This window comes from Agelaius phoeniceus, chromosome 2 (assembly GCF_051311805.1).
Source record: "Agelaius phoeniceus isolate bAgePho1 chromosome 2, bAgePho1.hap1, whole genome shotgun sequence".
In the NCBI taxonomy this organism is placed as follows: Eukaryota; Metazoa; Chordata; class Aves; order Passeriformes; family Icteridae; genus Agelaius; species Agelaius phoeniceus.
The window spans coordinates 46,033,102-46,105,190 of NC_135266.1; positions in this window are offsets into that span (position 1 = coordinate 46,033,102).

Consider the following 72,089-nt stretch of genomic DNA (forward strand, 5'->3'; position numbering starts at 1 on the left):
TGCTGTTTTGAGACTTTTCCAGGATAATATTTTAGATATCTCTCTCAATTCAGGCATGTTTCAAAATATTTGCAAGTACACTTTTTTTTTTGAAAATAAACATTTTTGGAATAAATGAGGCAAGAAACTTTCCTTTTATCTGAATGCAACAGTGACTGCCTTCAAGTCTGAAATCAGGAAGAGTTGTAGTACTCCTATAATTCAAACCTAGCTATTTTCCATAGAAGTAACTGACATCCCTTCTAGTCATTCAAGATAAAAAATAGTAGATTGTGACAGCTCATGCTGAGATCCATTGATTAATATATTTGGACACAGCTAGACCTTTGTGACTTTGTTTTCCATCCGTTTGAGATGGAATAAAACAACTAGCACTTATATTGCTCAGTTCTTTTTAAGGGCAAAAAACCCTAGACTTATCCTAAAGAGAGGCAACTTCCCAATGTTTTCAAATGATAGCTCCTGCGGCAGCAGCTCTCTGGCCACAGAAATCAGCACACAACTTTCCCAGTCCTTTCTGGGCAAAGTGTATGAGAAGATCAGAGAAAAGAATGAGAAACAATTATTGTCTTCACTTGCTGCACCTGGTATTGTGAACATGTGAAATGTGCTATGGAGATTTGTTTACCAAAGGGTGGTTTCTTAATTAGCCAATGGCGATGGTGTTTGGATTGGAAGACCAATCAGGTCCAGGTGTATTGTCTATAAAATCGTAGTATCCAGGTGTAACTGTCTATAAAAGCAATGGGTTTCTTAACAATGATATAATATAATAAAGAGATTTATCAGCCTTCCATGAATCATAGAGTCAATGCTAATTATTACCTGGCTGGGGGCCTGCTGCAATGATAAGATCCTATAAAGACTACTGACGAATTTTGCTCAGATATAATCAGATATTATTCCAAGTACGGAAAAGATGATAGGAAGTCATTGTGCCTTAAAAAGGTACAAAGGAATATAATAGAATTTTCTCTAAAATAGAATTTTCTCCATCAAATTAATAAACTCAACCCTATTGCTGCTTCTGTTAATTCAAGAGTACTTTATCTTTGCAGGAAAAATGAATGGCAGTTATTTCAAAGATTATGTGTTAAGGAAGATATAGTGATGCTGATTATTTGGAATCAGCTTTAGAAAGGACTCCTGTGAGCTGTGGCCATAGAAAATGACAATTTTATCATCTTGCCAGATAGAGATGATCTGTTATGAAGAATGACAGATTAATGTTTTCATGCTCTGAACTCCACTATTTGTCCATTCCTTCAAGATCACTTGGTTAAACTTGGAAATGGGGACTAAAAATGTAGATGTATTCAGTAAATTGATGGATTGTTAAAGCCTCCTGGAAGCTTCCCTTAGGATCTAGGCATTAATGCAAAGTAAGGTTTATAAATGTCTAGATTCTAATATTATGGCAAAGTGCAGGTATTTAAATTTGGGCCATATACTTTTGAATCAAAATTTTTAGAAATCAGTCTGGAACGAAGAAAAGATTTATTAAATAAATTCCTTAAAATCTGTGACATGATTTTCAGTCATTCTACTAATTTCCATTTTTAAATAATAACTGTACTCCAGTGATGAGGCAAGTTTAAACTAGTAAAAGAAAAGGGAAGTAAGGAAGAAGACAGCCAAGGTGATTTTGATAGACCTGACCGAATATTATAGAAGATTTAACAAGAGCAGTGATTTAAATGATAAGGAATAGATGGATGCTACCTCACTTGAATATTCTGAAATGCTGAAGTACATTAAACAGCAGAAAGCTGGATTGCTTTTGATTTTCCTTTTTTTTTTTTTTTTAATGACCAGAGTTTTAGGTGACAGATTGCAAGCTTGAAGATATTGCAAGTGTTCTGTGATGTGGCTGTCACAAAATGTATAATAAATGCTGCTGTTAACTGCAGGGAATGGCCACTGCTGGAGAAGATGCAACCGCTCAAAGTGGATAGTGTCCTGACATGAGACAATGTCCAGGGTAGTTTTCATACAATATGAAATTGTTCTCCAAATAGATGAAGGTGACAGTAGCTTAAAGATACTAAGGAATGGAATGTAGCCCTTTTTTGTGTCTAGAGAACAATGTTTTATCCTGTCCCTTAACTCCAATAGTGTGTCTATGGGGTCCTACATTAATTTATGAGTTTAGCTAGGATGTTGTGGAGATGTAATGGTAGATGTGATGTTAGCAAAAAAGGAACTATTTTTTCTGTCTATGTAATTTTGGGTACAGAATTTGATTATCCAGTAAATATTATCAATTACCATATGTACCAAATAAATAATTCATTATAAATCATCTTTTATATCTCATTTAATATGATACAACTGGGATGCAAGCATAAGTTGCATTATTTTATTTTTCAGTAGCTTCGTTTTGTACATTTGGGAATAAAGTTATTTGGTAAGACTATCTTACTGATGGTCTTTACACTGAGACAAGAAAACATAGTTTTATTAATGAAGAGAGAATGGCAGCTTGAGAGGAGGAAAACTAAAACTGTACAAGTCATTCTTATGCTATAAAATCTATCAAAAAGAAGAAGAAAAGTTTCTGAAATCTGATGTCTGAAAACTGAAAAAGTTTTTTCAAGTTTGAAAGTAGCAACATGCAGCTTCAGAAAGTTTTGAATTTTGGAAAAGAAACAGAAAATTATTTCCCCTTCTCATGATAAAATATAGGAAACAAAATCTCTGTATGGATGAAAAATTAATTTACCTTTTTCCTGCAGTAAGTGAAGGTGAATCCAAAGTTCATTACAACAACCACTATTAATATATACTAGTGCTGATATGATTATTCAAGAAAATATGATTTCTGGGAGTAAGATGTGAAGTGAACAACTTTGCCTCATGCATACAGGACTATGTCTTGCAATGGCAAGAAGTGGCAGTCCTTGAGGAAAGAATGTACTGTGTCTATCTCAAGATGTTTGTCAGCCAATGATTAATATAAAATTCTGGGCCTTGTTTTGGTTAGTTTGAGCTGGCCTCTGCTAACATTGGCAAAATTATACCACATTACACAACATTCTTCTTTGCACATCAAAAGCATTTTTAAATTGATTTATCTATTTCTAATAGTTTTTAGAGAGACAGTATTGGAATAAAGCAGAAATTTTCTGACCAGTGGTAATTAAAAATGAAATATATGTACCTCAGGCTCTAGGTAAATGTGTTTGAATATTTTCAGCTTGATCAACACCTTTGCAGAGGGATGTAATACACTGTAGAATTTGGATTACTGCATTGCAATTTTGCTTTTTCAGTTCAGAGCAAATTATCATACAATTCAATCTTTCTCAGTAGGAAACTTAAAAAATTACAATTGGCAAACTTTAAAGAAAAGTCCAAGATATTTAAAAAAAATTAAAAATCCCAAACCCTATCTGTAATAACTTTAAGTAAAAACATACTAATAAAAGAAGTTTGATGATTTGTTCTTTTAGGGTTTAAACTGTAATTTGAGTTATATTAATATCCAGATATACTATTCCTGCTGCTGCTGCCTATAGTAATAAGTGACCAAGAATTATTTCTCCATGTAAGTAAAATATCCAGACCTCTAGCTTATGTATGTCTGTTTTTATTCTGAAATCCGTATGACATAGAAAAAGAAGCCTGTGAAAAGCAAAGAGAGTAATTTATTTTCTAACTTTGTATTTACATAAAAACTAGGGTGGTTTGACTAAGTTATGGGGAAACCATATTTGCTGAGGTAAAATGGATATAGGCCCATTTTTTTTCAGAGATATTGGTCACTAAATCTGTTTCAGGAGTTATATATTAGTCCATGCCTCTTATTTGCTCTTCTGTCTCTTATGAAGAAGGAGCAGCACCCTTGCTGGTTCTCAGGAAGGAATGTACAGCACGAAACAGCACAGTAAAAAAACAAAACCAAACAAAACCAAACCAACAAAACAAAAACCAACCCAAATAAACAAATAAATAATCAAATACTTTAATAATAAGACAAGAAGAGGAAGAAAAATAGGGAGACCAAGTAAACTTTACCAAATTTTATCTTCCTTCAGATTCTGAGAACTTGATTCTGTGCATCATCAGATGGACACTGGATCAATCCTCTTGCAGCACACTGTGCATAGCCTATCCATGAAGAGGTTCACCTTCACCCCTGCCATGGCTCCTTACATCTGATGTAAGCAAAATTTATGCATCTTGTCTTCACAAGAAGAAATCTGGTCTTTTCTATGTCTATTAGAACATGTCTAGCTACACATATCTAAGAACTTCACAAAGGAACAACAGTTATCCAGGGTGTCCCAGCACATTCCTTACTGTTTTATATTGGGGGAGAGTTGCCTCTGGTCACACACTGTTATGCAGGCTTTTCAAGCCCTAAGTACAAGCCTCAACAGACCAGATATGAGTTGCTCATGGTCACTAACTCCTCAAATACAGTATCTTCCTTAAGACTTTTAATGCAGTCTCATTGCTTGCATTGATGGTTTTATGAAGATCAGGACTTGTAGGTTTATATTCAAAGTGTTAACTCCACTGTTTTTGAAGATTTGTAGCTCTTAATGCTTGATTTGGGGATGAATGGTTGTCCTAATATAAGTTTTTTGTTAGCAAAGTCAGTGAGCCTGATCAGTCAGAAAATTAGAACTGTCCTTCATTTATAAGTCCCATGAAATGCCTGTGTGTCTGAAAGTGGAAAAAGTTTTACTAAAAAAGTGAAATGCTACTGATGCCCAGTTTTGCTCATGTCTCTCTGCTTAATGATACAATTGCTATTCTTGTTCTTCTATTAACAATGAAATAATAAATCTGTCCACATAATGAAATCCAGACTAACCAATTCTGTTCTAAGAAATATTAAGACTTTGTTAACTTCAGACCATTTCCAGGCAACTGCTCACTGTTGGTGATTCTGTCAATGAAAAAAAAAGAAACTGGTAGACGTCTGAGTCTCTTTGTTGTTGTTGTTGCTGTGGTTGGTTGGTTGGTTGGTTGGTTGGTTGGTTGGTTGGTTGGTTTGGGGTTTTAAGGGTGGGGTTTGTTTGGGTTTTTAGGGTGGATTGGTTTTGATTTTTTGTTAGCTTTGTTCATAAAGAATCACAGAAATAAAGGCAATGGAGAACAACTTCCCACTCATATAGGAACTACTGCTAGTACAGGACCAGTTCAGCTTTTTAACTCCTGAAAAGTTTCAAGGATCAATGTTCTGCAACTTCTTTGGGCAACATACTCAGATTTCATCCAAACTCTTAATGCAAAAGTCTTTTTCTACTGTCCAAACGTCCAAGCTGGAATCTGTAGATGTTATCCATCATTATATCATATGCTACAACCAAGAGGAGTTTGCTTGGCACTATCTTAGCAGCTCTTTCAAACTGTGGTAGGAAACTATTAGACTATTTTGAGCCTCCAGTGCCTGCAAAATATGTCAGGTATTCAAGGCCCCTAACAGTGTGCATGATCTGCTGATGATAACCATTGAAATGTGGCCCAATCTGTGGTTTGCCATCTTCCCAATTAGAATGTTTTACTGCTTTATAGTTAGTGCAGTATGCATAGGGACAGGATTAAGGGCAATGGTTTGAAACTGAAAGACAGCAGGTTTAGATTAGATATTAAGAAGAAATTCTTTACTCAGAGGGGGGTAAAGCACTGGAACGAATTGCCTAGAGAAGCTGCAGATGCCCCATCCTTGAAAGTTCAAAGTCAGGCTGGACAGGGCCCTGAGGAAACTATTCTAGTGACTGGCATCCCTGTCCATGGCAGGAGGATTTTAAATAGATTATCTTTAAGGTCTCTTTCAAACCATCCTGTGATTCTGTAATATTCTCATAGAAATAAATGCTAGTGGTAAATTATTTGCTTGAAACAAATTTATACACACAGAATATAGAAATTAGCATTTCAGTAGTACCAATGTCTACAACCAAAATTAAACTTATCTAGCAGTGAATGATAGCTTGGCAGTGTTCTGTGGCTATTTATGTAAACACAAGAACAAGTCTGTAAGATTTCTTTGGTATGTTTATACAGGTTTTAATGTATTTCTTCATACAGTAGTGCAAAGGTTAGTAACACACTGGCATACAAAATAAGGTAAAGTCAAACAATTTAGCAGAATTTAATAACATTATTTAGTTACTTTAATTTAAATCACAAATGTACCGTACATCTCTGAGTCAGACGTCTTTTTCTATTGGACTCTTTCCATGTCTAGAGGATCTACCACTGAAAAAAAATCAAAAAACCCAAAAGATCATTGTTTGAAAGAAAAATCATTTTTTTAACCCCTCAAAATATTTTAGAAGGCTGATCTTGTTCTGTGACCTTTCAGCACCATGCACAAAATTCAAGTTTCTGGCATTTAATTTCTGATAAATTTTTTTCCTACTATCCTAACAGCCAAATACTAAAGTGTGTCTTCTAGCAAGGTTTTTGTTTTAACGATGGTTGCTCTCATTTAAAGTGAAATACATGCACTCAAGGAAGCTCCTGAAATGCAAGGGATCTGGAAAACATTAAAATTAAAACAAAGACATGAACAGTTTTTAATCAAATATTTAATTGAACAAATATTACCATGAGTGATAGCAATAAGATGTAGTTTTAACAACTATGTATTTTTGATTTCTGCATATATGTTTGATGACCCATTGAAAAGCCAATGGAATGCAGTCTTGATAAGAAGTTCATCTCGTTTCACACACTTGACCCTGTCAGCCCACTCTACTGTTTCTGCACATTAATTACCCATCTGTAAAAGAGAAATAATAAAGTATCTTTAGCTTCTAGGTCATCAAGTACATGAATATTAAAATAATCGATAATATGTTTTTCTGATACGGATACAGCAATATTAGGAATTTAGATGGACTATATAATATATTTGAAATATGAGAAGCTGTCATGATTTATGATTGTTGAAGGGCTGGCGGCATTTATAATTTTTTTTTTTTTTAAGACAGGGTGCAGTAAAACTTCTGGCACTGATGAATGATACTGAATGAGGTAAAATTCTCATCTCAGGCACCATATCATGGCTGAACCTAAGTGCTCTTTGAATGTCCACTTCAATTAAAGTCCACTAAAATAAATAATTTTTCAAAAGAGTCTATAAATATTTGTTGCAGTAACCTCAAAATCTATTTGTGAAGAAAAAGAACACATAACTTTTATGGACCTAAGAATTTATTGACAGCCCAATAAATATTTTAACAGAATGATAAAAATGCAGCAATTATAATAAATCCTGTTACAATAACACTATCCTTCACAGTCTTAATTCATATAGAAAAGGCCCAAAAATAATACTCTCATATTATTATAAACACTAATATCAATTGCCAGATTAGGCCAAGGCAAGTTCAGGAAAGCCCTGAGTGCCTGCACTGTCAGGTCAATACAAAACTCATGACTTTTTGACTGCTAATGGTGGACTTATTTACTCGTCTATAACAAGAACTATGTGGACCTATTTTTATACCAGTTCTTGCAAGCTTGTTTACTTCCTCATGTGTCTGGGCAACCACATATCCAATTTTAATGTGCAGATGCCCATTTTTGCTGATATATTCAGCTTTCTTTCAGCAGAATTTGCATCTCATGTCTTTATTTATTAATAGTAAAGTCAAGTTTAGATGAAAAAAAATGGAGAGAAATCTAATTATTTTGAAAGAAAAGGAACTCTAGGGGAAGTTGAAAGACAGTAACATTTCAGCAATGCACAGAATTATAAATAATTTCGGTTTTTAGACAATTAATTTTGACAGAGCACGTAGACTGTTTTCCCTTGTGCAAGTCAATAATATCATACTCCTTTGCAAGAAACTCTCTGCTAGGCTTTTTGGCACAGACTATAATGAAGAAAATAGCCTGGTATTATTTTAGGAAGACATAATCTCTACACAAATTTGCCCAAGTTGTCTTCTCCAAGAAGACACCAAACAATTGACCCTGGAAAAGAGGTGTTTTTTCAGTTAAATCTTTATTTTTGCTAATGAGAATCTCATCTATTTTCAACAAGTGTAGTTCTAAGGTAGTTTTTAATGGAAAAAAACCCAAAAAACCAACAAAACCAAAACATTTAAGAAACCTGTTTGGTTTTTTTATAACTGAGTGGCAAGCTGCTTCACTGACAGCAAAGACTTTTTCAGGTCTCTCAAGCTCACTTGAATGTGCAGCCTCTTATTTATTAATTTATTTCTTGATTTTTTCCTTATTTTTAAAGGTTTATCCATGTATTAGCCCTATATCTGTCTTGGTTTAGAGAATGAAACTGGATGCTTGAACAACATTTGCACATGCTGTTCAAGCATATAGTCCAGGAACAGGCTCATCAGTTTTCTTAGGCAGGTTTCTCTCTCTCTATGTGTTCTTGTTGAAATTGTTCTACAGTTTATGACCAGCTGAGCACCAGCTGGATGAAGACATGAACCTGTTTCCCAGCACATGACTGAGAGCTTTAACAAAAGCTACAGAATTGATGCTTTTCCTAGACTCTTTCTAGTGATACGAAAATTTAATTAAATAACTGGAGCAGACCCAAGGTCACAGTACAGGACTTTTTTGCACTGTAAACATAAAAGGACATTTTGCTGGTTTATAGGAAGCCTTAATACATTAAGAATTGAAAAACAAATAATAGGGGTTCTTCTTTGACTAATATTCAAAGTAGAAAAGCTTTGTATATAATAGTGTCTGAGATTGGTTGAGTGAGATCGTACGTTACCTCATACTTTTTAACATTTAGGATCTATTTATTCAAAGGTTTAGTTCCTAACTAATGCAACAAATATATGCTTATGGCAAAGAACTCAAATCCAAAGATCTATTTGTCCCACCAAAGACCTTAGCTCTCCCGCCCCAGATCATCTTATTTTTCATACTCTGTGGGTGTTCATTTAATCCCAGACTACATATTTAAGATAAAGAACAGGCTTCTAGTTGAAGAAAAACCACAAAACCAAAAACAAACAAACAAAACCAAAACAACCATAAAAATTCCATATTATTCTTATAACTGGAACTCTACATATTCTTTAAATCTACACAATCCTACAGAGCCCTTCTACTCATCCTGGCACCCATAAACAATCACTTCGTCATATGAAATATGTGCTTAATTTTCTGCTATGAAAACAAGGCTTGTGTTTGCTCAGTACTATTATTTCAGACATTTTTCAGTGAAAGAAACCTATAAGATATTATATTTACATGTCAGAGCTGCAGCCAACATCCTAACATAGATGTGGCCTGTTTCCTCCAGAATACTGGCCCTTGGCTTGCAGGTGTGAAGAAATAGCCAGTAGAGTTCCTGCACCTGAAAGTGTAATTTACCTTTCTAATTTCATTTAAGAAAGAAGTGTGACCAATTAGCTGACATTTAAATGAGGAAAAACGTGCAGGCATCCTTAAATGCAAAAAGTATGTTACTGACACTAATTTCAGTATCTTAAACGGTCACATATTTGCAGAAATATTTACAGAACAATCCACCAAATGATCAAACCAATTTCGGGGATAATGCTGCAGATTCTTTCACGGATGTTTGTGTTTATGGAATGATTCCCATGTGACTTTTCTGACACTGTTAATAAATCAGATAATTTTATTTCAACAATGACAGCAAAGACTTTCAGGTCCTCTCAAGCTCACTTGAATGTGCAGCCTCTTATTTATTAATTTATTTCTTGATTTTTTCCTTATTTTTAAAGGTCTCATTGATTTGAATTAAACTTTCCCAGTCTCAGTTTGGGTAATTTTATTCCTTTATTCTGTCTTTCAAATTTTGGTTGGTTAGTTGGTTGGTTGGTTGGTTAGTTGGGCTTTTTTTGTTGGTTGGTTGTTTGTTTGGGGTTTTTTAGGGTTTTTTAGGGGGGGCAGTTTTTGCTTGGGTTTTTTTTTGTTTTGATTTGTTTTCCTTTTTTCCTCTTTTTATTGGTAGCATATTTGCTTCAGCTTTTTTCCCCTAAGGTTTCAGAGTTCCACTCATGCATCCCTTTCTATTAATGATCGTGAAACTATAATGGCAATTAAAGGACTGCTCAGCTTTTAAAGAAAGTGAACTCCTTGTCATTAAAATAACTTCTCAAATTTTTAAATTCCAAATTGATTTTATTATACTTAGAGCTTCTGTATTTGTAACCCTTTGCTCTGATTGTGGAATGCTCCTTCAAACAAAATTACCTCTCTCATTTTAATATGCAAGAAAAGACCAGGAAAATGCTGGACATTCCAAATTTCTGGATTGTACTTTTTACAATGACAGTAAAGGAGCCATGACTTACCTTCTCATGTTTCTTATTCTTTTTTAGGTTACCAGATGCAGGAGAATGTAATCAAAAGTATAAAGAAACAACAGGTTTCTAAACTTTTGTTACATTCTTCTTTTTTTTTCTTTTGTTATATTAGTTTGTTTTTTTTTTAACCTTAATACCATTTTTTAATATTTAGCTTATTTGGTACAAAAGTGTTTCCTTGCTATAAGAAAGTATTATGTTTTTGTAACCAAAGATTATGGGATTTTTTTGTTTGTTTGCTTGCTTGTTTATTTATTTTTGCATTGCATAAACAGATGTAAGAATATTGATCTCTATGTTTAATACTTTTAGGAGGAATGTTTGAGAAGTTCACAAAATCAGACTTTATTGATTAAATAAAATGGTATTACTTTTGCAGTTTCACTCCTCTACACTCCTCATTTATTTAAGTTTATCAGCAGTTTATAACAGCTGCCCTTGAAGTTGTAAATAAGACATAAAGTGACTCAGACCACATGTTGAAGACTGTAGTCCATCACTGCCCCTGCTCTATCTGTTCTGTTGTTGGAAAGATTAATTTTTTAGTATTATGATTCTAAGAGCTTTCACAAGTATTGTATTGCCTTCTGAAAGAAAACTAGTAGTGAAATACTGAGCTACAACTCCACACAGAAATCTCAGAGCACAGAAGTAAGGCTTGAGTATGCATGCTTGATTGCCAGAAACCTGAAATAAACTTTTTAATTACAATAATTCATGTATGCTGACATTCTTACATAAAGGCTAATCCATAAATCAAAATATTCAATGCAATATATGCTTATTCTCTTTATCTAACACCATAGTGATGTCCACATTATGCAACTTTTAATTAGAAGGCACAAAGATGTGAACATTTGTAGAAAGAAGTTTTCATTAAAGCAGATAGAGACAAACTTTTCAAATATTATTAGTCGTCTTTTTAGTCTTACATTTTCCTAGAAAAAGCATTAGAAACACCGAAGAAAAAAATTGATTTTACTTATTTATTTAGAAAGATTAATTTTAAAATACACTAATATAACGTTTTTATGAAGAGAAGTGTGTTGTGGTTTAACTGAGTTGTCTGAATTAAAAATATGGTTGCCTCAAGTATCTCTCTTTTTCACAGAATACACTTTTAAAGCATCTATCTTGATTTTGAAGATAGGTACTTCAAATTTAAAGAATTATTTTTTAGGTGGTTATAGATAGCTTAAATGAATTCTTCCTATTCTGTGTCAATGTCGGTATTCATGGGGTAAATAGGAAAACTCATGATGTGTAAACACATGATTGTCAAGCACAGCAAAAATAAAGAGATTGAATTCAGTGGTAGAGATTTGCCCTCATTCTTGAACTCATTTTGATATTTTGTAATAGAACTTCAATTAATTGATTTTCATGATCTGAAAAACGCCTATAGTGAAGAAACCTTAAGCGATGATCAAGGTTTGGAAGTTGTGAAAAACCTGGACATGGACAGCACAGAGATATCCCGTGTCCTTCAGGAGCTTGTGGTTGAAATGAATTAAATGTTCTAGCTACAAATCCAACATTCCTTAACACCTTCACATTTTAAGAATGGATTTTCAACATCCTTCTAAGCAGCAGAAATTACTTTTTCATTGTGCAAACAGAATAGAAGCCTGAGTCCTAATTTATAGTTACCTAAATTTGGTTATGTGTAAAACTGTACCAAATGATTAAAACACAAAGGAAGTTAAATTATAGTGTATCAAAACTACTGATAAGTAAGTTTCATTTCAACAAAATGAGAAAATTTTGTGGTAAATTAATGCTGAATTTGAAGGTAATGAAAACTTAGAGGGAAGAAAGCACAAACAATGAAAATGTTAAAAAGTAACTTGAAATTCAGGTCTTTTCTATCTGTAAGATGAAAAACTTAATTTTTATACTCAGCTTCACTTAATTCAAGACACATGTCCGTCCTGTCTCTGTACACTAGCTACTACATTGCCTAAGTCATATTTCACTGGTACTTCAAAAGAACTTTCATTGTCTTCTTTTTCCTAGTCTGATTTTTGAAGAATTTTACAAGTATAGCAACCACACTTCATCAGCAATTCAACAGGAAAAGGGCTGGGGTTTGCAAGGTTTTTCTATTTTTTTTATTTTTAAATCTTCCAGATCCTGTCACATTAGAAATACTTAGATGCTGAGAATTTTAGACTGTGGCCCTACTTGTGAATATAGTATGGACTGAATTTTTCCATAAAACGCATCCACAATAATATTCTAAAAATATGACTCCAAGCATTGACAAATCTACCCTTATTAAAAAAGAGGTAGTAACAAAATTCATACTTTGTTTTCAATTATTCATACTGCAGAAACAATTAATCAAAAAACACAGCAGCGTAAGAGATTAATTTCCTTCTGACTTAACAGAAAGCTACAAAAAAAAAAAAAGAAAGATATTGTGACTTTACACTGTAATGGGTTTTACTAATCCAACCATTTGTTCTCTACTATAGCAAAAGAATTTTTTTCCTACCAGTCAAAAAACCCATTTTGTCTCTAATGTTTCAAAGTGACAAATCAGTTTTTCGGTAGCTATAATATCTTTTGCCCATTATATTACTTTCCAATTGTTAGCATTAGTTAATAGTTTTCAAATATTATATCGTGTTTCATATTATAAAATATGCAAATTCATCAGGTATATCCACTTTCTATAGTATTCCCAGACTTGTATAACCTCTACTAATCTACCTCATTTATTAATAATAATAGGAAACAGATCAGTTCTACCTCAGGTCTCAGCTGGGAGAACTGAGAACATTAGGAACATTCACAACAGGCATGTGCTGTAATCCATCTGCCACAAGCTCATGCTGTCAGTGCTAGATGAGAGGGATGTGACACATTATATTAGCTTCCAACAATTTCTCAGTCACTATGATAATAGGAAAAAAAAAAAAGTGGAGCGCATTACCTCTTCCAGATACATTCACCACCTTCAAAATGCAGCATCATCTGTTTTGTATGATTTCACTTTCAGAGTTAAAATTAACTTGGAAAAAAAAATGTGTAAAAGTTTAATTGCTCTTCTGATTTTTCATGATTTCTAATTGCTTTGTGTATTCCCATATTTGAAATAACAAAATTGAAAATTCATACTTCTCTGAATTACCTAAACTAATATCCATCATCTGCACAATAGGATGTGTGGATGGACTTTTATGCCTAAATTTAGGCACTATGGAAAAGGTCTTCTAAATTATATGTCCTGGGAAAAGTTTCATGCCAGTGAGGTTTTATAAAACTTGTCAATGTATCTTTTAGGATAAGAGTTTGCAAACAAACAAACGAACAAAAAATCTGTATTAAACCTCCTTATATTCAAGTGCAAATATCACAGATATCTATGTGTGAATTTTTGTGTGTTTGTGTGCACATGAACGCATGTCAATAGCAATAGTATCTGAGAAGTATTTTTTCTCAGGTGTTAATTACCTAGTAGAGAGCATGGGACTTATTTTTATAATTTGAACTTGACATTATGGTTATATTAGAGTGAAAAATATTAAGTGCTAAATCAAAATTAATTTAATTTATAGATGTAAAAATTTACTGTATGTAATTCTAATTAAATGGAAACTCATACAAAATACTTTAGCAAACACCACACAATATACAAGCACACTAAGCAGTTGATACACATCTTTTTGTGTGCTTAACTTTCACCTTCTAGTGCAAAATGGTTAGATCATATAATAAGAGTACAATTTTGATGTAAGAGGAAATAGTCAATTCACTCATTGAAGTGTTTTTTTATATAAATAGCAGATAGGCAGTAACTTGGATTAACTTTCATTCTCTTCCTTTGAATTTTCTTTTCATAATATGGACTCCACCTCCTTTCATTATTTTTATTTCTTTCAAATATTTAAAAAAAATGTTGTGTCTGCTGGTGTGATTTTGATTTAAAAGTCATCTATATGATTTTTTTTTTATGTAGCTTCATAACCTTTTTCAGTTTATTTGTAGAAATAGAAAGCCTTACCAGCTTCAAAAGTAAAAAGATGTAATTTTGAGTGACATTGGACTTTTTAACTGATCTTTTACTAAGTCATACTGTGTGAAAAATATTAACATAAGGTTCAAATCCACAGATAAGACTGAAGCTCAAATTTGTTGCCTCTTACTTTTTGTCCCTTCACAACACATTTAGAGAGTGTGATGGTGATGCTTTTGATGTGACATGTCCTGGTAGAAGTGTTAGATAATAAAGGTCCCTTGCATTTATAAACCTGACTTTTTGTTTTTTCCATTGTGAAATTGTCTGGCAATTGTGAAGAGTATGACAGTTGTACTTAATTCATAACATATTCCATATTTCCCAGTTTAGATATATAATTTGCATTTGCCTTTTGACATTTGCAATTGGAGATTTCCTCATGTTAGCTCATAAACATGCAAAAAGAAAAATATTTCTATCTGAAAAGCAGACAGTTTTAAATCCCATATATATAAAAGAATAAAACTATCATGGAGTTAAAGAAAGAATCAAACAAACTGCATCCTTCTTATGTGTCACACATGCACAAAACTGGGATTATATTGTTTGTACAGTACCTGACCTGCCTGATATTTTTAGGCATACTTTAATAAATTTAATAATTTCTATAAGTATTTTAGCCATTTTTTGAGATAGAAAATTAATTAAATTTCATTTGAACTTCAGTATTCCAACAGGAATTTTAAAATTCTTGATAGGAGTGGGGCACAGATAGTATGTGTCCATTGGCCTCTCCATAGGAGTCCCTCTCTATAAAATGACTACTTGTTTCAAAAAGGTCCAATTGAGTGAGCCAGTCACAGCCATTGATTCAAATTTTCTGCACTTATAAATAAGTATGCTACAATAGGGCCCTTATGACTCATACTAAATAACTGAATCTCTTTTATCTCTTTTATCCTTCTTGTTCTTCTTCCCATTTCCACACTATCATGATCTTGTGGATGTATTCTTACCATTTGTACTGCTAAGTGTTAAAAGCTGAGCTTATTCACTAAAGCAAATATCTAACATCATGACTAATACCTTCTCACTTCTTTGTATTCTGAATGAGACTTCTTATATCAGGCTGCAGTAACTTCTTTTATATTTACCTTGTGAAATGCCTGTGGGATAAGTTCACCTTTCTGTTCAGTGTTTGTACTGCTCAAGGGAGACTTAGACTGTGACAAGGGCCCCTAGGCAACACAGTTGTATAAAATGCAATGCAGGAAGGGAGCATATTTCAATATGACACATCTAAGAAAATGGAAATTCTACAAAATAATAGAGGAGACATCACTACCGATAAAATTGTGAGCTCTTCAGAGAATAGAGCAAATCAGTTCAGGCCAAACATGAGTACTGCACACCGTGGATGTAGACAGAACCTTGTGTCAGCATAAATGAGTCTCACACCTTTTCATTAAAGGTCTGTATATATGAGTATTGTTGAAATTTTTATTTTGCCTAAATCTTGATTATGATGGCTGACTCGAGCTGACAGGCAAGTCCCCACACAGTTGCCTGGTTACTCCCCCCAGTTTATTGCTGGGCATGATGTTATGTTCTGTGAGATATCTTTTGGGCCAGCTGGGGTCAGCTGGCCCAGCTCTGTTCCTGCTCATCTTCTTGCCAACCCCAGCCCACTTTTTGGGGGCAGAGCGAGACCTTAACCCTGTGCAGGCACTGCTCAACAGTAGTTAAAACTTTGGTAAGCTATCAACATTGATTTGGTCATAAACCTAAAACAGCCAGATTGTCTGCCACGAAAAAAATCCTGTAAGCCAAATCCAGAGCCAAATCCTGGGCAATAGTGGACTTGATTTTTTTTTTTCCATTTTTAAAAGATATGATCATTAAAAAACTATATTTAATCACTATCCTAAATATTCTGTCTCTTTTCTAATTGCACCAAAGAGTCTACAAATTAAGTATATGCTTTATGGTCACCTTTTTATAACCTTTTTGTAAAAGTACATTTTTAAAATTGTTTTATCTAACAGTGTCTTGCTGTTCATTCAGTCCATGGCTGAAGTGAAATTATTAGGGGGAAATTATCTTCAAATCAGACTACTGAGAAAGTGATCAATAATTATATTGAGATTGTTTCATCCATGTGAAAGTATGATGCTTCCTCATAGATATTTAGTTAATGGACCTGCTCTTCTGTGAATCCTTTTATTTATTCTGAGTGTGCAGTAGGTTTCAAACAGTAATTATTTTGTCAGCAAACACTTGCAATAAATAGCAAACACTAGTACCATTCTGCTGTGTTTTGCTAGAAAGATAAGGCAATAAAACAAATTAATATAAATCAAACTACATCCAGTTACATATTTGCTATTCTCACTACTTTAAAAAATAGGGTTTTTTTTCAAATACAGATACATTTTTTAATATTTTATTTTGAAAATTTCCATATATTTTGTTTCAGAAAATGCCAGTTTTATGTTGTCACTCACATATATGAAATCCCACCTGTCTGAGAAAATCCAAGATATTATGACAGATGTTTTGAAATATCAGCCTGAAGTATGTGTATGCCAAAGCATCCAGCGAAAAGAAAACTATTTAATGCACTTTAGAAGTGAAAGCCCAAGTTTAGTCTCTTACAAAGGTACTTAATACCAGCATAAGAAACCATCTGGATGTAAGAAATGCCTAAGTTAAAGCTACAAAATAGTAAATAATACACAGAGAATGATACATAGAGAACATGTGCTGAGAGATCATTGAGAAGCTTTAGTTACACTTCAGTTGAGTCTAACAATTGCACAGCAAATGATTCCTGGCCTTTGTTAAAGCAAATAGACTGGACTCCTTTATTTTTCCAAGAATGTAAATAGAGAAGTCCATTGGACAGATGGAAATCCTGCAGCATTTGAAAGACTGGAAAATTCTATAGGGCTTCTAGTGATATACCTGATAATATTAATGGGGCTGGCACTGAGATACAAAATAGCTTGAGTGAAAGAAATTCTAACTGTTCTTGGTGCCTTAGACAACAATAAGGTTTAAAGTGTTTGTAGATACGTCCAGCACTAGGAGCACAATAATTTAGAAAGAAATCCATACAGCAGTTTTGTGTCTGTATGACACAGCCAATGCAGTAGATATGGAAGAGCAGCATGGGTCAGCTTACTCACTGTTTGCAAAGGACCACTTTTAGCATGTCACAGTTATAAGGTGTCAGGGAATATCACAACAGTATCACTTAATGTGTTACTGGAGCTGTTTCCCTCTTTTTATCTTTTCACTTCATGAATTTTCAAAAGTATGCTTTTTATTATTCAGATTATCACAGTTTAAAACCTCAGCAGTTAAAACAAACTAAAAAGATGTACACTGCTTTGACCTCTCCAACCTCTCCACTTGGAGATTAATCATTGATGCAAGCTCACTCAAATTTCTGAGCAGACACATTTAAAAGTTTTCAGCTCTGGAAAACCTTTTATTTTTAACCCAAATTTTACACATACCTACCTTTTAAAAAACAAAAATCCTATAGGTTTCATGCCTAAATTTTCATTTACTTCCAAAAGTAAAATAACCTGTTATTTTTAATTAAGTAGAAGTAATACAATAATTACAGCAGAAATTACACTTTCTTCTTGCACTTTTTTCTTCACTGTATCCATTTGTTTTCCCGTCTTTATCAATATTCCCTGCTTTCAGTTTTGTGGTACATTAGGTTCATGCATCTCAAGTTCTGTCACTTATCTTCCTGTTTCACACACTGCCAAACTCCTGAGGCTTGCAAAACAAATGGAAAATGCATGAAGAACTCCTTATTTTCCACAAAAGAAGTAAACAGAAGTAAAAATAACATATCAAATTGCATTTGAACAATGGTTCAAAGGGAAACTTTGAAATGAGATTCAATTCTAACATAAAAAATAGAAAATATTTTGCTTTTTCAAAGTACTATTTAGAAATATATTCTTTTTAATATTTACCTTTACAATAATATTCTCTTGTGACTTAAAATCTTTATGCTAGCTGTCTATACTTTATCTAGTATCAATAGAGACAATCACTTCCAGAATTTTATTATTCTTATTTGAAGACAGGGATTTAACATATCTATTTTAGTGTAGGGAAAACACACAAAAATTTAGTCCTTTAGCAATATCAGAAACATGATATAAATATAATAATAATATAACCCATACTTTATTAAAAGTCACAGCCTGGAGAACTAGATTCCCTTTCATTGCAATGAACTTGAGATGTTTCAGTTTCAGTTACACGAAGATTCTGATGGATCTATATTATTGTTCCTTAGAAAACAATTTTGTTATAATTAACTTGTACTTTCATTTTTTTTTCCTTGCAAAATAATTCCAAAGGCATATTCACATTTGTCATAAACTTTTCCAAAAGCTGTAAATTTAGTTCCTTTTCTGGAGGGATGCATGCTTTTTACACCCAAAAAACTGTTTCATATTCTGCAGTTCACAAAATGACTGTGTGCTTGCTAAAAAGCCTTGTACTGAGTTGTCTACAAGATAAAATAGTGTCTTTTTAACTTTTAAGACCTTCAACAATAGTTGTCTGTAGAATTTAGATATTAATCCCATTCTTATAGCAATTTTGTGTAACTGTTCAGCAGCAGGCAGTAAATATCAGTAACTAACAACATCTACATCTGAATTTAGGATAGCTACTTTGAGTTATATTTTATTGACAATTGTAAATAAAGATATTATCCATAATCTCTACCACCAAAAAATCCAGCTAATGTGCTATATCTTATTGTTATAGATACCTCAACCAGAAGCAGAATTTTAAAAAATTTTAGCAAATTCTTATTATTTCTAAAGAATCTGAAGACAGATATATAATTTACTGCAATGAATGGATGAGATGTTAGGAGACCAATCATAAGATCCAGAAGTAGAAAAATTAGGAATATAGGCTTTGAAACAAATAGTAAGAGATACTTCAAAGACCAAACCACTAGTTTTCATCCCTTTTCTCCTTTCTTGTTTGAGTAAGTCCTGCTTCCACTCATGGACATGAAATCAGATTAATTTCTGTCTTTGACAAAAAGCATTTGCAATCTACAGATTACATGATCCAGTTAAGGAACCATGGTAGTCTGCATTCTCTTTCTTTTCAAAACCTAATTTGCACCTATGTTTTCAATGTCTAGGATAAAATATGAAAAAAATGAATAAGGTAAACGCTTTTTGTTTCTAGCAGAGAACAAACCAGTGTCTCTAGGGCTCCTAAATCAATAGACTCCTAGCAAATGCAGAGATAGGCTTCAGTTGCTCAAACATCAGTCTCTAGAATAATTTCAGACTTGGTGAAATAGCCTTCCTGGTCTTCAGCTTCTCCACTCCAGATGAATGTATGTCTACCAAAAGTCTTCTGTCCAGTCTGCAGTTCTATGCAGATGATTTGGTGGTTTAGAACATCTAATGGCTATTTCTCCTTCTGCAGCTTGGAACTTGGGTTCATGTCTCTTCAGGTGCTCTGTAAGGATCCCGTCAACCTCATTTTCATTTCTCCTGGTGCTGCATTCTGTTCATCTCTTCCAGAAGATGTTTTTTTTGTCTGTTTGTTTTTGTTTGGTTGTTTTCATTGTTGTTGTTGTTGTTGCTGTTTTTGTCATTTTGTTTGTTTGTTTGCTTGCTTTTGCTATGCAGCCCAGCTTTTCAGCCAGAGCACAGATGCAGGCATGTATACCATTTTGCTTCAGTGGGAGACCTCTGGGTGCCCTGGAGGTCAGGCTTTGAGTGGAAGTCTCCAGTGTGCTGGGATGGTGCCTGCTGAGGCTTGTGTTTTGTGCCCTGTGGCACATCACATGTTGAGCAGTCCTGTGCTGTCCTAATTTGCTGCTGGATCCCTTCCATGTGCCCCTCTGCACAAACTGCTGTACAAACTACTGCATTTGTGCATTTGTATTTCCTATGCTCCTATTTGTTGTTCACCCTCACTTTAGCCTGCAGGGGTATTGGCCAAGTGTGCTGGGGATGCAGATTTTGCTTTGGCTAGGTTTATCAGTTTATCAATAGCAAAACAACAGGCAGAGAAAAAAGCACTCAGAAATTACTGAAGAGAAAGTAATTTTAATTTTTTTAAGTAAAAATGACATGTTAGGGTTCACTTTTAACATGCTGTCACAGATCAGCATATTTGCTTTTATGTTTAGCTCTGCTATCTAACCCCTCATTGCTTAACATCTGCATTTGGAGATTACAGATTTCTCTGTAACCACCTCAGACGTGCCAACCCTCAGAAAAATCTTTTTGAATATCTGGCTGCAGAGGGAGACACCATGGAGTGCTTGAAACTGTAGAATCCCAGAATCATAGAATTACTGTGGCTGGGAAAAGCCATCTGCAAATGATGCAGTCTAATCCCATCTTCTCAGAGCAGGGTAAAACACTGCAGGTGGCTCAAGGCCCTGCCCTGTTGGGTTTCAAGGGACAGAGGCTCCATGACATCTCGAGGCACCACATTCAGTCTTTGACCACCCTTGTGATAAAAGTGCTCTTATGTTGAAATGCAATTTCATCTATTTCAGTTTGTCTCTCTTGACTCTTGTCCTGTCACCTGTCAGAAGAGTCTGGCTTTAACTTCTTTGCTGCCCCTCATCAAGTGCTTTTACAGACTCTTTCTCTCCAGGCTGAACACTTCCATCTCTCCTGTATTGACTATCTCTAAGTCCTGAGTCAACCTCAGCTCAAGGATGTCCATGTCTCTCTTCTGCTGGAGAGCCTGGACCTGGACTCAGCACAATAAATGTGGACCACCTTCTCCCCCACAGGATGTGACTAATTCCCACCTCAACCTGCAGAAAATGCTTTTCCTAATGCAGGCCAGAAGGCTTTTTGCCACATGACCACTTTGCCACATGACCACTTTTTGCCACATGACCACTGCTGTCAGATTGGATAAAGTTAGCCCCTGGGAGAGCTCTGGTGGTCATAAAGCTTGTTTTCAGTCTTTGCTGTCAGAAAATATAGACTGTGAGAAATATAGACTCTCCTCCAAATGGGAGAGAGATGAAGAAGAAAGAGAACACTGGTATCTGCTGTCCCTGCATAACACAAGCAGGGTGGAGGGACAATTCCAAGAGTAATTCCTCATAGGACAATGTGGCTACTGGGCCTCTTTAAATCCCCTCAGTGTGCTCTACATGCCATGTGAGACAGAGAAGGAGGGGTGTATTGCACAACATGCTGCCAAGTTATATTGATGCATGAGTAAAATGAGTAGGGGCCGTACCGTGTTGGGGCCTGTGCCATGAGGCGTGCAGAGAGATTGTAAGCATGGCAGAGAAAATTGCCAGCCTAGGCACAAACTGCACCATGCCAGCTGGTTTCAGTGCCAGGTATTTAGTGCACTCATGTAGATGTGGCTGTAGAAACAAAATTCAGGTGAGCACTCAAAACATTTTACCATTACTGTCTTCAATTTAGTTGTATCTTTCTTCAAAGAGTGAACAGGTCCTAACACAACTTCCAAGTTTAGTCAACAGAAACAGTTTTTTCTAAAAATATGAACACGATTTATTTTAGATGCCAACACAAGTTTCTGATTGAAAAGACAGAAATATTTATTTAAGATAATATTAATATTATATTGAATTAGGTGATCTGTTGCATCCTATGGTACCAAATAAAATAAATTGCTTTAAGGTAAAGGACATTTACTTAAATGGAAAAAAACCCCACACAGTGGATTTTAAGAAAGATTCCTTTATGGAGGGTGGTCAGTAGGCAGAATATCTAAGAGGCAGACATAACAAACATTTTCAGATAATCAATTAATACATTGAATTTGGCTGAAGGGTACTGGCAAGCTGGAAAAGCTTGAGTTTGTTTATAGTCAGCCAGGCTAGCTAAATGCCAGAAGGGAATTCCTGACTGAGCATACTAATTTCTTCCTATATTTGCTATCATTTGTATCTTATAGAATTGTGGGGGTTTTGTTTGTTTCCACATAAACAAGCAATGAATAATTGTTCTTTTTTATTTTTAACTTTCAGTCCCTATGGATTGGTGTGGCTAAATTACTTGGCAAGTATCCCATTGTCAATTCAACATGGCTGTGTACTGTACTATTGTTTCTGCTTTTGAAAACAGAAAACAAATCTCATGTCAAAACCATGTAATATTTGGACAAGATGTAAGCAACCTACTGTGATTTATTGGAAATGCCTTTCACAAGAATAATCTCAGGCACCCCATATGAAGGTATTTAGAGAGAACATGCATCTGGCTGTATCAATCTTAAGTTTATGTATTTAATGTGTATTTTTCCATAAGAATTTTCCCACAGCCAGTTCCTACGTGCGCGTTCAGTCTAAGATAAAGGACTGGGCATTTTATACAACTATTACAGTGTATGAAAATTCATCTTAGGATGTATTAATAAAATGTAGTCTCCATTTGAAGTCTGTAGGAAGAGATCTGCAGGACTACATTTATTTTTGACTAGTCTGAATCTATGATTGACTTGGCAATATACACATTAATGTCAGGTTCTGACCTTGTGCATGCTGATGGCTGTTCTTATTGTGCATCAGTCCTGCCTGCTATGTGAGAATACTGAAGATGGATCACCTTTTTTTTTTTTATGTGACTAAAGCACCTTTGGTGGGGTGCCTCTTTCATATTGGCTTGTCCACTTAGTGATGTGTCTTCAAAGTGCTTTTTAGCGCAGCTGGAGATGTAGTCCATGGTAACACGATTTCTCTGTTTTTTGAAATGTGGGACAACTTATCTGAAAAAATAGATCAGAACACTTCAACATTTTTAAAAGCATGTTTCAGGAGCTAGGAAGGATACTGTGGAGGTGAAAAAGCACTTTGATTAAGCTGGTTACCTATTTTTTTATATATCTAATAAAGAAGCTACTATGTATTGACAATAGCATTTTTGGTTCTAAAAATCAAAATTATTTAATAGCTTTATAAACCAGACAATTGTTTGTGAGAATGTAAAAATCCTGTCATCTTTGATGAAATCTTAACTGTTTGTTGAACTAAATATTACATGTTAATGGACTAGAGGGGAAAAAAGTACAATCCTTCCCAAAGCAAGGAAATGTCTTTGGCACATTTTTTTGAAATTGGAGTTATAAAGAAACTGGCGTATGTATTTGAGCATCTAAATGTTCACATTAGTATACTATATATCAATCTTCTGCAGTATTGTTTTTTCATAATTAAGAATATCTGAGTGTAACAAAACCAAATACTCCATAACTGGAGACACTTGAATGAAGGCTTATGATGAATAATTAATTCTTTACTTGGTGAATTTCTAACTATTTTTTAACAGCTAATAGGATTATATGGACTGGAAATTTTTCTTAAAAATTAATCCATATAATGCTTTCTAGTCTAATCTAGATGTGTAGGTTGTCTCTATGGTTATTTCAATAAGGGAATCATTTGCCATTATGAGACATACTTTTTTAGACAGACTGAAGTAGATATTCAATTTTCACAGGAAGAAATCTAAGATAAAATTTTACTTTTATTTTTTTAATTATTATTAATTCCCCCCACTTCCCGCTCCCCAGAATTTCATTTCTTCACAGATCAAAATAGTGTTCTAAAAAGAAATTAGTGTCATAGGGAAGGAATTATTTCTAAGTATGATTTCTGTCTTGCTTACCGAAGCAGTTGTATTTTCAGTAGCAAGTATGGTAGAGGACTACAAGGAGAAAATGAAAAGTGCATACAATTTCAGGTTTGACAAGTGAATTAGCAGTTTGCTTGGAAATAAGAAAATTCCAAAACCCAAAATGGGAACAACACAGAAAATCTGCTCCTACCACCTCAATATGAACACTGTTGTTTGATCATCTGTCTAGATTTCACTGCTTGTCTTACTGGAGGGCTCATTGCCTCTGCCAGTACAGGCAGTGCATTCTATGTGAAACATAATTGGGCTTGGCAGATACTTGGTGTTATTGAACAACATGTTGTATTCTTTGCCTGGTATTACTCCACACTTGGTGGGATCTTATCCCAGGAGCTGGAAACTTCTGCAGCTGAAGCATATCTTATGGTATATCTTCTGAGTCAGGGTAGTCAAGAGGGATTCGGTTGATGATTCTGGAGACTGCTGCAAAATGGCCAAATGAACAGAAAGAACAGCAAAGGGGAAGATTTGCTTTCGTGGCATAAGAGAATTCAAATGCTCAGATGGATATCAGGCTCTTATCATGTCCTACATAGTCAATTTGGAGGCTGGGACTGAAAAATAGTGGAAAACGGAAATGTTTGGAAATAACTATATACAGTTCTATTAGCGCATCAAAATAGTTTCAAGTTGGCTGCCCACAATTTTTTGATGATTTTAACTTTGTTTTCTCTGTTATTTGCAAGTAAGAAAGAAATTAGGTATAGTAATACCTCTTGGGCTGACCAGGGAGTATTGAATTATACATTATTAATTTCTAAAGGAATTTTTATGTTAAATTATAATATAACAAAATAAACACTTTGATATCTTATAACTTAATCATGGGACCAAATGCAAGACAAATTTTCCCTATGACATTTGAAATTAAATTACAAAAAAAAAAAAATTAAAATCCTGTGTAAGAATTTCTGATCCTGTTGAAGCAAAGATTTGCATTTGTTGGGTTGAATATGTACAGAGAATAATTCCACTAAAGGGTATATAATTATCTACCAGATATAGAAAGAGGAGCACAGTGATCTGAATTTCCTTTTTGTTTAAAGCTTTTGCTCTTTTAACAGGGTTATTACATAAGCAGTTGACAGAGTTTCAATTAATGTTTTATGGTTTTTCCACACTGTTCAATATTTACTAGCAAACATATATATATATATATTTATATAGATATGCTGCATTACCTGATTACAAATATAGAAACAGATGTTCAGACACAACATTTTAAAATGTCTGTTGTTATTTTGCTTGATTAGGCTATATGCAGGCATTTTGTAATATGATTACAAAGATAATTACAGAATAATTTTCTTTTTAACTATAATTAGCCTATATTTCAAGTTAATCATGATACATCTTGCAGAATGTTTACATTGTCAGAAACATACACTGATAAGCTTCAGATCTAGGAACACAGCTAATTACCCTATGCAAAAAATGTGGAATATTTCTGTGTTCTTGTTCTTTAATTATAGTGTCTCTTTTTTCCCCTGTGAATTGGTGTAGATACTTTCCCCTGGGGGAAAGTGAACAGTTAAAAAGCTTTGAACTCAGTGTTTTTAAGGCTTTTAATAGGATTTCCCAAATATCCAAAATTAATATGTGCAAAGCAGGCTTACCAGGCAAATTCTCTGCAACCCCTGGCAAAAACTCTCGGGGGTTTTGTGTATATTTTGTAAACTGATGTAGACTCAAAAAAGGTCAACCACTTGACATTCTTTGGCTGTACAGCAAATTCAGCAAATTATTCTGCAAGGATTCTCTTGTCACTCAATGTAAAAAGCTATCAACTCAATAAAATTTCTTCAGTTTCTCTAGATGCATGTGAAATCTCAAAAAAAAAAAAAATTGATTGCAGATTCAAGAAGGAGTTTCTGGTGAAAGCTTATGTTTCCAAAGAACACAGCCCATTTCCTAAGTAAAACAAAAAAATAAAATAAAATATCCTGAAGCTTATCTCAAGTGATTATTTTGTCTGGCTTTCTTTCACAAGCATAAGGAAAAGGAAATAGTCAGATTTACATATTTCCCATAAACATATGGAATGCCAAAAAACCTGATAATTAGTGGTTTTGATTCTGTGATACAAAACCATGGATGTTACCATGATTTTGAAGTCAAACAGAACTGAGTGCAGATTATCCATGCTAGTCTGCAGCAATGTTCAGGAGGAGCAGAGCAGCAGGCATCACATACGAATACACAGGCACAGCTCCAAAAAAGGCAAAAACTGTCGCAGAATCAGAGCTGATGTCTTTTCTAAACAGGAGGCTGCTGTGGTTAACGTGGCTATTACCTAATTTAAACTGTGAGTCATCGAAGGTACATGGCCTTTACATGCTTCTTGCTGTTGCAATGGATCACTCATGCCTGGCTCTATGCCACAAAAAAAGTGGTATCAGCAGGAAGAGTTACTCACTGACATTGAGCTCTTCCTTGTTCCCTCTGTCGTGATGCCTGAGCTCTATAGCAGCACGGTATAGGAGCCAACACATTTTAGCAAAAAAAGACTGATTTTACAAAGCCTGTGAATCTATAACCCTTTTTACCATGGAGCAGAGCCATGAGTTTTCCCACTACTTTGAATAAGGTTATAATAGGGAATAAGATCCTTCTTCCCAAGTAGAGGACAGATGATTCAATTGCCTGTTTGAGACATCTAAGCAGAATTCTCCCCTGCTAAAGTCTGTATGCCTTCATCTGTCAATTTATTCAATTTCTGTCTTAAATTTTTATTAATGAAAATCTTTCATTTATTCTCATAAGAGTGAATAAGGACAGAGACAATCATTAAGACCCTCTTCTCCCACATGGAAAAGTTTTCCACAACTGCTAGACTTGCCAGATTTATTGCTAATATACTTCCACCTGTATGACCACAGGTGGAAAAAGTAAAAAAGATAAGGAAAGTAAACTGGAGATAAGGAAAAACCTGTTGCTAGCTGGCCTTTTTTTCTCCTACACATGGACATTACTACCACTCCACTCTAAATTCCACTCTATCAGAGATCTTGTAATGCTGGTAATACTCTACCTATTTGTGCTCTTAACTCTCTTTTAGGGAGGAAAAAGGAAGCATCAGGATATAAAATGATTCAGATAAGGTCATCCAGGAGGTTGATAGCAGTCACGAAGCTGTCATCTGGTGTCCACTGCAAGTGTCTGATTAGAGTTTTAGTTCAGACTAAATATGATCCAGTCCATGTGATCAGATTCGAACTCATCATAAGGGAACCCTCTAAAGCTGCACAGAGTTGACCATAGGGAACAACCATTTCTCTCTACAGATTCACTTCTATTGTAAATCAGAACATGTTAACATATTTTTGGTTCCATGCACTCAGACACACCAAATAAAATCACAAACTTCCCTGTGTAAATGATGATGATGATGACAACAACGACAACAACAACAACTATATATATGTATATATACATATAGTGTATATATATAGTATATATATATGTGTATATCATATATCCCCCTCTTTGAGACATACAGGGCATCTGTATACCAGGTTTGCTCTTTTTATTTACTGCTAGTCAATTAGAATACATAATCAAGTGTAATCTTACCTTTTCTGCCAGGCAAGGAAACGTTGTTCTCCGGTCTTCTTCTGTTAGTAGAGAAACAGAAACTTTCATAGAATGATTTGCTAAAATTTTAAGAGCTACCTTATGAATTGTGTTCCATCTTATTTCCAAAGCACAGAGATCTTTCCAGTGATTAAAATATATCTATGAGGGAATAAAGAAAAATGTTAAAATTAGCAGGGTATTTTATCATCTTCTTATCTTAACATTTTGTCTGTGACTTGCAAAGCTTTGAGACATTTGCATGAGGATATTTCAGGCTATGCATTTTTGCACCCTAAGCAACTGTTACTCAACCTACACAAATTTGAAATTTTAAAATCAGATACGCTATTAATATCCAAGCTATACTGATATATGAGGTTTGTGTGGTTTTGGTAGTGGCAGGGCTGGGCTACAGGGTGGCTTCTGTGGGAAGCTGCTAGAATCTTGTTACCCTGTGTCTGGCAGAGCCAATGCCAGTCAGCTCCAGGACAGACCTGCGGCTGGCCAAGGCTGAGCCAATCAGGAATGATAGTAACACCTCTGTATAATATATTTAAGAAGGAACAAAAATGCTATTTGACATATGTAATTGTGGCCAGAGAAGGGCAGAGTGAGAATATATGAGAGGAACTATGCTACAGACACCAAGGTCAGTGGAGAAGGAAGGGCAGGAAGGGATCCAGGTTCCAGAGCTGAGATACCCCTGTAGCCCATGGTTAAGATAATGGTAAAGTAATTGTGCCCCTGCAGCCCATGAAGTTCCATGAGGATGCAGAGGTCCTCCTTCAGCTTGCAGAGGACACTCATGGAGCAGGCAGATGCCTGAGAGGAGGCTGTGAACCCTAGGAAACCTGCGCTGGAGCAGGTTTCTGGCAAGGACCTGCAATCCTGTGGAGCAAGGAGACCTGGAACAGGTTTGCTGGTAGGATTTGTGACCCTGTGGGGAACTCAACACTGGAGCAGGCTTGTGCTTGAAGGGCTACACCCCAGAGAAGAATGACCCAACTTGGAGCAGTTCATGGAGAACTGTTGTCCATGGGATGGGCCCACATTGGAGAAGCTCATGGAGATCTGTCTCTCATGGGAGGGACCTCAAAGAGGAGCAGGGACTCCTCTCCCTGAGCAGAGGCAGAAATATGTGATGAACAGACCATAAACCCCACTCCCTGTCTCCCTGCATCACTCAGAGGTAGGAGGTAGAGCTGCTTGGGAAGGAGGGAGGGTTGGGAGGAAGGTGTTTTTTAAGACTTATTTTACTTCTCATTATCCTGCCTTGATTTTGTTAGTAATAAATTAGATTAATATCCCAAAGCTGAGTCTGTTTTGACCATGATGGTAATCAGTGAGAGATCTCTCCTTATCCTTTTCTCAACCCATGAATCCTTCATTGTATTTTCTCTCTCCCATTCACTTAGAGGGGAGTGACAGAGCAGTTTTGGTGAGTGCCTGACATCCAGCCAGGGTCAACCCACCACAGCTGAATATTAACTGATGTCTAAATTGGATACTGACTTTAAGAAAAGATAGAATATACATTCATTTTTAGTTTGTATAAGTTCTGCTAATTAAAAAGGAGAAAAGGATATAATATTTAAAAAACATTTAAGTGTAGTGGGATAGAAATAAGAAAATAAACATAGGGTAAAAAGTAATCTTACCCCTAAGGAGTGGCAGCTGGGCTGATTGTCAAAGATCAGGAGCAGGCCTGAACTTTAACAGGCCACAGCTGTAACCAGTGAGAAGCAGAGTGCTATAAAAGAGTGGGGTGGCTGGTTCAGAAGGGAATTGGTGTTAGTTGGCTGCTATGAGAAGAGGAAAGAGTCAGTGCTCAGAGGAGAAACCCATGAGAAAATACCAAGAAGGTATGAAACTCTTGCGGTAGGAGAAAACAGTATGGAACCCCTGAAATAAGATGACAACTTTGAAGTATCTAGAGTAAATTTCAGAGTTATTTTTAGTGGGAAAAAGGTCCTTTTAAGATAAGTTTAACTTCAAAAAACGCTTAAGATCCTAAATTAATTTTTTTCAAAAACAGAAGTTCATAAAATTGAAGTGTTTTATTCTGTATCTTATATGATATTTTCCTTGTGTAAATAATTTTTTTAATTTGAAAATTTTAAATATTTATGCATGCGCAACTGTGATGGGCTGATGCCCCAAACGTCAGGGCACCTATAAAAACAATTTATTCATTCTTTTTGGCTATAGTTAAGCAGAGGAAGGGAAAAGAAGACTTATGGTGTGAGATAAGGATTAGGAGAAAATATTTGAAGGGCAAAATAGGCCCAAAACTTTAAAAGGGATATAAAAAACCAAAATATTAACAAAATTAAAAGAGGCTAATGACAACTAAAATAAACCTTTAGAACATCTTTCCCCCACCCCAGCCTCTCTTTCCTTCTCACAAACAGCCCAGGGAGACAAAACGGGATTTTTAGTCAGTTTGCCACTTTTTAAGATCTTTGTTCACTTTGCTTAGGGAGAGGAGTCTCTTTTGATGTGTTGTGGGGTCTTCCCTTCAGGAAACACAGTAAAAATATGTCAGATAATGTAAATAAATGCAAATGATGGAAGTTATGAGATTACCAAAAAAATCCACTATGAAACTAAGGTTTAATGAAAACAATAGTCACTGAAATCCACACAGAGGGGAAAAAGATGTGATTGCCAAAGGTGAGTAACACATTCAGTGCAAAGGGAAGACACTGGCAACAATTCAGGAAAAAATGTGCTAGTGGCTTTACTATTATTTATAGACTGACATGAATACTGCTTTCGCAATTCCATCTACACACAAAAATATTTGTCAAAAGACTGACTAATTCGCTAAAAGATACAAATAACTGCAAAGAGAAGAGAGCGATGTCATTTCCTCTTCATTTGCCATTTCATCCTTCTGAGAAGGTTATCCTCATCAAGAGACTGTAACAAGATTAAATGCCATCCCTCTTAGTGTTTGAGACAGATGTGACACATTTTCAGCTAAGAAAATGGGCTGACCATTTCAGCGGGGTAGAGATTCCCTGAGGGATAGGATCTATTAAAACAGTTGACAAAATAAAAGCTTTGATGGCCAGAAGCGGAGGCGCACACAGTACTGCAATATGCACCATTTTTCCTATGTGCAGAATCAGGTTGGCAGGAGGCAGTGTCAGCCCAGCCTCACCAGTACTGGTATGTTATAGACAAAAAGAAGGTTATGAGTCTGGGCAAAGTCTGTGCAGCTGAATTTCACACAGCTGTGGGTTACTCTTGGCTCTTCTTTCTAGTGAGGCTGAATCAGGCATTCCAGAATGAAATTTCTTGTCTGGCAAGGTGAATGTTGTACACAGTGAGGAAGAAATGTATTTTTATCAAGGATAACTAATAGTTTATTTCTGAATAATTTATTTAAATACTATGTAAAATACTCTAAGATGTCCAGTTCTTAAAGTAGATTACTGATGCACTTTTGTTTGCCTGCTTTTTGTGCTCACCAGAGTATGTACACATTTCTCCATGGGAGATATATCTAGGATAAGAATTCAATAGATTTGGAAGAATCAGTTTCCCTAAACCTAAATTTAGCCATATATAAAGCATGAGTATACCCTGGAGATCTTCATTTTTCTTCTTCATGTAAATGAAGAAAATTAATAAAGAAAATGTTATTTATAATTATTATAATAATATATAATATATGAATAATTATTGTCCAAAAATATAATCATGGAAATTAACTAAAATGAATCACATCTATTATGTAAATTATATACAGAAATGTAGATCCATGCTAAAGTAAAGCCTGAGCTGCTTACACTTTTAAAGATTTATGTGTTTCTATGAGCATATTCCTGCTCAATGATGCTTTAACTATTACTCTATTTCAGCTTTGCATCTTCAGCTATGGAGTTCATGCCACTATAATTTTTTGACCAAAATGTTATACTGCCATCTGAAATAAGACCTCTAACCCTTTAACTGAGGCTTTTAATTGTGTGTCAGAAGAGGTAATATGAGGCAGAGCATAGAAGATTGAAGAACAGTCAGAGAGCAGGTGCCTAGGTTTTTATATAGCTGACAAGATGTTTTAGCCATCAGCCAGGACAAAAATCCTGCCTGTTTAAATTTCCCCTCTGACTGATGGACCATAATTAAAAGATTCAGTCCTGCACCTATTGAGATCAGTGAAATGACTACCAGTAATTTCAGAGGTCAGTGAATTAGGACCTAAATTCTCTCCTGCTCTCCTGGGACAAAGGGCCATATGGCAAGCTACTGCTCTTGCTCACAGTCCTACCTCGGAGAGAGGAAAAAAGGCGATGTGATCAGACATGGGTACTCTGCACCTGCTCCTTTTTTTTTCAGCATCACTTCAGAGTGGAAGCTGCTTTCACGGTTGCTGAGTATAGGAAGTGAGAGAAAGAAAGAGAAATAATGGCTAGCTGTATCTTTTCAGTGTCATCACAGTAATTTGCATTTTATTCAGAGGTACAGAATACACAGCTCAGATTTCCTGAAAAAAAAAAATTCTTTTAGTTTTGCCTTGTTGTTGTTTCTGAATTTTTTTTTTTAAATTTGTCTCTGTTGACTTCAAAGATTTTAGATTTTTTTCCTAATTCTAATGCTGAGTTATTTGGTATTTTCTAATTCTTCAGCTGCATATTTTGAATTCTGAATTTGCTAGTGTTTTCTTGCTTTGAAAAATAGCATAATATATCATGATTATGATAGTAGAGTTTTTTAATGGCTAAGATTCTACAAAAAAAATTCACTCTATTATACATGATGTCTAAATTTCTTCTTTATATGGAGGATGTAAACAGTAATTAATCATAATTTAGGAAAAATACTAGGGTTTTAATATTTAAATGAAATCTAGCGCTATGAGACTTACTGTATGTAGAAAAAGGCAAATTAGTCATACAGTATTATTTTCTGAAATATACATCCTAAATCCCACAAATTAATTATTGTAGGTCAAGATACTCTTAGGATTTTATTTTTCTCCTTGTTGAATCAATGGTGTATTTGATTGATATAATAGAGATTTGAATTAGCATAATAGAAGTAGCAAAAAAATAATCTAGGCCAGCTTATAGTTTAGATTCATTTTGTAGTTGATAGAATACTTTGCCGAATATTACAGGGACTCAGATGATTTTAATTGGAAGCTGCTAGTAAAAACACAAATTTAGTAAGCCAAATATAAAGGTAAGTGGCACAGAAATTTAAGATACCTGTATTTCCTTCACAAAGCTATTACTTTTCCTAAGCGTGCACATTTTTGAAGAAAACCCCAACAATCCCCCCAGAAAAAATCCAAATCAAACTCAAAACTAAGTCATAGAATTATTCCTTAACAATCAGCATAATCTTGAATATATGCAACAACATGAATTTAAGAAAGTGACAGAAAACCCAAAGGGCAAGAAAATTCTGGTAAAATACCGTATGGTAAATAGTTCTATTTAAGTATCTCCTTAGGTGTGGGAGATGCAGGACCTGCCTGTAGCGCCTTTCAGAAGGAATTTTGTTTCAGGCAAAATAAATCCTCTTTTAAGTTTTGAGCTGAGAATAGGAACCTACAACTTATTTACCAACTGGATCCTTCCTTCATCTCATTTTTTTCTTCAGAGAACCTCATACCAAAAGCAATGAGAAGACTCTCCTAGCTTATCCACACTGTCCATCTGAGATGCCAAATGCCTTAAAATTTGTCAAAGACAGAGTATGAATCAAACACATGAAAAGTCACCAAAATCTCTGGGGAAAAAAATAAAAGGAAAGAAAAAAAAAGGTCAGTGGTATGACACCAAAACATTTGCTGACTATTCTTTATCTTTGAACAAAAATTATAGGTCCTTTTTTTTTAATTTGGATCACTCTTTAGAAGTAGAAGCATCTATTTCATCACAATCTCAGTTAATGTTAACAGAAACCAAGAAAAATTAATTAACTTATGCACATTACAATACCAGTCTTCAGTTTTATTTTTGAAACACTACTTCCAGCTATTTTTATTTAAAAATGTTAGAAGCTACACAGTTACAAGACAAATAAACTTTCAATGTAATGGGATTCCTGTAACAATAGATCTAGCTAAATGTCAAACCCCTAATTTTTTTTTTACTATGAATCTACTTATCTTTTTTTTTTCTGTTGAAAAGTTGAGAAAATTAATATCTTATGAAAGTTTCATTATTAGGTTTTTCAAAATTCAAGTTAGCACTTGAAGCACCTTATGTGTCTTTTGTCCAATTGACATATCAATGTGACTCTAACATATCCTTTCTCTCTCCATCAGAGTATCTGTAGTGAAATTTAGGTCAGCTGTAACAAAAAGTTTCTGCTTTCCTGAGCCATAGGATCTGTTCATTCTATTGCAAATAATGTCATGCTCACATGAGTTGCAGAAAGAAAAACCTGTCCTGTCATTTTTTTTTCTTTTCATTGTGTTTTTGTTCTTTGTTTCGTTCTATATACCGAGTTTCATTTTATACTTCCCAAAACTTTAACTGAACTACACAGAGATATGCAAACTCTCAGCTCAACTCAATGGAACTATTTTCAAACATTTGAAATAAACTATCAGTAATCTTTGATAAAAATACATTTCTTCCTAAGTGTATATGGCACTTACCTTGCCATACAAAAAATTTCATGCTGCAACTCCTTTCTTCTCTGCTTTCTCTGAATGGCAAACTCTTCAACTAATACCTCTGAAATAAGAGTCTAAATCAAGTTCATTAGATGTTTTAATAATATTGCTTATAATGCACATTTGAAGAATAAAAAATAATTATTTATACTCATTTAGACAATCTGTCAAAGATATTAAATTTTGACTTGATTGTGTGCATAAAAGTTAGATAATAGACCTATGCGGTGAAAATATTTGAATTCTAATACATTCAGTACTGTTAGAATGTGAAGAAACCAAGAAATTTCTTATATACAACACAGAGTGCAAAGAAATTCTGAAAGTAAATATTTATATGTACTCTAAACAAATTTAAAGAAATAATAATTACCAGACTAATGTCACAGTTGTTTTAATTTTAATGTAACATATTTTTATTTAAAATTTCACTATTTTAATAAAAGGACTTTGGTTATTACACTACCCAACTTGTATTAATTTGCTCTATACTGTCTTAAATTGATATAATTTGTTAATGCTAGCACTCAATTTAGGAGACCAGAGTTTAGAAGCCATAAGCAAAGGATCAGTTAGGACCTGAGGAAAGAGAAAATTGGAAAAAAATGCATGTGCATGCAGGTACGGCTTACAGCTGGCAATATGATAAATTATTTGTTTTTTATCCTCAGATGAGATATAAACACGAAGAAATTATTTTCTGCATGCAGTCATGTGATAAGTAAGAAAACACTACCTTTATTTAGAGAGATAGTTTAATAATTTCTGAAGGCCTCTATATTCCATTTAACTATACTGGCAAAGTATTACACAAATTATGCTGCTAAGACACAATACAAAGTGCTTTGCTTAAAGTAATGTTTTTTCAATGCTTACTTTCTCATTACAAAGAAATTTGATTTTCTGTTAAAAAATTCATAGATGTGTCTTGGTGGCTACCTGAAGTACAAGTGATAATACTGTCTTTTAAGGCCTTAAGAATATAAATAAAATTATTAAACTTTTTGGTAATATTTTATTCTCCATAAGTTTTCATAGTGCTTCAATGTATAAAAGTTACTGATGACTGCAAAAGCCCTAATTTACTGATGGGCATTGTTTCTTTTAGTGTCAAACCTATCTATATTTGTTACCTGTAGGTTAAATAGCTCCTTCTCACTATTTAAAATAAATTATAAGAGATATAAACCATAAAGAACATTAACAAAATCAATTTTAAACCCTTCCATATTATTTGCATGAATGAATACTTTTTTGTTTACCATCTTGTTACAAAGGAGCTCAAATTAGTCCCACAAGGAAGTGAATCAGCCCACAGCATTTTAAAAATCAGCTCTGGTATCACCCCTTATTATGCTTTATCAATCAAGTGAAAGAAAGACAAATTTATTTCTCAAAAAGAAAAAATTCAGTGTCTTATTAATGACAAAGGTATGTGTCACTTCTGGAAGTAAATCCCAGTGTTTAATGAAGTGACTCAGTCATCTCTATTAAATTAGTAAGTCTGTCAGATATATCTATAAGTGACAGAAATGGAGGCTTGCTGTATAGCAGCCTTTGTGAAGTTATGTAGAAAGAAATATTGGATTTCTAATCAATTTGTTTATTTGTATTTTTGTTCCAAAAAATCTTCCTATTCTACTTCATCCATTTACTGATATGGCAATTAATCAGTATTTATGTATTTAGGGAACCCCTCATATCTCAGCCTATAAAGACAAAAAATAAATTATACCTATTCTTGATTTTCTGATTCTTCAGGAACTATGTGAAAGGATGGACCTTGCCTTCCTCTTTCACAGTTCACTTTAATATCATATGTCCGACAGATAAAATATCCAAGTTTTATGAGTGCACATATAAATCAATCCTTAAAATACTTGAATTATGCCACTGGCACTTGTATTTCTATATAGCCATTGCATTTATGCTCTTTTTGTTTTACTAACGTCTGATGTGTCCTAATAATATTAATTATTTAACTTTATATTCCACTTCTCTGCATGCATGCACCAGAGAAAGGGTGGCACCTCAGACACAAAATAGGGGGTTTTTAATTTAAAAGTAGAGTTGTGAAATCTGCATGAGGTGATTTGCAAGTAAAATGTCAATGGAGATAAACTCATGCACTCTCAGAATCTCCCTGTTGTGGGGGAAGTGTCTCCACTGCTGTATTTCAGCAGGTACCTCCAAATTCTCTCCAAAATCATAGACTGGACAAATAGGGCACTGTTGAAAAAAATAACAACTCTGGGTACAGAAAAAGGGCTTAAATTCAAGGTTTACACACCTCAGAAAATTCTCTAATCTATTTTGAAAAGCAAAATGAAAAAAAAAAAAAACAACTAATTAGACAAGACACTGCAACTCTAACTTTTCCATGAGTCAACAAAATGCATACCCTTAGGAAATTCTGATGCAATTAGTCTCTTCTTTGAGTTCCCTATTATTATTAGATTCTTAGAAAATTGCAAAACTTTGTATACTGGGTGGCCTGAGATGTTATGAAAATTTTAGTAGCTAAATTCAACCTCTCTCTTAGGCCAGGTTCTTCATGCTAAAGCTTTTCTTACTGTGTGATATATACTAATTTGTTCAAAAGTGATTTGAGGACTTGTTAATCATGGTGTTCCTCATTTCCTGTATCCATGAGTTTCCTCATTGTCATAAGCTATATAATCACTGAATACTTCTAGCTATAACTGAAAAATCAATGGAATTTAAGATTTAAAGGAATTATTTGAATGGAATTTAAAATTTGAAGGCACACAGAGTTAATACATTTTGCTGTGTGCTCCATACACCACCAGAGCATGTAATTTTATTTGGCTATTCAAAACTGGTAGGCAACTTGACCTTAAATATTGGTGTTTCTGTTTGTCCTTTGTAGAGATGGGATGGCATTAGTTTTCTTTTAACACTGTTTTGAATATAAAGTAGTTGATGCCTGCAAAAACTGTTTTTGTGGTGCATTAGTCCATAATTCTCTGTTCACAGCAGTGTTCACACAATGTGAGCTGAATAAATGGTGAGATTTCAAATTGAACAATGAGTAGAATAACAATCTTCAGTCATAGCTGATCAGTAAACTACAGTATAAACTCCAACTAGATAGCAAATGAAATGTATAAACAGATCACTAAAGTCTATATCAAAATGCACATAAACAAGCAATTCTGTCAATACTGTACATTCTAAATGACTGACAGACTACAGAAATATTAAGCTTAGTCTATGATAGGAGGAGAGGGTTCATAAGAGATATGCATTTTAAAGATTTTTTTCTGAAAAGAAATCAAAACTACAGTCGTAGTGGAGTTTGTGTTTAGACTGTGCATAAATGCCTATATGCTGCAGTCTGCACATAAGTTAGAGATTTAAATTTCCACCACAGTCAGCAGAGATCAGAGGCTTGACTCATGTACCTAAGCATAGAGTTAGTTGAGACATCTAACAGATTGATGTTGGAGATCTGGCATGGAGCCTATTGGAGACTCTCAGTATGGCACTGGGATGACAGCCACTGTATCCTTAGGCATCTCAAATGGTATGAGACAGCTGTGACTGGAATGCAGCTAAATAAAAGCAAAAGTAGTTGATTCAATTTCTGGAATTGATTCCAGCTTCCCAACCTGTCTAAGTCAAAAAGCAAGAGCTGGTCAACTAGGCTTGAGCATCAGCATAAAATAAATCTTCCATTCTCCTTAAATTCAACATACTCATTTGTGTTTAACATACTCTTGCCCTGTGTATGCTTTCTCTGACCACTCTGGGGTGTCAGGAATAAAACATGGGTCAAGGATTCTTCTCAACAGTTGATTTGGATAAGGCCATCCTGTGTTAGGAAATTAAGAAAAGGAATTAGATTGACCTGAGCTATTGCATATCAGTTAGCTCTAGTTGTATTTTATGATTTAAAGTGGTGTGTTCTATTCACAATCTCAGTGGCTTTTCAGTGAGCATACTTTTCAAAACACCTGCTGTTTCCATGACCAATAGAAGAATCTATAGATGGACTTTAGATTCCATTCTTTGCTTTCAACACTTGAACATGAATGTTCTTCCTAAGCCTTAGTCACAACTGAAAAGGGGTAAGTTAGCAAATACAACCTCAGTAAGTACAATGTACTGCTTTTGTGAGGTCAGTTGAGGCTACTGCTATTCATATTCACTTTGTAAATATTTGCCTAACAAAAATTATTTGGATTCCTTAGTGGCAAATACTTCACAAGACCAGGTGCGCTGTACAAAAGATGTTTGTATTTATCAAGAGAGGAGGAGTCTATTGACTCTTTCTACTTAAATACCATTTACATTTCTTTCAAACTTCCTTCTGAACATGATACTACGATGCTTTCAACTCTTAGAGAAAATATGCTAGTAGATAAAAGACCTTAGCTCTCATGAAGGATTTGTACCCTTCTGATGCATGAATTTTCTTGAAGCTTGACACAATTCCAGCTTTTCTCACAGTGCACTGTGCTATTGAGAAAGATAAGGAAAGACAGCCCTAAGGAAAATAGGTGTAATTAACATTTACATAACAAAGAAACCAATTTTTTTTGTTGTCTTTTACTGGGGGACTTAAGGGTGAACTGTTCGTGGCTAATATGTGTTAATGATGTTCTTGGAAGTTGAATTGTGTCTCATGGTCCATGTGGATTTCACTGCAGTTTAATATTTATTTTCATCTCCCTGTAGTGACAAATGGACCGTATCTGTCCCTGAAAAACTCATGTATTGAAAGACAGTTTAATAAGTAAAGCAAAAGATATGTGTACAAGCAAAGTAAAATAAGGAATTAATTCTCTACTTCCCAGGCAGGAGTTCAACCATCTCCAGAAAAGCAGGGCTCCATCACATGTAATGGCTACTTGTAAAGGCAAAATCCATTTCTCCAAACATTCTCCCCCATTCTTTTAGATGTTTGCTCACTATCTTCAATCATTAATGATGATGAAGCTGACCTCTTCCAATTCTTTCTTCTATTAAAGATGTTCTAGATTGCTTTTTTTCCTCACTAAAGCCTTTCCACATTGTGCAAATGCTTTGATATGTTTATCAGAATTACTGTCATCAGTCTCCACTACTGAAGGAACATTTTAAAAGGTTTAAGTTTATAGTGTAATATAATCTAGACAGCCTAGGTAATAGTGAGATTTCCCATCTGATCCTATAGGGGTTTTGGTTTTGACTTATTGCATCTGAATTATATCTTTGCCTGCATGTATTCTCCAGCAATTTATTGCACTGTGAGTTATGCAATTTATGAGGACAAAAGAAATACACTTTATACTTAAACCCAAGATTGAATGGTCAATCTAATTTTAATCTCAACTGTTTAATTATCTTTAATCCAGATCTAGTTATTAGTGAAAAGCAAATAAAATTGAAAAAATAAACTGCAAATCCAAAACCAACCAAAGCCAGACAAAATCCTCTCTCATGAACTGTCTTATTAGAATTATTGTGCTTATATTTCGTGCATCTGCCCTTTCCTTCTGCTGTTATGCTTACCCAGTGCCTGTGTGATTCCCAAGCCTGATGCCCTCAGGGGGTGTGAGGATGTGTTACACCAAGTTGTCAACTTTATGAGCCCTTTCCCATGAGAATATGGCATTATCTGGAAGTGCTTCTTGTCCACAGGTTCTCTTGGGGTTATTTCCATGCCTTTGTAACATTGCCTTTACCTTGATCTTTCTCTTTTGTGCCCCAATTCCTTATTGTAGCTTTATTTACTATACATGTTGGGGTTTATTTACTTTGGATACTTGTTCTTTGGATACTTGTTCTCTGTAACTGCTGAAAAAAAAAGGGCTTAGCCCAGCTTCCAAGGTTACACTTCTTTTATAACAAATCAATGGCTATTAGTGGTTTTTAGAGTTCTCAAACCTCTGGTATCATGCCTACAGTTTCAAGGCATTTGCTGTCATCACAAATTTGCATTTATGTAAACTGCTTTTTTAAATTTTAGGGCTGCAGAGCATTTATTTTACACATAATAAGTGTTTTTTACATGTTAGTTATACTAATATTTCACTATATTAAGAATATTGCTGCAATGGGGCTTCACAGAACAAAGTTTTAATGAAGTTCAGTAAGAGTTGCAGGGTTTAGGCAACAGGTGCTGCACCCAAATGAGCTGAAACAAAGTTCCAACCAAGACCCAAGTAGGACCAGACACAGAACACTTACCCAGGCTTAGTCCCAAGGTCTCACAGAGTATCATCATGTATTGTGGCCTGTAGCATGGAGAATATCATATTTGCTAAATTAGAGGGTCACAGCTCCCTGTGTCCAGGCTTGTTAATATACTAATTTTTCTTGGGTCAGCTGTTAGTGTCAAAGATGCTTTCAGGATGTTCACTATGATTTGACTGCTTCCAATCATCTTGATGTTTTTAAACATCTTGACTGAAAATTGGCTTTTAAATACCTTTTAGTCTTTCTTGTTATTGTGAGATTTTTCTAGTTCACATTTTCCATCCAGAGGGACCTTGACAGGTGTGAGAGGGGTGCCTGTGCAAACCTCATGAAGTTCAATAGGGCAGGTGTACAAGGTGCTACACATGGGTGAGGGCAATCCCAAGCACAAACACAGGATGATCAGACTGAGAATGGGAACAGCCCTGAGGAGAAAGAGGTGATATTTGACAAGAAGCTCAATATGATCTGGCAATGTGCATTTTCAGCCCACAAAGTCAACTGCACCCTGGAATACATCAAAAGAAGGGTGGCCATGAGGACAAGGGACATGTTTCTACCCCTCTACTTCCCTTATGTGAGCCCCCCCCAGGGTGCTGCATACAGCTCTGGGGTTCCCAGTAGAAGAAGAACATGTACCTGTAGGAGCAAATCCACAGGAGGGACACAAGGATGATCAGAGGGCCAGAACTTCTCTCCTATGAAGACAGGCCGAGAGAGTTGGGCTTATTCAGCCCAGAGAAGACTCTGAGGAGACCTTATTGCAGCCTTCCAAGTCCTACAAGAAACATGGATAGGGACTTTTTTCAAGTGCATGTAGTTAGGACAAGAGGTAATGGTTTAAAGTGAGAAAAGGGTAGGTTTAGACTAGATGTTAAGAGAAAATTAATTGTTGTAAGAGTGGTGAGATGATGCAACCAGTTGCCCAGAGAAGCCATGGATTTTCCATCCCCAGAAGGCCAGGTTAGAAGGAGCTCTGAGCAACCTGGACTAATGGGAGGTGTCCCTGTCTGTGGCAGGATCATCAGAATTACATAATCTTTCAAGTCCCATTTAACACAATCTGAGTTTTTATGATTCTGTGTTAGTATCTAACTGTGAAAGATGCAGATTATTTTACACTACAAGTTAGCAATCACCATCTGTCACAACTCAGAAGCAAGTGTGATGTTCATTATAAATAATTGACAGGCTGAACAAAAACATCAATCCATGTGACAGGGAACTCCTATTCTTTACTGTAAAATTATCTTAGCTCCGGCAACTAACCTTCCATTTAGTGTCAAAAGTGCTGGCTAACAAGCTCTAAGCTTTTATAATAAATTTTACCAAGTTCCCAACTCTCGGAGCAAAGTTCAGATATGAAGTAAGGAGTAGAAGATGGTTGCTGCACTTGCTGGGATAAAACAAGAGAGAAGAGAATAAGAAAAAGAATAGGAGAGAAAGGAGGAAAAAGACTAGTCCTTAGATCCCATGTCCTTCTTGCTGCCATGGATGGTCTGGATCTGGAGGCGATGGAAGAAAGAGAGAGAGAGAAGAGAGTTTACAATCAGTTTACAGCTTACCTTATTTATGTATGTCTTTTATGAAAAATAAGATTTTTTGCACCATTTGCACCATATTGTTCACACATGCAGAGTTTGCCCTTTAGACCCCTCCAGGAAATGATTTGTAGGAAGCTGGAAGTCTGTGGTGGTCCTGAAGCCTCTTTTATTGAGGCACCTGGGACTTGATCCTTCCCTTGATGCAGCTGCACTGAGCATGAGTCTCAAGGCAAACTTGAGACTCTAGTAAATAAATGGAATTTAGCTCAGAACAGCACTGCCCTACATCCATGGGACCCTCTCTTCCAATCAGAACTCTCCTGTTGCAACAGTGAGAATGCTTCAAATGATGCTGACTTGCTTATGCCTGGTCCTTCATGCTGCCTCCACTTGAAATCCACACTATGCCTCACCTCTTTCTACTTCCAGTAGGGACTGAAATCTGCCCTCAGTTTTAACTGTAATTTCTCACCATACTCTTGTTTTCATTAACTTTTGTGTTGTTTTCTTTGCTGCTTTCTGAGTTCAGTTTTATCAGCTTTAGTTTCCGTGTAGCAGTGCCAAGAATTTTTAAATGCTGATACAAGTTGCTGAGCATGCCTTTGCAATTTTGGTAGATGACCTGATTTTGAAGTTGATGCAAAAATATAATTAGTTTGTTCTGTATTTATTATAGTGTTTTTTATTTTATTTTGCCATCTGGCAGGCTCTGTGTTTCTTTTAAAAGGAACAGGATACTCAAAAACTAGGTCAAAAACATAGAGAACTCTTCTGTGAATGATTGCTCATTGTTTTAGGTATTGATTCCTCTTGGAGTCTATTGTTGATCAAATGTGGGGGATGAAAAGGTGATGGAGCTGCTGCTTGCCCCAGTTTTTATGCCCTGATGGAACATATGGAACGTCCTTCTCTAGAACTGACACTTCAGAAATCTGGTCCACAAATAAAAACAGATCAAATTCCACCAAGGTGTACCTCTGGCAGTGACCGGCAGAAAATGCTTAGGGGAAGAGTAGAATAACAGAGTGAACTCAGAGTAACACCATCAAAAATGTTTTTCACATAAAAGTGCTTTTGTTTGTATTTACAAGGGGCTGTAGAAGCAAAGGATACCTAGGGGATACTTTAATCAGTAATCATACTCCAGGAAATGGCTTAGGTAAGCTTCTGGTGATATAAAACCCCAGCAGATGATAGAATCAATAATCAACAAATATAAATTCCTCTCTAGAAATATAATAAATAGTAGGCATGATAAATGAAGTATTAGCAGTACTGTTACAGAAAAGAAGGAACAAATTGTTATTGCTAGACAAATAGAGCCTTCACAAATAAAATCAGGTTTTGCCATTATCTTGAATATTGATAGCTAAAGTGTTTTGCCAAGTAATATATGTCTTGATATAACCTCTTATTCTTAAAAAAATATTTTGAGTGATCTCCAAGTCCATTTGGGTATTCCACTGTCACCAGAAATCAGTTCAGTTGCTTGCAGAAGAAAACTTTTTTCCACGTTGGAGTTACCATTATTGCCATGGAAGATCTCACATAGTCTGAAATAGCTATTGACTAAAGTGTCATAGTACTATGTCCAAATAAAAGGAAGAAGACACAAACTCAGTGGGTGCATGTTAGCTCATGTTTGGAGACACTGAAGAATTCCCCAAGGGCTTATTTACAGCAACCCATAGTTACATCAAATGTATTTCTTAATCCCAGTGAGAAAATGTCAGTAAGAAAATAAAAGGCAATTTGCTGATCATAACTTGCAATGTTTTTATATGCCTCTAACCACAAAATATCTTAAGCTAAAAATGAAAATGAGAAGACAGATCTATGGTGGAATGACAAGTGGTTGAGAACTCTGTCTATCTTGAAGTCTTGGTACTTCTAGGTGACAGTTGATAGCAATTGAAGACTTCTGTCGTTTCTAAAATTTAACTTATTTTCCCATCAATTGATTGCTCAAGAGCTCGAACATTCAAGGCTCTGGGACCAAGAAATATTGTATCTATTTACTGCCCTGATCGTATACTGCCTATTCTCATCTTTCCCCTATAAGGTGGGTGATTGGTTAAAACTAATTGCTAAGGAAGTAATTTTATTAAGGAAGTAATTTTACTACTAATTTTACAAAGAAAGTAGAAGCCCCAAGTAGCAGTCACCTTCATGATCACAGTGACTGCTATAGGGTTGCTTGAATTCATAGAGGAAGATGTTGAACTTGTTTGCAGTTTAGCAAAACAATTCTAGTGGCAATAATGTGTTTTAAAACAAATTTCTTTGATCAGAAGTAGTCCCAAACTAGCTATTATTTGTTTCTAACATCACCAATGCTGCCATAGATACCCATCAGATACTTATCATTTCAGTAGTGGAAAGAGTTGGACCAGATGATGCCAGGACTGCTGGACATGCTTTTAAAGGTTCTGTGAAGTTATTGTAAAAGGATACAGAAATCTGTTTTATGTTTTAGCTGGTCTGTCTTAGGCTGCAAAGAGTTAACACCCCCAAGCTTCTGGCATGCAAAAAGTAGTAAATACTTAGGAGAACACACAACATGAGTAAACAAGGGTGGCATATATGTAAGTGTGCATAACTGAGTGATTCATCGCACCTGAAAACAGATGTGTAAAATAATTTCGACAAATTAAGACCAAGAAGCCTCTTATTTTTCTATTAATTATAAAAGAAGTCAGGCCAAACAGATCAGAGCAAATGCCTGTACAATAGTTAATGTTAGGTCATGTGGATGGCTCTTCAAGTGTCTGAAATAATGAAAATGGTTTAAAATATCGTTCCAAAACCACAGGGAAGCAGAAAATAAAATTGCATTCTGGCAAGCATTTTACTGTTCTGTACTCCTATTTCTCACTAAAAAAACAAGGTCATAAGTATTATCAGCCATGAATTAATGACATTCCTCACACAGACAGGAATATGACAAAGATTTAAAAAATATCTTTCAACAATCCTTCCTTTAATTATAAAGATTATTGGTATGTAATATATACTTATAGTGATACAGTTGCCATTAAATCTCACATAAACTTCCCAAAGCATCACAAAAAAACCCCCAACATAAACAGAGAAACAAAAAAACCAAATCTATGAGCACAGAATGAAACTTTTTTTAGTATGAAAGTCCACACTCAGTGGACAGATGTCTGTCCTAATTCTTAATTAAGATGTGGTTTAGACATTCTACAATCCTGATGTCAACTTTTTGTCAAGGTTTCTGGGCTATTACATAAGAGATAGGGAGTAACATCTTGTAATCAATCCTTCTGAAGGAAAAAAAAAAAAACCATTAAAAAATGGTCTGTGTTCTTTATCTTAGGTGAAGATATAGCCCTGCTAATCTGATTGAGGTGCAAGAGCTGTGTAAAGAGACAGGGATTCAGGCATTTTCTGGAGTCTGTGACTTCTAGTGACTAACTTTAGACAATTTTTTGACCATTTCAGACTGTAAAACCTCCTCCAGCACTAGAAGTGATAAACATTATGTTTGGATTTAGCTTTGAGGGATAGGCATCAAAACGTCAGTACCATCTTTGTAGGATCCCATCTGCTGTTGGTATAACATGTAGAAACAACTCTACCTGATTTATCCAGTTTAAAAGATAAATTATTGCAGCTTGTAACATAGATAACAAGCAGCACATTTGAAACATATCCAGAAGAGTTTGGGGCCCATCTTCAAAAAGCACTGCAGGAATATCCTGAGTGCTTTTAGTGTCTAACAGTAAATTGCCCTACATAGGAGCATATATGTGTGTCCTACATAGGCAATTTTGTGTGTGTTAAAGGAGGGAACTTTCTTCTGGTGTTGAAAATAGATACATTAGGTCTTAGAATTTGAAATAATGTGATCTTCACTTTTATTGTGGTGGGGTTTTGGTGAGGGGGTGGTTCAGGGCTTTTTAGGGGCGAGCATGGAGGTGGGTTGTTGATTCTGTTTACCTCCAAGTGGTTTTATTGTTTGCATTCAGCTAGCATTTATTACATGAGTCCAGTCTATTGATCTACAGAATCAGGTATCATGCCTTGGCTTTCAGGCTAAATTTACTCAGTGATAAGTACAAGCAGAAAGTGTTTACAAAGATATGGCAGGTATTACCTACAAATCACCAAGTATCCGAAGAAAAAGGGTTGTCAAAAAATACCAGTTTTATTACAACTTCTCTCATACCATCTCCCAATTTTAAAAGAAGGAAAAAGAAATGTTAAGACATGTTTTAGAATATTCAAAAGCCTCATAGTGACAGACTATACAAAAATTTAGGCCAGTCTCAAGGAGAGATAATCTTCACCTGGAGAACATCACATCATTTCCAAGAGTTATGGTCACCATATGCCTAAGCAATTCTGATGTATAATATGAAGCTAATGAAAAAGTAAAAGTACAAAGGCTAGAAATTCTCTGAACCAGAAAATATTAATCTTAACAGTGAGACAGCTTCACCATATGATTTGAATAAGTATTATGGTAAAAGTATTGAACTGAAAGGGGTGTGTGGGGGTGTGGTCCTATGAAATCAATTATATACTAGAAAATACAGTCTCTGAGCAGTACAGAAATTCAAACTTGTTGATACAGATGCTTCTCTAGTAACAATTTGCATGATGATAATGTATATAAAGATAGTGATTAGGTTATGCCTTCTACATGTGTAGCAGAAGCAATTCTTCAAATTTTAGATGTAAGTATTTAAAATTGGCTTCACCTTAAATCAGTCAGAGGATTTATTTTCAGATACATGTTGAATTTGAATTTGGAAATGGAACTTCATTGAATAGGAAGAGAATTAGAAAGTTTTTTAAGTCTCTTTGATATAGGCAACAGAGTGTGGTGCAGATGAAAAAAAGATTCTCAGGTCATAAAAAGCCTTATAAATTTCACAAGATTCAACCAAATATTTCTGCCCTCTTGCACATTCAGTGTAAAAACCCTGCATGTCATCACATCTCTTGATAAAAATGCAGTAATTAGCCCTACGCTACTATAATATTTAGATGCATTTGAAGAGTTAAAACAAAAATTACTTTAGGGTTTAGACAGAGCCCATAAAGAGGATGCTACATTTTTTTTTTCATTTCAAAATATAGCCCACTCTTCAATAAATATTTTCTCATGAACATCTGAATGTATCACTTGCTACTAAATAACCTCTTCTAAATTTTATCACTTCCAAAATCCATCTAATTTATTCAGTAATCACAATGCAAACAACAATAACTTGGAATCTCAGTAGCATGGTTTTATTTAATTTTTTTTTTGGGGGGGTTGTTTTGTTAAGACTTTGCTTTCTGGTTTTACTTCTTGGATATCTTAAACATTGGGGTCCTACCAACAATAGTTTCAACTCAAAGACTAAACTATAATTCTACACAAAATATTATTCATTTTATGTTCTTTAAGCAGTGATTTTGTCTATAAGTCATTAAAAAGATGGAGTAAATGGAAAAGGAAACAAAATATACCATTATATACCTGACACATTTTAGTTCACTATAAGATCAATGGATAATAAATAGTTTTTGCTCACACACTTTCAAACAACTCCAAAAGAGTCTGAGCTAAAAGATAGAGTGCTTGTCTTTAAAATATAAAATATTTTCACTGCTGTCTTTAACTTGGCTGAGACTTTCAAGGATACTATAAAGTTAGAGAACATTATTTTAGACAGCCCATTTCTGTGCTTCACTTCATCCATATGTAATAGATACATAAGCAACTCAGACAGCCACTCCTGTGATAGGTCACCCAGACATAATCCTAGAATCAAAAAGAACAAAGTCATGAGTAGTCTAAAATGCTGGGATTATCAGCTTCTCTGCCTTGCCCTCATTCTCTGTATGGCTTTCAGGTATAAACTAGCAATTCTTAGAGTGATTCTGTTGTGACAGAGTGTGGATATTGCAACATCATCCTAATCTGAGCCTAAAGGCAACCTGTGAAATTTATATGTGTGTGTGTATATATGTATATAAATAATATAAATGTATGTATGTATATATGTATAAAAGTAATTTCAGGTCAAAGACTATTTTTGTCTAAATCTGAAATTGCACAAATTTTTCATCAGTATAATAATTTAAAATTATTAAAAACTACAAATATTTGCTATATTTATTTTGTTTAATGTTTTTGATTACACCTGAAGTCAGTGGGGATGACACAACTAAGAAAGTGGAGGTTAAAATGTTGAGAATGACACATGGGGATGACAAGAAAACAAATAATTTTCTCCAAGAAAGAGGTCTGGCCATTAATCAAGATGTGTTGGTAGCATTTTGTACTTTTTCATTTAATGATAAAAATAAAATTATATGTTTCAGTAACAGACAACACATAAGCTTCATCTAGAACATTCATTCATCTAAAAAGTAATAATAATAAACCTTTCTGCAGTGAGAACAATCACACCTAAAATTATCCTAGAGATTCAAAAGCAAGGATTGAGTTAAAGAGGTTGACTTTAGATTTAATTGTATTCAACAACTATAATGCTAAAATAAACAGTTCAGAGGAAGGTTTCTGATCCTGACTTCTTTTACCATTTTAGCTGTACCTACAATTTGGGGAGCAAAAGACACCTTTGCAATATCTACTTGACAGCACAACAGAAAACCCTGTAGGTTTCTATGAGTCTAATAATTGTTTCCTCAGACAGCCAGCGAGTAAGAGTAGATGATCACATATATTCATTTTCTTCCTTTTAAAGAATCATGAGACTAGATTCTAAGGCAGAAATCATGCAAAAAGTTCTGTAAGTTTTCAGTTATCGATAAATCAATGGCATTTTGTAAACCTGTTAGAAAGAGATAGATACAGGAGAAAGAGTCTATGGGGAAAAATGGGACTCTCAAAGTAGTTTGACATGAATGACAGAAGGTGTTCAAATTCTCTTGGTCTCTTATCCCAGGCAACTATCAACAGGACAAGAGGAAATAGCCTTAAGATGCATTAGGGGAGGTTGGACACTAGGAAGAATTTCTCCACTGAAATTGTGGTTAAGCATTGAAATGGGCTGCCCAGGGAAGTGGTGGAGTCACTATCCCTGGAAGTGCTCAAGAAAGGGAGGTGACAATTAGTGCTGTGGTATCAAGGTGACATGGTAGGGTTTGGTCAAGAGTTGGGCAGTGATCTTGGAGGGTTTTTCCAATCTAAATGGTTCTATGACTCTATGATTTGATGGGATCTCCTGAATTTAAGGAGAAGCAACTGTGAGTCATGTAGAATACCCAAGGCTGTATAAAATGTTTACAGATGCTTATATTTAGAGAGCTGAATGTAGCCTCAAGTATTCATATATGTCCTTATTATATTGTGCTTCCTACTCATGAATGCAAGAAAAATGAAGAAAGAAAAAGACAACTATGGTCTGACCTCTCTGTTTACCAACCAGTTGTACACTTTGGTATGACAGTGTTCACAGGGGTTTTCAGGATGAGGGAAGAGATGTAGATCTGACTCCATATTTCAGAAGGCTTGATTTATTATTTTATGATATATATATTACATTACACCTATACTAAAAAAAATAGAAGGAAAGGTTTAATCTCAGAAGGCTAGCTAAGCTAAGAATAGAATGGAATGATAACAAAGGCAGCTGGCTCGGACAGAGCGCGAGAGCCAGCTCTGCCATGACTGGTCACTAAATCCAAACATCCACATGAGACCAATCACAGATCCACCTTTTGCATTCCACAGCAGCAGATAACCATTGTTTACATTTTGTTCCTGGAGCCTCTCAGCTTCTCAGGAAGAAAAAATCCTAAGAAAGGATTTTCATAAAAAGATGTCTGCAACACTTTGGGACTCCGGAAAATAATTCTCCCCTCCAGGCAGAAACTTGCAGGACACTGACCCAGACCAGTGAAGTCCTACAACACTTTTTCCTTTGGGCTGTGTCTAAACGGCATGCTAAATCTTCACTAAGCTTGGTTTGTAAAGTAAATTGTGTTTGTCAGCTACATTGCTACTAATTTCTCATGTATTACAGGCCAGATTGATAATGGAGGGTGGTGTTACACTTCCATCTCTCAACATTCTTCCATGTTGCAATCTATTCTAGAAAAGAAATATCTTCAGCATTTAAATAGGTAATACATTTAAAATGTGACATCTTTTACAGTATGAAGATATATTGTAATACATTTAAAATGTGACATCTTTTACAGTATGAAGATATATTGTCATATGTTTTGAATAATAAAATATATTTTTTGAATTGTTTTAATTATTGCAGAAAATTTGCATTGTAATATGAAAAATTCCGGAATTATTAATGTTTATTCTTTGTCCTTTGAGATACAGAAGAAACTTTTGTTTGTTGGTTTAGAAGATCCTACTTTTCTTTCCTATTTTCTTACATCTCGCTCTTCTCCTTTAAAGTGAGCAGAGTTGCTGACAGCTGAGTTTGATGATAAGGTAGTTCTGTTTGTCAGCCAATAGAGGGAACACTCAAACCTGGCCCTCCTGCAAGATAACAGGATGAAGTGTTCCTGCCGAGACACTTGGACAATCAAGGCTTTCTTTCTTGTGCTTTGTTGCTGTAAACTATTACGGGTGACCTACTTTCTTTATCCTCTCCAATAATGTAGAAGAGTATCAGATCCAACTAAGATCCAAGCTGCCAACGTGGTCTGTAATTTCCAGTTTAGAAAGTAGCTGTATCCAAAGGGAAAGGTAGTGTATAGGATTACCATCTCAAGCTTCATTATGCTAGAAAGCCAAGGTTAAATAAAACTTTGTAAAAGACTTGAAACCTGACATCTGTTTTCTAGTATAAGGTGAGGTTTTTTAAGTTTTACATGAAATCTTCATCTTAAAAATTAAGTTCAAGTGCCATAGTTCAGACTTATGATATTTCATAATCTTATGATCTTAGCTAACAATACCTGCTATGAGAAAATATATTTCAGTAAAATTTATCACTGGAATCTTTTGAGGTGAAGAAGTTGATAAAATTTCATCAAGCATTAGGTTATTCATATAAAAATAAAAATCTGACCTTGCCTTTCATCTGATGTCTCAATTAATGTGCCACACAAAAAAATATTGCTTTTTCACTTACACTGAAATGGATATTCAGGAGACTTCTTAATGCAACATGAATTGGATGAATTCTAGTGCAGAATTGGCTCAAGAATTCTAGGAAAACATTCACAAAATCCACAGGGAAGGCTGGAGAGTTTCATGCTACAAGAAAACTCAATTTTGGGTTAGTTTGAGTTGAGTTCAAATGACTGTAGGGAATCAATTACCTTGCCTGGACACCAGAGAAACGACTAAAAGAAATTATTATGCTTGGGGGTATGCTGTAGGGAGACAGAGTTGCTAATGTGCCTCACAGCAGACAATTCATATGTTCACTTAAATTCCTCTGAAATGTAAGGACATTGAACTGCAGGATGCAGTCCTGTGTTCCAGGACATTTTCTCTGGTTACTTCTGCTCAGCTGACTTTTATTTTGGGTCTTTCTAAGTAAGAGTATTACAACAGAAAAGGCAAATCTTCTTAACAGTTGCAAAATTTCCTAATTAGTACCTAATCTCTGTTTTACAGTCCTTATATCATCATTCGTCATACTTTTGAATATTTGGTTATATGTTTTGGTTTTGTTCATTGGTTTCACTTCAATAAATTTTTTATGCTTTTCGTCATATTTTCCATTGGTTCGCACTTGGAAATCAAGTTAGAAATATGCTGCACTTTACTGGAAAACAATGTAAAAATCCTTTTAAATCTAGATGCTTAGTAAGAAAAATATTAATATTTCTGCCGTTGGTATAACAGGGAGGAGGTTTGTAAAGTTATTTAGTGCATATTTAATAATAAAGGAGAAAGAAATATACCTGTTCTTAGGGTTAAGAGTTTTTTAAATTATGCAAAAGGTGAGCAAACAAAACACTTCATTGCCAGACCACTTGTCCATTGTTCAAGAACTGAATATCAGTTCTTTCCTAAGCTTTCTCTCTGTATTTTAATATTCACTTTAACTAGCACCAGCCGAGAACTTCTAGTCCTTTATGACAGTATTCAGTATTTACCTACCTAAAAGACTACTATTTACCTACCTAAAAGAATAGAATAATGTACAGGTAATCTTTTTCTGCAACTTCTTTTCCCCCTGCTCCTTACATAATCCCTAATTATCAGCAAAAAATGCACTATAACAAAAGTGCTTGTATAACATTAACTGTTGCTTTAAGTATAAAGAAAAAGTAGGGATTAACCAAAGAAATCAAAAGGGCTTCTTAAGTAACTTAATATGTTTTTGCATAAAAGTCAGTTTTTCTTCAACTGTATTATCACAATGAAAAGGAAATATGTCTTCCTTTCTGCTGTCATGTATATGTTATTATTTCTTTAAGATTATTATTGTCACCTAGCATTGGTTACAGAAACACAGCAAAGTTCCTGGGTCATTGCAGATAGAAAAAAGTCTCATCAGATTATTCAGTATGAATGAACACATTCAAATTTAATATAAAGCATGGCTGAGAATTATCTTCACAGAGATAATTCAGTGTGTTATGCATATTAGTGCCAGAGAGGTCACTGGTTTGTATTTTGTTCAAAAGATAATTCTGGAAGGAATACCACTTTTATAGAAATCCTCTAACAATGGTACTGAAAAAGTAATTCCTTGAAAGTGATGTTGAATTAGGTCATCAGGACAGCCTGCTGTGCTGTCAGTTTTGCCTTTTCCCAAAAGACTAACATAACCCATGTGAGGATTTTGTACTTTGCAAAGAAGACCGGAGAGAAGAAAGTGCTATTTAGCACAATTTCAACTTAGCAGCCCTAGATTTCATTTATTCATGAATGTTTAAAAAAGCCTATGATGCTTAAGAGACTTTAATGAACCAGAGCTGTAGTTCTCACAGTACAGGATTTCATGGATACTGAACTTCATATAGAACATAACTGCATGATATGACATGACACAGAGGACATCAGACTTTCTAGACTTTTTCAGATTTTAACAAAAAGACCCTATGTCTTTTTGCACATAGCTCTTGTAAAAATATACTCCTTAGTAGCTGTACTCATGCTTATGTTGTGTATCTATTATATTATAACAAGAAATAAAAACCCCAGTTATCTAAAGACCAGTCAAATAAATCTTCTTAGAAGTAATTGATACAAAACTCATCCATACGGAATCATCTTCCAGAAGCACCTTTTAATATTAATTCATTTATGTTCTATTCTGAAAATGCTGACAGGGGAAAACTAGAGAAAAAACTTTCACTTTATCAGGACATTTATTTTATTTACAGCTTGTTTACATTGAATCTTCTTGCATCTTGTATAACAAGATAGATGCTGATGATATTGGAGTACACTCACAATAAATAGTTCTTCAGAAAATGCAAGTTCTGTGTACCCCTTTTGACATTTAAAAGCCCTCAGAAACTGGCAGTATACTTTCGTCATTCATCCATTAAAAAGAATTAACTAAATCTTCAAATGGTGTTGATCAATGCACCTCAAAGTGTAACTCTAAATTATATCAGCTGGGGACCTGACTTATTTCAGAAATGATCATGAATTACTACATTAGCAATTTGCTGATGGAAAAGGCTGAGGTGATGAATTTTAATCAATCTTAAGTCTTATATTTTGGAATGAATTTTTGAATTAATATATGAATGTCTGAGAAAACAGACCATTCCAAATGAAAATAGACCTTTGCACAGAAAAAAAATACAATATTATGAAAGTGAAAACAGCAATTTACAAGTTTGTTTAGAGGAGATGAGGTAGAAGAATAATACATCAAAAAAATATAAGGAGTAGGTTAAATCACAGTGAGCTGATGACATTTCAAACACTAATGCTGAACCGGACAAGCCTTCCCTATGTTTATGATAAGACATTCAGCTTCCAGTATCTGTTATATTTCTCAACCTTGAGAAAATCTGTTCAGATTTATGATTTCTGATTTTTTTTGTATAAAAATAAAAAGTTGAAATATATTATTGATCTGATGATAGACATATACTTAAGTTTACTGATACAGACCAATTCTCTTTTTATTAATGTAGTGCCATTCATAATACATCTGAACATTCGACAGATCTTTTGAGGTTACCATAAACCTTGAAAGTGTAGATTTAACTGGCATACACTAGATATGTTAAGAGTAATGGCTTGATAACTAGTCAATTTAGGGAGGACTCCCTTGGAGGAATCACCCTTCTTAAAGGTCTTCAGAGGGCTGAAAAAAGCATTCTAGTCTCCCTATATAAATAGAGAAGTAGACCACTTTTTAATCAATGAATTAACTTGATAAAATATGGATGTAAGACTAACATGAATTGCATCCTAAAAATTATTTATCTTCATTGTCATTTAAAGGAGATTGTCTTCGGCTGTTTAATTGCAAATATCTAATCTAATTAGATAAATATCACTGCCTGTGCTAGCTCAATTAAATTTCCTTACTAAATCTGAACTTTAAAATTTTTTGTTCTCTAATTTCTCAGGATCGTAAATCTTGTGAATTTTAAGCAACATAGGAAATATAAAAGTACAATTTCCAAATTAAACAGAAACCAGTGAGATATAGGAATTTTTCTCTGTTATATGAATGAGAGAAAAATAATGAATTCTTCAATATTCATGAATAATTTATCTCCAATTCTATTTCCATAACATTACCTTGATGACAAAATATTAGGTTTTTCAATACTATTGGTTATGATTGGGTACCAAAGAAGACAAAGTATAGGAAAGTCTAGTCAGAATAAAGTAAAATCTAACTATATGCACAAGACTATTTTACTTCTCTTTCTTTATAAGAATTGTATTCTATTAAGGCAATTATGCAGAGAAGTTAATTTCTTTTAAATTAAAAAATAATAATTTAAAAAAATACTACAAGCCTTTTTCCTGGTCATTCTACAATACCAAAGCAAAGAACATATATTTTCTTCAGCATGTTAACATTTTTGGTTCATCTTGAAATCCTGTTTTCACTCATTACTTTTTTTTTCCCTCAGAGTACACTTATGTGAGAACAGGAAGGAAAGGGAAGGGGAAAGGGAAAGGGAAAGGGAAAGGGAAAGGGAAAGGGAAAGGGAAAGGGAAAGGGGGGTGATGGGTTGACCTTGGCTGAACACCAGATCTTCACTAAAGTCATTCCATCATTCACAATTTGACTGTGGAGAGAAAATATAACAAAGGACTCATGGGACAAGATAAGGAGAGATCACTATCAATTAAAATCATGGGTGAAACAGAATTGACTTGGGGAAATAAATTCACTACCAATCAACTAAATTTTGGATAATGAGAAATAAAACCAACCCTAAAAAGCATTCTACCCTTCCCTTCTTCCTGGGCTCAGTTTTACTCCTCACTTTGTGTACCTCCTTTCCCTCCAGTGGAACAGGGAATGGGGGCTGCAATCAGTCCATCACAGGTTGTCCTTTCCTCCTCAGGACATGACACCTCACACTCTTCCTGGGCTACAGAGTGTTTCCTGGTCACAGGCCAAATCACACAGACTGGCTTGTGGATATTCCATTACCCCCAAGAGCACATTAGCCACATCCATGCTTTACAAAAGTGTGCACTTGGATCTGCATTAGACCCCAGTAAGTATAGCTGGAAGGTGAAAAATTAGTAAGAAAGCAATCTCCCAAACAGTTCAAATGCTGTGATTTGGTGGCAAAAAGTCAACTAATTACACTTTGCTGAAAAGGAATTTTTACCAAAATTGCAACCAGTGAAAATTGTTTTTTCCACATGGAGAATAGAGAGTGGAAAGCGAAGAGAGTGGACAAAGCAAAAAGCCATAATATGTGTATTTTCTCATGGTTCATAGATAGCTGATTTTACCACTTCAAGGTTGCTTTGGTTTTTCTTTAGCACCTGGGACTATGTTTTATGTCCAAGAGAATAATTTCTTAAGAATTTCTAGTATGTATTTGCTTCTTTGTGGTCTAGTTACTCTTTAAATTAGTCTGGCAATTCACATATTTAAAAGGATATTTCAGTACTTAAGGAGAAATTTGATTTGGTCTGTAAATATTGCTAATGTGTGAGGTTTTTAAAATTTTACTTCCTCCTCTGCTTTCCCACTCCCACTGCCTCCCCAGTATGTGTACTTATCTGCACTGTCTGGATTTGTTCATTATTCAGAAAAGAAAGAGTGAAATATGATAGGGAAAGAAAGTACTATCAGACTTCCAAGTGTGCTGAAACTACTGTTGGAAATGCAAGTTTTATGAGAGACTTTTTTTTAATTTACAGCTAGATTCATAAACTAAAAAGTTATTATATTTAGATACATTAAAAAAAAAACCACCAATTTTTCTCTGCATATCTGAACCAAACCTAAAAACATTTTTCATCCTTTACTGATTTTAATATAAATTGTTTTACATTATTTTCAGTTTTATGGAGATGCTGTAAAGCTCTCAAGCAAAGCCCTTCTGGGAAATTTTATGGTTTAAAAATATCCTTTATATGATGTACTATGCAAATTACAGTATGAAGAAGATACCTTTTTTTTTTACTTTGTGCTGTGGGATCATAAAACCACACTAAAAGTTACAAACCAGAGAAAAATAAAAGGGGGGAGGGGAAGAGGAATTCAGCATTCTTCTATACTTTTTTTTAAGTCTGTGTATTTAATACAGATTTTTTTAAAATTTAATAGTATACAAAGTTAGTATGCCATAAAGGTTAAGTGATATGCAGATGACGCCCTCAATCTGATTTTAATACAATATATCAAGACCTGTATTCTCTTATTTGCATATACATTCTATTTTAATTGAATGGCTAAGAAGGAATTTTTTCCTTCTTTACACTCCCATTTTTCATTCCCCTCCCACTGTGAGTCCTGCAGAGCTCTAGTTTTCACTGGATTGCCAATTCTATGAGCTAGATTAAAATAATGAGTGTGACCATCACCTGAAAGTATCATACAGAAGGTAAAAAATATATTGCACAAAGTTGTATGGTTCTTCCCAAGTGCAGCCTTAAGATACCTGAAACAATGTGATGAGGACATGCTTCCACTGTCATACTGGCCCAGGGACAGAACTCAAACTCATGTTACAGGACTGTAATGCTCAGTCACCCACCCACCCTTATCAAGGCTGCCGCCATTCTTCTTCCTCACATGCATCAATCTGACTGACAGTGCCTTTCCTTTGCATACACAGTGATATATCAACTAAACCTGACCTGCAAGTACTGTGTCATCCTCTAAAGGAGAACCCATTGTTTTGTGGGTTTTTTTGTGACATCCATAGAATCTGTGTTAATTTGCTGACTATTTGGGCATTTAGGGATGGGGAAGACGATAGGGTTATAGTGGGGGAGTTGTTGCCAATTTTTTTTCTTTTTTGTTCTAGGAAAATTACTAGGCACTTCTAACCACCTACAAAAATAACAATGTGGTTTACAACTTGAAGCTGATATACAATAGATATTGTTTTGATTCTACAAGAAGTTCAAGCAGCCAAACATTTCAAAACTTCAGCTATATTTTAGTACCTCAGCTCGCATTTTGTTTGCTTGTTTGTGTTTGGCTGGTTTTGCTAATAAACCAAACCTGGATGACCAAGTGCTCAATTTTATTTTCATGTCAAGTAGAATGATTATACAGTGAAAGAAAATCAGTGTAGAAAAGCAGTCACTGCTTACTTCTCTTTGTCATGTATCTATCTACAAATGCATTGTGGAGCCAGGTGGTGGTAACTGGTGAATATGAACTGATGAGGCAAGAGCACCCTAGTAGCAGATTTAAGATCTATTGGTTTGTTACAATTTTTTTTTTTTAATAAAATTTTGTAATATTTTCTTCTGGTTTAGAAAGAAAGCCTTGACTTTAAACTGTTTTAAAAGTCGTGATAGATGGATTATACTTTCTTCACTGCTCTGTGATATTATTATCACAAGAACCTGAAGGGAATTTCCATATTCTTTCATTACAATGTAAAATTAAAATTTCAACTTTATCATGGTTTGTGACCATGCTGAACTATTGTCCAGAAAAAAATAAAATATGTATAAATTATTCCAAGCAATAATTTTCTGACATTCTTCTCTGCCATTAAGAAGGAAGAAACTGAAAAGAATGGGTTAATTTTCCTTCTGTTCTGGTCATCAATTTTCCATAGCATAGAAAATGTTTGAATACTACTCTGACAGTAGAAATAAATGTGTCCTTTTTATAAATAGAGAAACAGAACTCTGCTTCCTGAGATCGTATCTCTTGACATCAGCTCATATGGTAAATAAGGGGATCATAAGAAAAGAGGAGACAATGCAATCCACTTAAACTCTCTTGTAGAGCCATAGAAGTCCTTTGGTGTACAAAAATTTAAGTATTTTTCTCAGTTATCCCAGTCGAACAAAATATATTACCTCTCCCTTTGAGTCTTACCTTATTTAATTCCAAGTCAAGAAGAACAAAGCATTTTGCCACTTTGTTCAGGTAAGATAATGACTGAAATAATGACTGATTGTACCTCCTGATATCTGATGGCATGAATTGGTATAAATTGCACAGGTTTGCACGCTTTTACATCTATCATACTGAAAACACTCCCAGAAGAATAAGTTCTGACTATTTGTGGCTTTTTTATCTATATCAACATCTAATCTTTGTCAGTATCTGTCTTTCAGACATCATGCCACATATACACAAGTCAGCTTCATTTCATAACCAGAATTTTTTTTAAAGGAAATAAAAATATCAAAAAAGTAAGTAAGTCTACAGCTTAAAATACCAAAAAAGTAAAAGTCTAGTGCTTCTACCATTACCACACAATGATATCAGAGCATATGAAATATCCTACTGGGTCAGACTGTCTGGGTCAATCTATCTAGCGAAATATACTGTCTCAGAGAGTGACAAGAGGGGATGCTGTTAAGGAAAAGAGCATGAGCCAAGATAATGGCTTACTCCATCCCCTTTGTATTTCTCCACTATCCAGAGTTCTTGTAATAGGGGCATTACAAAGTATATCCTTGCATAGTCCTTGTTGTAAGTTAACCTTGGCTGGCTTCCAGATATCCATCTGCTGCTCTCACTCTCACTGCTCAGCCACAAAGGCAGAGAAAAATAATGAGAAAGAGCTCACAGGTCAAGTTAAAGACAGGGAGATCACTCACAAATTGTAGACACAGGAAAAAATGAATTTACTTTGGGAAGATCAATTTCATTTATTGCAGATTAAAAAGGGACTAATATAATAGGAAATAAGAATAAAAATAAAACCCCTTCTTCCCCACTCCCCCTTCTTCCAAGGATCTGTGTCACTCCTGACTTTCACCTACTCACTACCCTTGAGTGGTGCAGTGGGATGGGATAGGATTCTGGTTAATTCACAATACTTTGTCTTGGCTGCTCCTTTCTCTTCATGCTATTCCTCTGTTACAGCATGGAGTACTTCCCATGGGAAGTCCTTCCTTAAAGAACCTCTCCCACAGGTTACAGATTCTGCCAGAGGGTGTGCTCCTGCACAGGGTCTCTATGGAATTCAGCTTACTTCAGGGCACACCCACCACGACATGGCAACCTCCATGGCTTGCGGGGCGGGTATCTGCTTCGGTGTGGTTCTCTCCACAGGCTGCAGTGGGACAACACACCTCACCACAGTTTTCTCCATGGGATGCAGGCAGCTGGAAAACCTCCTCCCCCTTCTTTGCTGACCTTGGTGTCTGCAGGGCTTTTCCTCTCACTCCTCTCTTATACAGCTCCAGACCAGTATATTTTTTTCCCTTTCTCAAGTGTGTTATTACTGTATGTTAAGTATGTTATTATTGTATGTTAAAGTTGATGATTGGCTCAACTTCGGCCAGCGGCATATCTGTCTTGAAGCCACCTGGAGCTGTCTTTCTTACACACAGGGGCAGCTCCTGATCTCTTCCCATAACCACCACCTCTACTGCTACAAAAATCCTGCCACATAAGCCCAATAAAATCTGCTTGAAATGTGGTTTTGGAGTTGCCCTCCACAAGGAAGGAAGACGTTTAATTGGATTTTTGGATCTGTCCTTTTCATAGACCTTTTCTACCTCTACACTTTTTTGTTCAGTATATTTCGGGTGTTTCCTAACTTCTGTTTTGAGAAATGACACCCTTTATATACCTGAAACTGATGTCCTTCAAGTTTCACAAATTGTCCCTTAGCAACTAACTGTTAATGTTCATTCTCCTTTCATGATTTTCTAAATCTTACCCATATTTGTCCTCAGCCTGCTATCCAAGAACTGCAGCTTTGCTAAGCACTACTCTTAAGTCAATTACAACATCCATACAACATACACCAGTGTATAGCTGTTCTATTCTGTACCTCTTCTACACCCTCCTCAAAGTTCTTGAAATTAGGAGAGCAGAAATAAACACAGATCTCTGGATGCTGGTATTTTATTTGAAATAATGTTCAATCTTTTCATCCTCATGTCTTTCCTGTTCATTCTGTGTACCTCATTGGCTTTTCTGGCTGCCGCTGAACATGGAAATGGTTATTTCAGGAAACAACTGTTTACAACTGCAGTATAACTTTCCATAGCTTGCCTTGACATGTCATAGGTTGCAGTGTTTATAAAGCAGAATATGGCTGGAGATAAGCTCATCTTTTGTATAACAGCTGCATGCATTGTTGGATAAACAAGTAAAAGATCATTCTTGAAACTGTAGTTCTGCTGTCTCCTAACTGATGCATTAACCAGAAAGCTGGTGCTAAGAAGAACAATAAATCAAGGTAAAATTATTGCTAAAATATTAAAATGTCAAACAAATGTCTTTAATAGGTGTTCTAAGTCTCTATGTTTATGAGAAATGCAGCATGAAAAAGTAACAAAGAACTATGTTTGAAGGCACATGGCATTTGTTCTGGGCCTTTTGCTTACATGGAGAGCTCAAACCATTAAAAAGCTGCTATAATAGTACATTTTACTTTAGTATAAGAAAGGGGGGAAATAGCTAAAAGGCAACACAGAGAATATTTTTTAAAAAGTATAGAAAAATTTTTAGGCACTTGTGTCCAAATGTAGTCATCTACAATAACAAGCTGATCTATCTGACAGTACAAATTAACAACTGCTCCAGAGTTTAAAACTATGTGCATCTGGAAACATCAATAAAGACAGTTTGTAAACAGGAAAGGCAGTGCTATAAAAATAATTCATACTTTTCTTTGTTAAAAATCCTATAAATCAAACCCCAGGCTATTTATACAAATTCTTGACACTTTTTTTCATAGTGATCATTTTCTAAGTAATGATAACAGTAGTAATTTGTTGGCCGTTGATATTTATTAGGTTCTAAGGCATATACATGAAATGAACTTTAATTAATTTCTTTCTGTCCTTATATTTTTGCATGTCATGATTAAATGAATTGGTCCAGTTCAATAACTGGTATCATCAAGTAAGTCAGGAGACTATCTCTAGGAGAAAGTGAAATTTGTTCTATTATGCTTATTTCGGGGGATATAAATGAAACCCATCCATATGTCCAATTATTTTTACATCTAGACAATAAAATGATTAGTTAATACCTGTTCGAGTTAATACAATAAGTTGGAGCAAACAAAATTGTGCAACACGTATTTCCAGAATTATTATAAAAACCAATGACTTTAGTTTATTTTACTTCAATAAGAGGCAAAATTTTGAATCATTGTTAGGGACTGTATTTTTCCCCTTTGTGAGAAAACAAGTTTACAAACTGATGCATTATTGGACTGTTTTAGAAGTTATCATGTCCTGGTTCCTCAGACTGGAAAACAAAATGAACCTCTTGTAATATCACTGATAAATGCTTCAATGACACATTTTTTAAACTATCCAACTGAACTAGATGTGTTGACAGCCAGAGACATTTCAGCTGCTTTTGATAACAGATTTTTCATCCTCTCTTTTTTTTTTTTTAAATTTCTCTTGTAGTTGCATAAATCTATACATAAGGCATCATTTAAACAGCAGCTTTATCTTTGCTTTAAATGGTTGGAGATTACAAAATTGAGCTAGAAATCAAGTTTAATTGATTTAAATGTAAGACCTCCATCCTTGAAAGATAATCAAATTATTTAATGAAGTTATTACTAAGCAACTTGGTTTATGATTTAACGCTTTTATTCCAAGCAATATTGCTAGTTCTGACTGACATAGCAATAATGACATGTCATCTGCATGAAAGTGCTGCTGCTTAGCTCCTCATCTTCTTTCAGACAAATCTTAGCCACAACACCTCACTTTGTTCAGTATTAAACTGACTAGGTCTACACTACTTTTATAGCTGCTTCTGAGAGGCTGTAAGCACAGAATACTCTGAGTTACCCTGTTTTCCCATCTGAAGGATTCTCTCTAATGAGTTTGTTTGTGAAGGCAGCTAAATTTCATACTCTGGAGAGCATACATGCTACTCCCAATTCTGAGGCTGTTTTCCAAGCTCACTGCATGGGATACTGGTGAAGCTGAAACTGATGTGGCCCCAACATTTTTTCAATACTCTGTTTAGAGAATGTCACTGAATTAGATTATCCATGAAAGGAATGTATTTTTTGCTACAAAACTGAGAGTACTGAAGAAAAGAGAGCGTTGAAATAAAATATTCTCCTGCAGCTACTGAGGGATAAGTGAATCCAGTGCTGAGGGGGCCATTGGGCCTCATCCACAGTTCCATAGGATCTATGAAGGATTGGAAGATTTGCCCATCTGTTAAGACTCAGTGTGACTTATTTTGCCCATTTGTGATTTACAGGCTTATTTTTCTCCTCTCTAAAAATAAAATTATGCACTAGAAAAGCAAAACAACAAAAACTCCCTCCCCTTCCCATATTTGTACACACTTTTTAAGACTGTTTTCCTTGAAACACAGGTCTCCAGGGCCTTATTCGCTTTCCAGCGCTTTCACATAAAATGTTCAGCTCTCTTCAATATTTCTGTCTGTGCTTCTAAGCCTTTTGTGAGACTGATCAATTAGGAAACATTTTTTTTTCTTCTGTTTTGCAGTCTTCATCATCCTGACACCTATAGCTCATCAGACTTCTAAGAAAAGAGGGCAGTTATCCAACAACAATTGAAACAAGATTAAGGAATTCACTAATATGATGGTAAAGTCCTCAAACATCATCATGTCTTGAATAAAATATATTCACTTCTTTGAGTTTTGTTTTCCCCCAGTAAATTATTTTCAGCTATTAACTCAAAGAGATGAGGTGAAATGGAGACAAAGTATGTCACTATATTTCCTAATGAAAGGAAAATACTTTTGGTAAAATTTTGATACTCTTCTGGAAAGTGACATAAAAATTGAGGGAAGATGTGAAATTTCAGTTTCAAACCAAAGATTGTTTAGCATAGTGGTGAAAAGTTTAATTAATTTATTAATTTTTTAAAATGTTATTATGAGTTTCCACTCAGAAAAAAAGAAAGTGATGTTTGTGGAAAACTTCATAACCAAATTTCAGTTTCTGAAAAGATAATCCAAATGTTTCAGTTCAAGAAGGAATGATTTACAAAACCATGGTATTTTTTAAATTCTTTGCAACAGAATTTGGTTCAAGTAAGGTAGCTGTGACATCTTTTCTGATGTCAGCTCTTCCAAGATTTTGTAGCTGTAGATGATATATATTTAATAGGGGTTTTAAGACCAGTGAACTAATATGTTTTCTTGATTTTAGTTTGAAACAGGTTTTCTTAAGATTTTTGCTATTGTTTGACTAACATCTGTATGAAACAGATGGATTAATAAAGTAATATTTGGTGTATTGAAGAAGAAAATGGACATTTCTCAGTAATCAATTTTCTTAATTGAGGTCCAACTCGTTTCTTTCTATTTCTTCTAAAAATTCCATCTACATTGAGGAGAATTTTTTGGGATAGAAAGAAATTGCTTACCAGAATCCATAAAGTTCCATTTTGTATGTGGTTATGCTGTACTAATATGTATTGATAAAATAATAAGTGACATATCTAAGCTTTTTGTGATAAAGTATTAATATATTTTACAGTGTTATTTTATTGTGAGTCTGATGTATTTTCTGGATTGAATGCTTAAGATTTGCTTATCTTTAAACTTTTGATTCACCAGTTAAGTTAAATGTGACATTTCCTCAGTTTCCTGACGGCTTCTCCTCAAATCAGTTTTTATTCTCTTCCTCTTTTTGAATTCTTAAGTGATAGAAGGTTTTGATTTCAGATGCTCTTTCACAGAAACTTAATTAAATTTATTTTACCTGGCTTTGTAGTACCAGATGACTTCCTCATTAGTTAATCAGATTAAATCTAAATTTGAACCTCAATGTAAATAATTCTACAGTAATAGCCTTTCAAGCATTCCCTCAACCATCCACTAAGATTCTTTAATAATTACAGGCTTCAACTTACCTTTTTTGGGTCAGCCAGCAGGAACCAGAGAGCTGACCTCCTTTTGCTTCTAAAAGTGAATGAAAACTTTACCTACCTGAAGACACTTTTTCTATATCATCCTTAAATATATCTGAAGAAAGACAGAAGATATTTCTTCAAACAGGTTTTGTAATAAAATTATATTTCATCACGATATATTACTGACCAAAAGCACAAACTTTATTACAACCTTTAAACTAGGAAAAGAAGTTTTCATAATATGATAAAAGCAATTTTTAACCATTTTGAAATAGAAAAAAGTGAATGCTTTAATTTCAAATATATCTTGGGAATTTTAGTTTAAAAAATATTGTACATTTAAAAAATAATTAATACATCTAAATAACTAATTCAACTTCCTCAAAACAAATGTTATCTACAGTTGTATCCTGTTTTCAGTGAATTAGTTTACTGAGCATAACTTATTTATAAAATGTGGCTTCTTCCTTGAGCTTTGCTCCTTCTAGCATACATGTGAGCCTAGCACATGAGCTGTAGCTGCTCATGAGAGGATAGCTGCTGTACTTTTCTTACCTTGAAATGAGGCATTTCATTCCAGCAGTGTTGCAAAGATGGCCCAGTTCTGGTCAGTTTTGTTCTGGCTTTTTGTTCTTTTAGGGACTTTTTCCAGTGTCATTTGTCTCAGTAGTGAGGTCAAAGGCATATATGCCACTGGCAGTATTTGAAGCCTCAAGCCTTCCAGGACTTTCCTTGTAGTGTTTCAGAATTTCACTTGAAAAATCATTCAAAACAAAATTTAAAATATTTTATGTAAATAAGTTTTGTGACAAATCAGAGCTGATTCATACTATTTGCACATCTTGAAATCAGCAACAACATAATCAATAATTCTTTACAGCTCTTACCAGTTGCACATTCTATATATTTATTTATATGTTAGTATTTATATTTGTGTTTATATCTATATTCATATAAATCCCATATGCAGTGTCTGCCAAAATTACTGAAAAATGAAAAAAAAAGTACTTATTTTTCCTAAAGAAAAATATAAACTAAATCCTCCTTTTTATCTTCTTAGCATAAATATGAAAGATCTAAGCAGTCTAAGAATCTTAGGAACATTTTAAGAATCTTAGGAACATTTTATTTTGTATGAAATCAATCTTTCTTCCATCAAAAGAAAAAAAAAATCAATACTTATTTATATATTTACCTTGAAAAACACCAGTGTAGGCATATATGACCTCTGTACTATCAGCTATTGCTTGCAGACAGGGATAAATGGAGGAAGGATTCATGCTTTAGTACAGGTGACTTAACTGAAGACAAAATGTATTTGTCTGTATCAGCTTCAGAATCCTCACATAATTCACAGCGAGGAAAATTCAATTTTATATATATATGTATATATATGTACAAGATACAAAGATGTATAATGAATGGAATGAAAGATAGGTGTACCAATGTCTCTGATATTGCCAGGAGGGTGAATGGAATTTCTGTTATGCATTGTAGAAAGAAAAATGTAGCCTAACCAAGGGATTTGCCTGAGGGCCTCCCTAAAGCATAAAACTTGGATGCCCCCATCTCTTAGGCTTGATCAAACAGAAACCATGGGAGAGACAGACACAGATAACTACTCCCTGGAGTAGAAGTGAGCAACAGACATGTTGTGAAACATTTTAATGATTACCAGGTAACTGTCATCATTAAAAACATGTAACCAATGAGAAATTGTTACCAAAAATAGAATTGTTTATACCCTATAAAAAAGTTTGTAATCTCAATAAAATTGGCTTCTGGTCCAGCTCAGTCGTTCCCATCTCTCCATCGCCAATTCCACCCAAGCCTCCATGTACCCATCATTGATCTCCTCAAGAGCAGAGAAGTGTTCTGTGATTTGGAAAGGAAGTTACTGATGTGATTTTTGAAAGGAAGTTACAGTGAAAGTCACTGATTTTGCATCTTGTGGGTTAAGGAACAAATTCTGGTGTGAAACTCCAGTTCCTGCCTTCCTTAATCAATAAAGGCAAACAGACTTCTCCAACTGGAATTCAGACTACCAGTTTATATCCAGAGATTAAATTACACTGTTATAGTAGGTCTTCTCTAAACAGAAGACATGAGGAAGTCCAAGAGATAATAATTATTAATTTGCAATTCAAAGCAATGAAAATATCTCCACAAATAAGTTACTAGCATTTTTATAATGGAATCAGAAGATTTTTGGCACTCCTACCCCCAGCATATGACACATACTTAATTATCCTCATTCATTTTTCCTAACATAGTGTCATATTTTACCTTAATTTATTGTTTTTAAATAGATGGCATTAAATCTGAAGAGTTTCAGATATATACAATATAGAGACCACTTCAAAGCTGAAGAAAACTGACCCTCATCACTTTCCCTTATGGCAGATGAATTACTTTTCAGTCAGTAATGAAAAAAGGAAGTGAAGAGAAATCAGGAGATCTGAATCAAAACAATCTTGAATTTTGCTAAGAGTTTATTCTTGGCAAAAGTTACAAGTACTGTGAGGTTTAGGACCATTTATCATCAGGCTCTCCCATTTGCTGAGTAATGTTATATGTAGTGCAAGAGGATAAGATATGTACATACATAACAGAAGAAGACTGCTTTTCTATTTGGAGAAGTGCTAGTTGCTACTAACACACTACTATCTATTGCTGGATTTCTTGTCCGTTGAAACACAGAGAATTTATACATTTAGTTCAGAGTTTTCCTCCAAAACTTAGAATCCCAAAATGTGGGGCATCTGTACTTAATTAATCACATCAGTAACAGTATATCTAAAAACAAATTTAAAATGGATGAGTTTTAAAATTTAGTAAATATAAATGTTTATGTTTCTTCAGATCAAGAACATAAAGCTCAGCCACACTCTGGAAAAGAAATAAATAAATTTATCTTTGAGGCATTTGAATTTCCAAGAATAAGTGGGTTTTCAGACTTCTTTATCTTTTTTTTTTTTCCTGCTGAAATTATTTTGCATTCTTCTGTGTATAGTTTTCTCTTGGGATGAAAAATGAGGGAGTCTAGAATTCAAGCTATAATATATGTTCTTCTTCAGGTCAGTGATGAGAATTTGTTGACTAGAGAAAAGTATCTCTCAAATGGAGAAAAAAAAACAGAAAAAAAAAACATTGCTGGAAAAAATATGCATTAGATTTTACCTAGTCCTTTTCTTTTCTACTGGGAGATTGGCCACAGAAAATGAAAGGTCAGTGAAAAAAACCCATTATCATTAAAATATGGCCTTAAATTGGACATGACCCTCACTTATCTCTCTTAAGTCATAAACTTTATGCTTCTCTTTGTATTTGGGAAACAAAACTAATTATACAAATAGTAATAATAGTTAGAGCACAACTTTCATTTAACAACTAAAAGGCATTAAGAGATGGGATTGATGTGAAATGTCTGCAATTATCTTTCCATTTACTCATAAAGCCCAAACTACTTCAATATAGATTTATTTTCAAATCCATAAAGCTCCTTGAATTCTTTATTCTTTAAAAATAATAACTTCTATTTAATGGTGAGAGTGAGAAAAAATATAAGCATTGTTTCACAAAATGGTAGATGATTCATCATAATAGAACAGAAAATATTTTATAATTTTGGTAACATTTTTCATTAGATGTCCATTGTACACAATGAAAATTTAAAATAAGTCCATTAAAGGTTATTTCAAAACCAGTACCTTTCTTAATAAATGTTTCTTGACATTACTGATGTGTAACAAATAAACTGTGACAGTTTGCAAACCAGTCAACACAGCCATCAACATTTTGATCTGTCACAAAAATGTATGTATCAACACTATCATTTCCTCCTGACACCTTCTTTTCTGCTGGCATGTGTAGGAAAAAAAAAAGCTGTATAGCTATGAGGTATTTTGTCAGTGTCAGCAAACAGCAATTATGAGTAATACCAGAAGAAACTTATAGACAAATTAGAAGTAAATTATAGCTGACATTGAATCACCTTTCAGACCCAGGTACTCTCTCTTGAAGGATGCTGACTTTTATTTGGTTACTGCTGAGTAATCTCAACGAGACAATGAGAAAATGCAAATTATAGCAATCTAAACCAGCCTGATACACGAGGCCATATTAGTTATGTTTCAAACTAACAGATTTTAGAAAAAGCATCACATTTGCAGAACATCAAAGGCATTTCAATCAGCTGTTGCATGTAGCTTTACACCAGCTCTGTGTGTGATCATGACAGCCTACTTTAGACAGGACTCCTATTTCACTGCATATGTGGTTTAAATTATACATGTTAATATACATTTTGTGCAAGTACCCTCAATTCTACAGACAAAGTAAGTAACACTGCAGACTTCATTTTGAGGAACACTCCCCCTTTTTCTCTTTTCTTCCTTTTTTGTCTGTCCTGACAATCCAGCAGTCTGTGTAGCTGACACTACATTAGGACCTGGCCTTTGTTTATAATTCACTGGGATTACAGTTGATGAATTTCATTTGTGGAGTTCTGTATAGGACGTTTTGGGGCAACTGTGTTCATCTTACTATAGTTTTTCATGTGCTTTTCCCAAACACAATATTTCATTGTATTCTGAAGGATGTATACTTACACAGAAGAGTGAAGTCAGTCAGACTCCTTTGAGACAATAAATTTGGACAAAAAAGAATATATATATGTATATATAGTTGTGATATAAAAGAAGACTGGTCTCAGACTTTCTGCAATGCACATGTTTCAAGCAGTAAAAAATGTTACTGCCATATGTGACTTATGTGTAATTGATTTTCTTTTGGGACTTCTTGGATACAATCCACATAAGAATTTTATTCAGATCAAGGGAAATTTCTTAAATTAAACCTCATATTTGTGTCCAGTTACCATTCTTTGTTACACATCATCGTGTGCACAAACTGCTTTATTTCCAGACATTACTGAAATAGGAGATAAAGTCAGATGGACGCCTGATGCACACCAGCTGCAAAAGAGCACTCAGTCAACAGGGCAAAGTTATAGACTGTCTAAAATAAAGTAAACATCAGATCCCCAACACCAAATGTTTTGGATTTTAGATCTGCTCCTTCTGATCCATGCTACTTGCACTTACAGTCTTTTTTTTCCTTAGATAGCAGGAAATTTTTCTGTTGATAATACCAGCAAGCTGGAGAAGCACTCTTGAAAAGATGCATTCCAAAGGAAGAACACTCCTGAAAGATTGTCTGCAGGTGACCGGTGCTGAGTTGGGGTGACCTCTGAGGGTCTGAGGCCCATGGACAGCACATGCCAAGGCAGGGACACTAATGAGCAAAAAGCAGCAGTGAGAAAACACCAGAGCACATGACCCCACACTCCAATTTTAATGCTGCCCATCACCTCATTGGAGAAAATGTGACAGAATTAGAGTTATCTGGAGTTAAAACAAGGAAAGCTGGGACAATGAATGAGATTAGGTGTTTGTCTGAAGTTGAATGTTGAGAAGGGAAAGGAAAGCTATTTAATTAGGTATTTCTTTTGTTGTAATGTGAGGTTTTCCCCCCTGCCCAGTACTGAAATCAATGATCAGAAATCATTGCTAATTGGAAATAAATTTTATTAAGAATAAATAGCCCCAGTCAAGACTGTTTCCATTGCAACAGTAATTCAGCTAGGAGTGCTTGTCTTTTAATGTTTTTTTTTGTAATGTATGATTGCATGCAGAAATATTTTTGTGGTGTGCTTTGCTTCTTGCTATTATTACATGCAGCTGCATTTTTGTTACAGCACATGGGCATAGCACTGGGAGATTTAAAGGGGCAAATAAATTCCTATGTTCATAATCTATACAGTATATGAAGGTTAATATATATTACATATACAATTTTACCCTAACTCCAGAATGTTGTTAGGATTCCAAATGGTATATTTTATTTTATTCTTACAGATTTATTTTCTTGAGCTGGTTCCCTTCTCTAATTACCTATATTTAACATACCACAGACTTTTAGAGGGAAAATAAATCACACATTAGGCAGAGGCAAATGGAAGAAGTATCTTTCTAAAGATGTCAGTTAAAATATTGTTTAGTAAAATGCAGAAACTCAGAGTTGTGGATCCTTTTGGAGAAATGCTTCATCTTCTACATTTGTAGCACATGTCAAAGTACAGTTTCATAAGAAGAGATGTTTTGAAACCCTTGGTCTTCTTGTTGGTCATCTTTTATTTTCCATCCCAAGCAACTCTTTTTGTAAACCACAAAGGCAGAGCATGATTACATTTGGGTTGTATTTTTCCTCAAATGCTCATTAGTGACAGAACAAAGTATAAGCCTTAACTACGACATATGAGATTTATAAATGTGAGCAGAGATATATTTCCATCTGCCTGACACATTTTAAGAACATTTTTTGCCTGAAAAAAATTATAAATTATGTTCTGGTTAATTGCTGTGGATTTTATTCTTTGTTTGGTTTTTTTGTTATGTTTTCTTACAAAGCTGCTTTTATTTGTATAATGTTTATCATATTTCAAATAACTTACACAATGCTGTGTAAATTAGTAAGCTACAGAGGCAGCAGCAGTGACTGGGGTAAGTCCAGGGGAGAAAATGGGATCGGGCCATACAGGGAGGCCCAAGCTCAGGGACACCTGAGCAGCAGCCCTGAACCCCATCAGGACCCAGAAGCATCAGCAGCCAAACAGAAGCAGAGCTTGGAGAAGCCTGGGCAAACAGGACCATGATGTGTCAGAGAGGGTGCGGCATGTCAGGGAGGGCGTGACTCAGCGGTGAGGAGAGCACGGCACAGCAGCTTGCAGAGCATTTTGCCTGGGCAGGGTGAGCAGGAAGGGCTCCTCTCTGACTTTCCAGGACGAACCAATAGATAAACAGACTCAGTATCTGGTGTAGAAGAGCACAGAAAGATCCTTTCAGTCCCTGTTTCATTAGTACATTAGTGTAAGCCTCCTCAGTTTGTATAACCAGGTTCCCAGTTTTGTTGAGCACATTTTCCCTAGTCTTGCTTTTATCACCTGAGTTATGATAGAAGCTTTTGTTCTTACCTCTGTAGCTACAGAAGCAGAAGGGCATGCAAGTCTATCATCTATGTTAGGGATAATTAAACTACCAAATTGATACAAGTACACGTCCCAAGGTTCCTATATTGGCTTACTTAGAACTTATCCTCAAGTATATCTACACTGTGTTGCATTGCATGCTGTTTTTTCCTTAACATACTGTGCCTTCTGGAGTTCTGTGAATAACTCAGAAATGATTTTTTAAAAGATTTCTTGCTGTCTTTGTATTAACATAATAGCGGAAGAGTTTTCAGCTTTGTTTGACAGAACAGGAAGAGAGGATGAGAAGCAGCTTACTCAGGTCATGAAAAGGTGAAAGAGCAGCTAATTCTGGAAACAATTTCCTGCATATGGATAAAATGAGCTATCTGCATCTCTTCATCAATGAGAAGCATGCTTGAGCAACTTGATAAACTTCTATGATGAAATGACTGGCTGGGTAGAAGAGGGAAGAACAGTGAACGCTGTGTGCCTGGAGTTCAGTGAGGCCTTTGACACCCCCACAAGATCTTCATAGACAAGCTGTTGATGTATGGGATGGATGAACAGACACTGAGGTGGATTAAAATCTGGTTGAATGGCTGAGCCCAAAGAGGTGATCATCTGGATCATGGGGCAGAGTGTGTCCTCAGCAAGTTTACAGATTCTTTTCAAAACTCCAGATCTTATCAGGGGATATTGGATTGGCTGTAAAAAATACCCATTAAAAGCAAGATTTATTTGCTAAAATATTGCTTTAATA